This window comes from Spea bombifrons, chromosome 11 (assembly GCF_027358695.1).
Source record: "Spea bombifrons isolate aSpeBom1 chromosome 11, aSpeBom1.2.pri, whole genome shotgun sequence".
In the NCBI taxonomy this organism is placed as follows: domain Eukaryota; kingdom Metazoa; phylum Chordata; class Amphibia; order Anura; family Pelobatidae; genus Spea; species Spea bombifrons.
The window spans coordinates 25,824,791-25,896,879 of NC_071097.1; the positions used below are offsets into that span (position 1 = coordinate 25,824,791).

Below are 72,089 nucleotides of genomic sequence, written 5' to 3' on the forward strand. Positions count from 1 at the left end.
GAGTGGATGATACATAGAGCCACCACCAAGCAGAATAAACCAATAAGTAATAATACGATTACAATCTATAAGCTGGATGTTTTCATTCACAGCACCTCACCTACAACCTCACAGTTTAGTGAATATACCCAATATCTCTCTTTGTGACCTCACTATATTAGGGTGATCAGATAGCGACGTTTATAGAAAATACACACTGTTAACATGCGATGAAATCTTTGTTGTCCTGAATGATTCATTTTTTATGGCATAGAAAGGCATAGAGATAAACCACATAAAGCAAGTCAGCATTTCCCTATTTGATTAAGTGGACACTCCAGCCAACGTGTGCACTTTAATGTATATGATGGCTGAGTGGTCCCTTTAAATTTGTGTGATGTCATGTGTCTGTACATAACCGTACATTGGCAAAGTTCTATAGCGTTCTTTATTTATACACCGCAAAGGCTGCCGAAAGGGTAGAGTTCACAGCTCTATTATCTGTTTTGAGCATTATATCACAGTCAGGGTTTTTATTTCTTCTCTCCCAGTCCGAGTTTTATTTTGAAGTCAACAACAGGTATTATACATTGAGAAGTTTGTCTCCCAAGTCACGCCAGGGTGTCTTTTTGTAACCACGGTGCATCTGTTTGGAATGTTTTTTTTTTCTAGATTCCCTCTGAATAAGAACAAAGAGATGCATGAAGAGTCATTCAGGTTCACCGTTAGAACATCCACCCACAGACACTAGTGCTTGGCTTCCACTCCAAACGTGAAATCTTACAGAAATATTCTTCCTAAAACTGAATTTTGCTGCAAATATTATATATATATTACACCTATGCTCTAATTGGCTATTATTGCATAATACTGCAAAGATTCACCAAAGTAACCGTACTACATCTGCCTTTCACTAAGATTAATATACTTTAGTACATATTATAATGATGGTACTAAGATGACATCATAAAAGCAGCTAATTTATCTATTAATTACCTCATGAGGATATTAACCCTTTAAAAGAGATGGAGGATGTCTATTGATAATCCGGATACAAAACAAAAAGGGTGTAGAATAGCTCCAGATCCCTATATGCGTGCATGTAAAAAAAAAATTCCAGTGGGGTAGTTAAGTAGGGTCCTGCCATATGCATACCTGGGAACTTTGAAGCTCCAGTTACCCAGAAACCCCCCTTGCAGGATGCGGCCAGGACAAACCACTGATGTCAGCTGACATTGGTGGACCTTCCTGTTGACGTCAGGAGGCATTTAATGCAAAACTGGCACCTTTGTTGCACAATTCAAGTCTGTCTAATGGAGAAAACAGCTATGGTAAAGGCTTTGTGTTGAAATTGACCAAAATTTTAAAGACTGTTTAAAAAATGCGACGCACAAGTGAAATTGTCCAATGATAATTTCAGCACAGAGACAAATCCAAAAATAAAATGAAAGTCCTTGCAAACGAACGCTCTTCACCAGACATAGATGGAGCGCCCTGCAGTGGATGCATAAAAAATTAAATCTAATAGCTCCCTATACAAGATACACAAACTTATCCAAAGAGGATGCCTGCCAGCCAACCAGCTGATCTCCAGCTATTCATGGACTACAACTCATTCAGCTTTTGGAGATCTCTATGTTGCTCATGATAAACAAAAATGCTCAGGAGGCTTACGAATGCATAGAAATATATCGCATTAACAGGACCCTTCTCCACCAGTCCCTGATGTCCTCTTTTCTAGAAGCTCAGAATGGATCTTAGTGTTCTACAGCCCTAAAACCATGCGTTTTTAGAATTCTTAACAAATAATACGTTCATAAATAAATAAATAGTGTTCCAAACGTCACAGTCAAGTAAACCATAAAATAAATATTTCTAGCATAACTTGCTGGAATATCTCAATAAGTCATATATTAATTCTTCACAAAGCCTGGCCCCCAACTCAAAACTCATTCAAAATGCCGGACTTCGCGCATATGCAATTAGACGTGTTCACTGTTGGACACTGTTTTAAAACGATAGATTAAAATATATGTACGGTTGTGGAATATGTGGCTCAATGTATAGATCTATATATATATATATAGTTATGTTTATTAAGCACACTGTTTGACCAAATGAGGATGATAGTCGAATTTCATAAGGATTTCCCCATGGTTTGTGATACCATTTCGATCTGGCACACATTGGTACCAAGCAATTTGTTTAACCCTTTACATTCGAGAATGGGCAATAGAGCTGGTTTGTAAAATATATCCGCCAGCAAACACACAGAACGCATGTGGCATTGAAATCACTGTAAACATATCCTACCTCACCTATGTTACCAATACAAAAAGGTTTTCATGAATTATTCAGCGGCTAACTTTTATCATTAGCATAGTATGCAGAAAAAAAAATCCTGCGGTCATTTCCCAAACAGAAATATAATGTAAATTGTCGAGTGTCAGAGGGGTAAAAAGTATAGAGACTTGGCGCCCTCTAGGGTTATTTCTTGTAAGTGTACGATAGCTTTTATATTCCGGCAAAGCTGTGCTGTAAGTTTATTTTAATAATTTATGAAATCTACAAAGAACTTGCAAATTCAGCACCAGCGTACAATGGGACCTAAGCGTTTCACTTCTGTTTTAAATAACACATTTCTCCATGCGGCACATACCTGCTGATCGTAATGGTCAAAGGCTAATGCTTTCCTCCCAGCAGGTAGAAAAATACAAGTTTATCATTCAGAGGTTTTATTCACAGAGGCCAATAAACCCAGATATGATATTATTGTCTTTATAGCTTGCTGTAATGATGGCATGCTTACGGGATTAGTGGAACCAAGTACAGATTCTGGGACCCCAAACAAGCTGTTTTAAAAGCCCCACATCTATGAATGAATCCCAAATTTCTATGTCTCAAACCACTTTTGTATTAAAAGAACACTCCAGCCATCATATGGGCTTTAATGTATACGATAGCTCTGGGTTCCCCTTTACATTTGTGTGGCGCTCCTTTTGCGTGGAGGAGATGTGCGGAACACATTTCCATGCATATGATATAATCCAGCGCTGGATCGGGGAATGCTGCAAGCATGGTCCGTTTGTTGACTTCAATGGGAGTGCTTTTATGCTACTGATTGGCTACTTTGAACGACGGAGGGGGGTAGTGGCAGCAGGCAGGCTGCAGCTTCCATCTCAGGTAAGTGCTTTTTTTTTAATTCATTTCCTTTCTTTTTGAAGAATGTGTGTTAATGTGCTCCTCAGAGTTCTACATGTTCCTTATACAATCTATTCATTACAAAACTTTGAACTGCAAAATGCTGCTATGATGAGAGCAGAGGACTCCTGGCCATGACCCAGTCCTCCCACAATTTCAGATAGCAAGAGGGGCACATTTGTTTTAGGGGTGGGGTTAGAGGTGTGGCTATGGAGCAGTTTTACTGACATATTGCTAGGTATTTACATAAATATATTTGTGTATGTTTTTATTTTATGTACCAACATTTTCTGTTGTTTACATACACATTTTGACTTTTAGGACTGTATCGACAAACACCCAGCAAAAATTCTAAGCTCCTGGAAAAGAAGGAACATTAGTTGCAGAAATAAGGAGAGAGGGATTTGGTTAAAAAAAGAGGGACTGTGCTTCCTATATGGGGACATTTAGGAGGTATGAGGATGACATGTGGAAACTGCCATGGTCTACCAGAAAAAATGGGGATGTTTTCTTTTTTTCTTGCAGTTCAGTATATGGCCGTGGACAGTATTAAGAATATAATTCATAAAGATCTCTGGAGGCTCCCTGTATTCCCTCTAGAACATCTGTTTCTTTTTGTGTGCAGTGCCATGGGTGTCCTCTATAATGGGCAGGGTTCCTGGGCTTGTACCGATGCTACAAAGTTAGTTAAAAAAAATGTTGAAGTCCCAAGGTCAGTGCTTTGATGTAGAGGAATAAAAATGGTGAAAATGATGCCCAAATGTCCATCAAGGGCCACATTGGGATCCACCAGTCTTCGTCTTCAGTGGTCACATTCCCTGAAAGCATATGTGACCAATTTCTTACCCCCCCCGGTCCAAAGGACCTGCGGGAGGGATCTGCGGGAGGGACGGATCTTCTTGGTCCCTTGGTCTGCCGAAAGGGGAAGCACCTCCATTGCAGCTTGCGTGAAGCCTCTACACAACGCCAGCATTGTAAGCCAGAACCAAAATGAGACTAAAAAGTAAACTATGGCCATATGGGACTCGGTTCTAGCTATTAACCCATGGCACAAGGCTGGAGTATATGATGGTGCTATATAAATCAATAATAATATACATAATATATATGTTATAAACAATAAATCAAATTGGTCAAACTATTTAAAGCTACAGTGGGTGAGTTTATTGCGATGAAAGCCAGACAGGAATTAATTCCAGCTTCATATGTTAATCACACTGCGAATGCAGAGTTTACTCTACTAATTAATTGCTTGAACATTTTGTTTCTCAAATCATTTATTTTGTTACAGATATTCATTGAATCTGTACAATTTAGTGATGCGGACTTGACTTTGCTTGTCAGAACAGCGGAGAGTCATTACAAAATGGAAATGATCCACATTATGTTTTGGTTGATATTTTCTTGATATTCAGCGCACGTCAACCAGATCTGTGGAATTTACATCTATTCTTGACAACACAAAAGTTTGAATTAACCTATTCTCGATGCGTCCAACAGTACAAGAATGTCCTTATCTCACAGGAACATAAGTCTGAGAGTAAAGGCAGAGAGAGGAAAGCGTGCAAGGGATTGTGACACATTGGTCCAATGTGCTAAGTTTTTGTAGGAACATAACTATAACATGATGAATGTTTGTAAAAATATACCAAAGTATAAAACATAATAAAAATGAAATAAGGTCAGTTAAATCATGATTAGTTTTTTTAATATACAGCAAACTTTAAAAAAAATAGTTTATGAAGGTAGGGAAACATTAACAAATTGACAGACATTGGAAGGTTCAGAGATTCTACTTTTTTTGTTTTATTGGGGGTCCCTCCTAATTTTTTGTACAAAAAATTAATGTACAAGCCTAGTTTCTATTTGAAGCCTTATGGCCACGTTCATCAAAGCTTGAAACTTCTGTACTCAAAAATCCTAACAGTTCTATCACAAAACAAAACAAAAAATAAAAAATAATTGCAAGCATTGATTACCTGTTGGTTAAAACACAGTAATTTGCCAATAGTAACAACAGGAAGCAAGCAATACAAAGCAGAGCCAGACTTGAGATAATGAGATTGGCCTGGCACTTTAAGGCCAGCAGCCACCTAATGGAACAAGCGCATCTGATGGCTGGCTATGACAGGCCACGTGTTATGTTTTTATGCTCAAGCAGCGGCCCATTGGGTATTTGCCCAGTGTGCCAGTGATACAAAACTTGTATCGCAGGTTGCTACAGTTATTAACTGGAGTTAAACTCGGACAGGTTGTTCTATCATGTTGTCACAATGAGAAACTGAAAAGGACTTGAGTGATGAAAGGCATTATAAACATGAATAAATAAATAATAATAAGTCTATTTTTCTATGGGAATCCACACATTGATATATCTAATATTATTTTCAAATACAGCTTTACCCAATAAGATGAAAAGTTGCCCTAGATGCCATATAATCAGTTGTAATTCCTAGAGCATATGGGGCTAACTTAAAGAGTAAAAGCAGCACTTTAAGCAAAGCAGTCTATAAATCAGAGGCATGCAGACAGGCATATCCAGCACACGTTCCTACCAGCTGCCATTACTGCTACAATACTAGCTGCCTGCGAGACTTAAAAAGTAACGGAGTGGGAGCATTTATCTGGTATCAGCCCACTAGGCATCTTCCCCACGCAGGATGGTCATCCAACTTTGTATATCATGATACAACTTGGCAGGGGCTGGCTGGAGTGAACAAACAAAAATGTGATAATTTCTTATTAAGTAGAATATTTTGCAGTCACTAGCATTAACTTATACTTTACTACTTTTGTAGTTCATGCATTATCCGTATGAGGCATTATCAATGGTGTGCTAAGGCAAGTGAACAGCAACCAGGCCCCCTGCTAACCAATGTGTCCAGTGGGGTCACAGTAGTTCGCACAAAAAGTGGCACGTGGCACTGTAGATGGAAGATGGAGAGACAGATAGAGAGAGGTGGAAGAGAGAAAGAGTGTGTGTAAGTGCATAGTCTTAGAGTGAGCGAGGCTGCATGAGTATTAGTATATAGTGTTATCATGAGTGTGAGTTATTTTATGGTGTTAGCGTGTGTGCGTGTGTGTGTGTGTGTGTGCATAAGTGTATGTTTGGGCATGTAGCGTTAGTCTTTAAGTTACCTACTGGGGGTGGGGGCAGGTGCCCTTTTTTTTTTTTTTTATATATATTTCATTTAGTCTGCCGAAGTCACAGCAATATGATGCTTTATAAGTAAGTAATACACACCAATATTATTATAACTTCCAGCAATATGGAAGCAAAGCCAAAGTTTTATTTTATCTGCAAGCCATTTTAGGCCACAATTACATAATAAGAACTAAACCTTTCATGAAGATAATAGCTACCAAATATTGCAAAAATAAGATGGCTCTCATCTCCCTTCCACAAGTCATTATTTTAACTGAACTAGTCTTCTATATATCATTGCAGTTCATACCATGTTAGGTGCATTATTTTTTTGTTTAGTTCCAGCCATTACTGGCACTTTCCTGCCATCTAGCGTCCAGATAGTGCTACACATAAAACAGGAAGGTATTCTGGTATGTTGTAGGGGCACCATCATGTGGTCATTATGTTAAACACTAATAATAAAGCTGAAAAGACTGGAAAAAAAACTGAAAACTGTATTCATCCTAGTAAATCCTAGTATATATATAGTTACCTAAAACTAATTAATTACCTGTGTTCCTAAGAAACAATCCAAAAGAAGCTGTACCACCTACTGTGAATTTAATACTGTATGAAATAAAGTAATTATTTAATCAGGCCAAATTTAGCTCATTAAGATATTGAGGAAATTAGTCAATCATACTTGATATAAAAGGTATTTTTCACGTGGCAACATTAGCTTGCCTATTTTAAATAGCACTGTTTAGTATTTATGTGCATGCACTTTATTGAGGGTGGTAGATAAAGTGGAGCATCCCCCCCAACAGAAGTGGCAGAGAATTTAAACATGCATGGGATAGGCATATAGCTATCCACGGCTATCCTGAAAGACTGAAGACGGGACCAAGGGCTGTTTAAAGTTTGAGTCTTTTATATCAGAAAAAATGAACAGGGCATCAAATTCTATGTTTGAAAGCACTTGTAATGAAATATTTAATTTAATTTCTAAAAATGTCACATCAAAAGTCTCAGAGGTCACATTTGACGAGGAGTACTTTTTGTTGCTCCAATAAAAAAAGGTCACCATCAGGCTTCACCGAAAAACCCAGTGTTCATCAAACTCTACTTATTTGTAGAGGTGGGGTATGCATCTCCTCTACTGCAACTAACCTCAAAAGTAATCATCAAGCAAAACACAAAAAAATGAATAAAATGATCTTTATCTATGATGCTTGAAAAGCTTTATCACAAATATCTTAGGGGTAGCTAGATGGCAGCTGTCAAACAGAAAATTATTGTTATAATATTAATATTTATGTGAAAGGAAAAATACACGAAATATGTGTAATGTGTAATGAGGACTGTGTTTCCTCCTAGAGTCTTGTGCAAAAGAATGTACACCCTCTTTGAATTCTATGGTTTTATTCAGGACATAACATCATCTGTTCCTTAGCAGGTCTAAAAGTTAGGTAAATACAACATGACATATTACACCGTGTCATTATTGATTTAACAAAAATAAAGCCAAAATTGAGAAGCCATGTGTGAAAAATTAAGTATACCCTTACTGCTTCCATATGAGTTAAAATGCTAGGTAGCAAAGAGGTGCTGCTACTCAAATGCCATTGATTAATTGATAATCAACAACAGTGTCCCCCTCTATAAAAGCCAAAGTTTTAGCAGTTTGCTGATCTGGAGCATTCAGGTATGTGTTAACACAATGGCAAGGAGGAAAGACATCAGCAATTATCTTAGAGAAGCAATTGTTGCTGCTCAGGAATCTGGGAAGGGTTATAAGGCCATTTCCAAACAATTGAAAAGTCCATCATTCTACAGGTAGAAAGATTATTGAAAAGTGGACAGCAACACAGCTTAGTCTGAACAGGCCACAAGACTTCTGGAACAATGTCTTTTTGACAGATGAGACCAAAGTGGACATGTTTGGCCACTTTTGGCAAAAATCAAACACAGCATATCAGCACAAACATCTCAAACCAACTTAAGCACTGTAGTGGAGGTGTAATAATTTGGGCTCGTTTTGCAGCCACAGGACATGGGAACCTTGCAGTCATTGAGTCGACCATGAACTACTCTTTATACAAAAGTATTTTAGAGTCAAACGTGAGGCTATTTGTCCGACAACTAAAGTTTGGCCGAAATTGGGTCCTTCAACAGGACAATGATCTCAAGCACAGCAGTAAATCTACAACAGAATGGCTGAAAAAGAAAAGAATCAAGGTGTTGCAATGAACAAGTCAAAATCCAGACCTCAACCAGATTAAAATACTGCAGCAGGACCTTAAGAGAGCTGTGCATAAACAAATACCCGCAAACCTCAATGAACTGAAGCAACGTTGTAACGAAGAGTGGGCCAAAATTCCTCGACAACGATGCGAGAGACTGATAAGGTCATACAGAAAACAATTACTTCAAGTTATTGCAGTTATTGTAGTTGGTTCTACAAGCTATTGATTCATGAGGTTTACTTAGCTTTTCACACATGGCTTTTCCATTTTGGCTTTATTTTTGTTGAAATTATGACACTGTATAATATGCCATGTGTTGTTCATCTGAGGTTGTAGTTACCTAATTTGTAGACCTGCTAAGGATTTGATGATTGTTACCTTCTGATATGTAAAACCATAGAATTCTAAGAGCGTGTACTCTCTTTTTCACGTGATTGTAAGTGCGGCGGCTAGACTATGAATTCTTGATCTAGTCCAGGTTCTAGGAGTACAGTACTTTGGAGGTTTCTAGTGCCTTAATAGGTGTCTGGACATAGTGGCTTCAATCAAAGGGGTAGCATACATAAAATGACAGAACTTAGCATTTAAAATCACCAGTAAAATTGCAGCCTTCAGCTGCACATATCAGGCGTAGGCTGCACTTACGATATTGGAGGCCACTGACCTCCCTGGCTGAGCTGCCCATCCTAGCAGACTGGAGTAAAAAGTGAATCAGGTTCCAGGAGAGCATAGGGGTTACTTTTCATTATTTGTGTTGCATAAGTGAAACCTGTTTTGAGGAATTAGAACTCGTTAGTTTTTTGCATCCTCATGGTATAGCACCTGACCTACAAGTTTGAGTAACTGAAGGAGCCTAGCAGGGTTCATATTGTTGAATTCATGCACCCTTCTAGGCATACGGATATCTTGAAGACCTGCTGTCAAATTCTACATTTCAACAGACCTACTACCCTTTATTTATAGAGCGTAAGCAGATTCTGTAGTGCTATTAAAATAGGGGACAGTGAAAGTTGACAATAGCATTAAATTAGCACACCAAGTGCATGTATACCCATGTGTACAAATATTTTAATTTTTCCAGCTGGAACTGCTCTGTTGACCATGTTAAAGCATAATTAAATTGGTGAGATGTCATTTAACCATTTTCGTATTGTGGTCAGGACACATTTATATATAGCGATTGGTGTGGTTTGACAGGTCTATTTTAAAAATATCAACAATTGTCTGTGTTTCAACATCTTGCACGGTTAATAAATCAAACGAGTGATTGTGACAATATTTATTAAATTAAAACTCTAAGGATTTTAACATATTTTGATTCCACAAGAACACCTGGGAACAGTTTTCCTTGCCAATTCAATGGTATCCGGAAGATAATGTAGAACAGCCTACAATTAACAATAAAAGTCCATGTTTGATGCCAGAGAGTTGGACTAACGTAGTATAATTTCTTGGGGTTTTGCGGGGGTCAGGTCCCTTTGAGTTTCTCCATATCGGTACTATTCACCTTTTAGAACAGTAGTCAGCTCACCATTCTCTTTTAATTCCTGTGGAAAGGGCCAGATATTGTTAATAACATATTTTTACAGAATTGAAGTTCTAAATACATGACGTCTACAAAAATGTTTCTGTCCGGTAAGCGATGTTTTTCTTCTTACCTCAATATCTTATTAAAAAAATAATACATTTATATTTTCTCAATGAGAGCTGCAAAGCTGTCTGATCATGCCTGAAGATATCTTGTTCATGAAATGGGCATTTTTAATTAACGTAGCTCCAAATGGCAGGACAAACACAGAAACCGAGTTACTGACAGATGGCAGCCACTGGGCAAGCGAACGAGCAATGTTTCTCACCTAAATCAGTTTTCTTGAACGATCCTAAGGGTGGAATAAATAAATGCTAGGCATAACTGCTCCCTTAAGTGCTAAACCCAAGTGCAAACCCGAGAGGCACTCGTATACATATGGGATATGTTTGTCCTCAAAAAGCAATTAAAGTAACCAGGGTGTAAAGCTGTTTCGTATAACTCGTCAGGGTGTGAAAGTCACTTCTACTAGGTGTTGATGATGTCAAAAGTTGTCTTTAATAAATAAGGACACGGAAGCATGAATGTAGGTGCACCAGGACATCTCTGATTAACAAAGCTGGGTGGGGAGGGGAAAGATGTTTGAGTTTCTTATAACATGCATATCACAGAGATAAAAAAGTCACTTTTCAGACAACTCTACTGAAAACCCATTAGCACAATGTGACACCGTTCAAGTTTTCAACAGCAGCGAGCTTGGTGTTTCCCAAAAGGATCTTATTAAACAGTGCCAAAAATAAAGATGCATTTGGCTTCAAAGTTCATGGGAATCACTCGAAAATGTTTCACAAGGGCATGAATTTCATGAAACATTAGCAATGCTGATCCCTACAGTGAAAAAAAAAATGTTATGCGTCGTGATCTCTTGCCAGATTCTGTGATACTCTGTGTTGAAGCTGCAAACCTTTCAGGTTTTCTCACAAGGCCAAAGGCATAAAAGTGTAGTAACAAGAAAATAATGGTTAAAACATTCTACTGAGTATATCATTGAAGAACCTATTTTGAAATAGGGTGTCAAGTCAAGGGTGGAGAGAACATAAAATGCACGTAGAAAAGACCTATTCTGCGCACTCTAATATCCACATTTTTCAATATCACTTAAATCAAAGAATGGGCAAATATATGCCCATCTGTTGCTAAGCGCAACACAATGTAAAACAGTTTCACATCACAAGTGTGAGATTTGCAGCAAGCCAACATCTGCTGGTTAATAATTCTGTGTGCTCTTTTCTGCTTAACCTTCTCACAGTTGCAGAGGCCAGCAAAACACTATGTACTGTGGTGGAGCAGCAGACATTTATCTTCTGAAGACCGTATTATCACCTTGTCTGATACAGATATATAACCAGTCTGCAAAGGCAATTGCTTGGCAAGAGGACACAGCTACAAACTTTGGACAGTATATTATGATCATTACGTAGTCTACTTGTGCCTCTTTAAATAATTTTTGTTGCATATTAAAAACAAATCTAAAATGTGTTACCCTATTCTGCAATCCATTTTCCTAGAACGTGCACAGATGTGCAAATCGGGTGTCCAATCAGTTATATGTGCCTTACGCCTTGGCCAAATCTATATGACATTACCAAAAAAATTAACATCTTATTACTAACAGCTACAACGGAGTTTACTTGGTAAACATTCGTGAAGGCGTTATCACTTTCATTACCTACTCTAAACGATGTTGCTGGAGGTTGTCACAAGACAAAACTTCCGAGCTCTACTGCCATCAATCACCTTGATACATCAGAACCCACACAGCTTTGAAGGCCACATTTATTGGTGATTAGAAGCAGAAAAAAAGAGGATGCTTCTAAAGCAAATTAGTTACTATTTTAAGAGGGTGGGTAGGACATTTTAAGAAAGGGAAAATATTTGTAAATGTGGGTTAATCAATCAAACCTGCAAGATATTATTCGAAGAAGATTACAGTTAAGAAGCAGCAGTACATGATACTAAGGAAAATTGTAATTACCTTGACAATATCCAAGCCTCCAATCAGTTCCCCTTTCACGTAAAGCTGAGGATAGGTAGGCCAGTTGGAGTAGGTCTTTAATCCTTGTCGCACCTTTAAAAGGAAAAGAAAAATAAATACTGATGTCATATTTAAAAAAATATGCTCACCTAATGTAAAAATCAACAAGAAAAATCTACTGAATATAACAGCATTCCTACTGCCTAAACCCTTCCCAGAAATAATGTTTCATCGTGTAACGATGTGTCCACTCAGAATTTTGGCCAGAAAAACTCACGGGACACAAAAGCAGGTACTGATTGGTTGTTATAGAAGCTGGAAAACATTTCTTTAATGTGTGCAATTTTTATGGGCCATACAGCGTATGGCGGATGTTAACGCTCCGGGGAGGGGCCAGACGCGGCCCCTAATGCCGATCTGGGTGTTGCTGAATGCCTCAACATCGAGGTATTACAGCAACACTGTTTAAGCAAAGAAAGTGATCTTGGATCACTTTCTAAGTTTGTTTAATGAAATGACGTATCAGGCACGTCATTGGTCGTCACCTGATCGTTTTTGTGTGACGTCAATGGACGTTAAGGGGTTAAATGTTAAGCTAAATGCTAAAGGCACCTTTATAAGGTTTACTTCCACATTTAACCATTACCGCCATTTATATCTGACTTACTTCTTCATCCTCCAGAATATCAAAAGTTTCATATTCAACACTGAAAAAAGATAAAGCAAAATAGTAAAAAGATAGATAAAAACAAAAAAATGAATGATGGAGTCATTTTTTATAAACACACACATAATAAACAATTGTATATTCTTCTCTACTGGCAAATTCAAGCGCATGCATTCAAGTGAAGGTTATAGGCACTATTACAAAATATTTCACTTGACAGAAGCCAAGCGTTAATTGAATTGGCTGCTTTCCTATATAACTGAGCTTTAACAAAGAAAATGGAAAAAATGAAGAAAGTACTGAATAAGTAGCTACACCACAACCACAATGACAAATAACTCCAGGAGACAACAATGACATTTTATCAATACACAAAACTAGACCTCGTATATGAACAACCGGCAAGGAAAGCGTATCACTTATGTTACGCAAATAAAATGTGAAGTCTAATATAAATGCAACACTGTACTCACCCCGCGTTGTTCAGTATTTCTAGAATCTGCCTGCTAAATCCACATTTTGCCATCTAACAAAAAAGAAATGCCACAATTATTTCTAATGACATTAAACATTGTATGGTTTGTTCCGTGGAGGCCATATACATACCTGCTTGTTCCCTTTCATAAAGAGAATAACGGGAGCTTTATTTATAAGTGCCTTGAGTCTGCCATAAAACAAAATGTGTGAATATTTGTTAGTTGAGTATAAGGCAAGGCAAACAGCAAAATTAAAGGGGGAATTCCACCAGTTTTATATTACCGTTATCACTTTGAATATTTTGTTTAATATTGTCATTTTTAGTTTTCATAGTCAGAAGAATTGTATTGTGTTTTGTTTTCTTAGCTCAATCAACATACTGCCATTATCATACTTGTTTTAACAGCAATCACAGTCCTATCATGCCAAGTCATATTGCTAATTTTTTTTGTCCAATTGTGGTGTGTTACCTACTTTTATTAAAAATTTGAGTTTTTATTATTATTGTAAAGGTGGGGGGTCATTTTCGGTTTTGGCTAAGTGAACCGTGAATGTTTTGGTCCAGAATTTTCATTTTGGTGCATCCCTAGAATAAATAGAACTATTTCATTTTTAATTATCCTGAGTCCTGAATTTGCAGTCACAAAACATTCTAGGCCCAGAAATCAGTGAGAGGAAAAGTAAAGGTTTTGTGTTATTTACTTTATTTTAATCTGCATATTTTATTAAAGGCCATATTTTCTCACAGTGAAAAATTAGTGCGGCCCTCGCACGTATACAATTCTGATGAAGCGGCCCACTGCAGAAAAAACTTGGACACCCCTGCTTTAGAAGGTAAATTGCTAATCCGAGAGTTTGGAGGAATTAGGAATTATGAAAAGCCAAACCCAGACCAGTCAGCTACAAAATGACAAAGAATAAATACTTAACAGAGGCAGAAAGGGGATGCAGAGGGGCAAATGCCTGGGGCAAAATAAGTCACTGTCTGACTATTCAGCAAAAAAGACTTTAGCAAGAGGATAAGGTTGGTCTGTGCAGAAACATCTTTTTGCCCCAGGCATTTGCCCTCCTGCACCCACTTGCTTCATTTATATTTTAGTTCATTTATATATCAGTTTTTGACTTGATCTGCTACTGGTAAGCAATTATTCTTTTTGGTGTTTTGCAGTTTTGGAAATCCAAATAACAGTGTTATGTATGGTAATACACCACCATTGCAATGTCATTAATAAATTAACACTTGCAGAGCAACCATTTTTGTTGAGTGTTATCACTTATATGCAGCATGCTAAAATAGCCAGAAACCACTTTTAATATGAATTAACTGTCAACACTGCTCAATACACAGAGACAAGTGCAGTTTTGGGGGAATATGTAGAGCAATCACAGTGGAAACATAACTTTTAGATCAATTCTGATGACATACTATAATTGCACACAATCATAAATAGTTTCAGCAAACACATAACTATACAAAAGTTAGACATTAGATATTTAGCATACGCACAAAAATACACTAGATAAAATATAAATCCATACCTGTCTTCTAGGTTTTGGGCCTTGGGACAAATTTTGTCCAACTCCCCAGACTCCACAAGTTCCTGTAAAAGACATTACACAACATGGATCTGTTTGTCAGGGATACCCCGAAGTTCGGCAGAGAGCATCCGATTTCCAAACCCCAGCCCCCAACTCACTTTTACAATGTCCAGTCCTCCGATCAGCTCACCACTGACATACAACTGAGGATAGGTGGGCCAGTTGGAAAATGTTTTGAGCCCCTGGCGTACTTCATCATCGGACAATATATCAAAACTGCTAAACTGGACCTTGTGCCTGTTAAGGATATCCACGATTTGCCTGCTAAATCCTGTAAGACAACAAATCATGTTTCAGTACAGTTTCCGTAATGTACAAACATGCATCTTAAATACACCGTTTGGTGAGATTATCTTTCAGATTTAGTGCATTGCACGTGTACCAATTTTCCTAAATAATCCCAATCACGAGAATACTTCTTTCCCAGCAGGCTGAGCGCATGAAACACATTTATGGTTTATTTTAATGCAAATAAATTATGCATACCATGATCACACTTTAAAAATGCCTATCAGCAGATTTTGATGAAATAAATACAGTACTATTCTAAGCGGAAAAATATATAACTTGGGGAATCTCAACAGTTCCAGTACGATACTGACCACTGGTTATAATAAAAAAAAAAAAAAATAAAAGGAAAACAAGGTCACCTTGCATAAGTAGAACAATATTTACAACCTACAGTATGTGAATAGCCTTTATATGACCTCTGTTCATATATAAGCCTCTGAAATATGGTTTTTCCTTGCAGCGAAGTTGTGGTGATTCCATGATCTGCATCCAATCGAGGTATGAGTTTATTTATTTTATGCTGTAACTGAAGTGTTAAGTTCATGTACAGCCCGGAGTAAAACACTGATTTTGAAATGTCTCATCCATCTGGGAGTTCATTAGTAAATAGCTAAAGGCTGATTGCTTTTGGTTATTCTGTTTCCAATACATTCAATCATTTTTACTGGACTTCCCCCACCAGAAAGCTTTGTTTGAGCTGTAGGCTACAAGATGAAGACTGGAAAGATTGATGGCTTGTATTTCATTTTTTAAGGGTTAACGTGGCCAGGCATAAATGTTACGCGGTGGGATAAAACTGTATCACTGCTTTAAGTCTGCGCTAAAATCATAAAAAAATTAACACACAATTCTATGCTTTTAGGTAAAATATTTCCATAAGCACATGTCAGGCTAAAAACAAAACAGAAAAGCATGAAACTAAATATCTTTACCCAACATGATAGAGCTAATCGTAACTCAAGATATTTTTGCATGATAAGAACAAGTTTCAAATAAATTCAAAAAGCACTTATCCTTTCGGATTCCTATTGGTATTATAGCACAGCAACTACAATCTATTTTGTGTTCCCAGCGCTTTACATCATGGAAGAACGAATGGACTCTCTATCCAAGCAGACAAAGCTATGTTCCCACAGAACACTATCAGGTTATGAGACAAGTTGTTGTACAAACAACTCTGGAACAATCACTCTTATCTCAGTATGTTTAATGATATAACTGGAGGGCCAGCTTGGTCTGGCTCAAGTAGGAGACATCCCAATTTAACTGGGTGAATCTCACAACATCGCTCTGCTTAGCCCTACAAGCGGTCTATCTCACGGCAGCTTAGTTGCTGTGAGAGGAAACCAAAGAATATTTTACTAGGTTAAGGTGACACATAAGATAATGGGAATTCACTGATCGGTACAACTAAACCCTCATTTTGCATGTTAATGCATATAATAGCTTAGTTTCATGTTATATTTTACCTTTTTTTGCATGAAAATGCATAGCATGACTCACCAGTTATTTAGGAGAAATACTTTATGGATTCTCACAATAAGCCAGCTCTGGCTGACATGAGATTCCTGGGGGGTCTCAGAGACCCCCTACACACATGCACATTTGGCATTCCAACTGAAGTGACCCTAAGCAGTTTGCTGATGCGCTGGTTAAGTAGAAAACATAACATACCGCATCTGGGCTCCTGGGCAGAACCTTTCATGAACAACATACAAGGAGCTGCATTAATGAGCTTCTTCAGCCTAACGTTGAGGTCTTCTTTGGGGGTATTGTTTGGGGCTGGTGGGAAAGATGTACTTGAGGCATACCGCTGGACACGCTTGGTCAGCTCGGGAGCATGTGCTCCATCTAGTCTGTCAATCTTCTGGGAATTCTGAAATGAGAAGCACACCACACTATTGCATACATCAAAAGTAACACATATATACACACACACACACACGACTGCACAGTTATTGCAGCCCGTCACTGACAAAAAGCTTGAGATTATTGTATTAGAGAGTGGTAAAATCATAGTGTGAAGTTAGGCGAGGTGTAAAGTTACTACGTTGAAACTTGGGAGATTTTCCCAACTTGACACGTGTTTGTCTTGAATCCCCTGAGCAACTATGTAATGTACTATTTACAGAGTCTCTCCTCTATATGTCCTCCAATCAAAAATAACCTTCACCGGATCCGTTCTCCTCACACCCGAGTACATGTTTCACATGTTGTGTTGACAGCAGAATTTACTAGTTTGTTTTTTTTACTTTGTACATCTTTACTGACGCTGTGTCAGTTGAAAAACATCTGTCTGATCACAGACTGGAGCATTGGAATAACACATATATGTCAACATATAACACAGTTATGCTGTTTTTTTATCCATTTTTTATAATGCAAAGTGGTTTGTAACGTTTTATCTAAAGAGGTTTTAGTCACACGAAGGTAAGAATGCAAACGTGTTATTTTGCCAACTGGAATGTTAGAAAGACACTTTAAGAAGAAGAAAAAAAAATACTATTGTAACAAAAAGAATAATCCACTGACGTGGCCATTAGAGGGAGAAATAGAGCCATTAAAAATCCCGGTTCCTATCAGTCACGGCTTTTCTCCGTGCATCATGGGTGTATGTCGCATGATCAGGTCAATAAACATGTACCTGGAATATGCTGCACAACTCAACATAATGAGACCAATTAATGTTAAATCAGGAAAACTCCAAGCATTACAGCACCATGTGAATGGCTAACATTTATAAGGGAACTAATAAATGACGCAAAATAAATACCCGTGAAAAACTTAAGGAGAGAAACTCTGATGAGTTTGGCTCCCTAGAGCTTACAATCTATTTCAACGCTATAAATGCCTTAGTAATGGAACTTGATGCTGCACCGCTAAAGTAAAGTAGCCCAGCAACTAAAATCATTTGCGGCCACACGCATATTGTAACAAACACCTACCTGTAGGTGAAATACATGCTGGCTAGCGAATATAGCAATATGCCAAGAAAAGTATTTTCCTTACCTTAAAAAACAAAAAGGTTGGCACCGAGGTAATTTTGTACTTTTCTGACACTTCTGGAACGGCTTCTGCTTCAAGCTACAAAATAAATAAAAAAATAACAAAATAAGGGGGGGGGGGGTAGAAAAACGCAATGTTTCAGTGATTTTATTTTCATGTCCTCTTTTATGGCTTATGTTTATGAAAGCCTCCCAGGGATACTTGGCATGTTTAAAAGGAGTCGAATGCAAAAGTTTGCAAGTCATTTGCATTTAAATGAGACTCGCTGGGCTGCCCTGTCATCCACCGAGCTTGCACTATGACAAAACAGGTTCAAGGGTTCTTATTTTGTTGCACATTTCAAAAGATGCCCGGAGGCTGCGAATAAAATTTTTTGGTGCACTAGTGACCTAGTAAATTTTCAATCATATGCAGCTACTACTATATTGAAATCCATAAATCACTGACCCCGGTTATGTCATGATTACAGAGCGCATTTCCTGCCCACAGCAATTCTAGCTGTTTGCTCTATTGACTAATTTCGAGAGGCAGTACATCAAGGCTGACATTTGCGGCTCTCTGCAAATTATGAAGCAAAAAAAAAAAAAAAAAAAAAAAAGGAAAAAAGTATTTCTTCAATAAACTATTGACGTCTGGTAAATTTTACGCTTAACCCTTGCACGGCAACTGGATATCAAACAACGGTCTTGTTAGAGCAACGAGCAGTAACGCTGGGCAATTATTAAAGACAAATGAAAGCAGACATTGGAAATTAGCCAGTCGAGGATCGCCGGCAATGAGGATTTATGTAAGGATTTTCGTATGGGTTTCGGATGAAGCTGCACCTCAAGTAACTATATTCACACTGTGCGTTCTGGCCATATGTTGTTTGTAGGGTTTTTCATTTAACAAAGATAACTTATATATCCTACAATAATAAACATAATATTGAATATACAATATAAAATTGAAAAAAACAGCATCTGACATTTCTTATTAAAGCACACACTATTATCTAAATACACTATTATATAAAAACAAGGATGCCGGATGGGCGTTCAGCTAAGAATTTATTGTGCACACATTTCCCAGGTATTCCACTAGCACAATGTTATTTACCTGCAATAGACTCGCTTTTTTTGATGACAGGGCCACTTGAAGTGTCAAAGAATTATAACAGGGCTCGACTTAACCCGGGCGCCCAGTGTTTCATGAATCCGGCACCCTATGCTTTCCTGTGGGTGCAGGGTGAAGCAGGTGCCATGAGGCTCTGAGTGGGGTCATGTAATGCATGTTAAGTGGCCCTGCTGGATGCCTCACGGGCACTCGCCTCACCAAACCCCTGCAGGAAAGCATAGGGTACCGGATTCACGATGGCGGACCAATGACGTGGCTGTTATATATGTAAAGTGCTGGAGTCAGTGTGTGTATGTGTATACTGTAGTGTCAGTCTGTGAATATTGTAGTATTAATGTGTATGTGTGTAAATGTATAGTTCCAGATTCACTATATCTACTGTATTATAGTGCCAGATTCAGTGTGTATGTGTCCATAGTGTTAGAGTGTGTAACTTTATATATGCATAGTGTTACCCAGTATGTGTGTATGTGTATGAGAGTGCAGTGCTAGCGTGTATGGTGTTGTTTACGTTGTTTATTATTACTGTACCTTAATAGTGTGTATGTCAGCATATAGTGTTAGTGTGTATAAGTGTAGTGTTAGCATGTGTGTACATGAGTGTAGAATGTTAGTGTGTGTGTGTTACTGTAAGGTGTTAAGAGTGCGTAAACATATGTTAGTGTATGGGAAGGCTCGACAAATCCTGGGCGCGCGTAAAATAACACATGATTGGGGAAGAAAAACAAAAAGCTGGCTCCTAACTTTTTTGGCTGGCTCCTTGATCCAAACCAAATTTGTCAACCCCTGGATTATACTGAACAGTACCACAATCCTAGTAAAGGCAAACAGAACACTGTTTTCGCCAACTCTTGTAAAGCAGCACTAGTTTCTCTCTCATATATACAGTGAAGGAAAAAAAATATTTGATCCCCTGCTGATTGTGTACGTTTTCCCACTGACAAAGACATGGTCAGTCTATAATTTATTTGAACAGTGAGAGGCAGAAAAACAATCAAAACCAGAATAACGCATTTCAAATAAGTTATAAATTGATTTGCATTTTCCTCCTTGCACATAACGTTACCTGGAAGCCACTCTCCTCCCGCGCCAAGAACGGTATCAGGCAAAGCTTTGGTGTGAATTCTTGCCCAGAGTGACAGGGTTATGACAGAGACAAGCCTTTTATGTGCGTGTGTATACATACATATAAATTATTAATGTATGTAAATAATAAGTTGGCTTATATAAACATGAACACTTCAATGAAACTAAATGTGGATTTAGAGTAATATATGGCAACTGTTCTCACAACAAACTACAGTCAAACTACAACAGTCCTCAGAATTTCAAGATGATTCTGGTGTTATAACTTATGTAATACAAAATGAACATAAGCCTGTATACCTTTACAAACGTAACTTGAGGCTGGTCCTTGGCCAATTCAACCATAACATCATTCATTTGGGAGCATTGTGGAGCCCATGGTGCCCAAAAATGTACAACTAAAAGTGATCTGAAAAGAAAAAAAAAGGATTCAACCAAATCTCAGAAATCATTTGCAGAATATTCAATCACAAAAGAAATACTTTATATTACATTATACTATATCTTTTTGTGAAGCATCCATTTTATTTAGAAATCAATCTTGCTGCTCTACAGTACAGAAGCTTACTGAGGAAAGCCTGTTCCTACCCCCAGCTGGCTATAAAACATGAACCCACCTGGGAGGACCACCAATTGCACTGTTGGATTATGTACTGCTGATGAGGTAGTGTGGTTTCATTTTCATAAGTTGTATGGAGCTTACTTAATTTTTTATACTTTTTGTTGTTGTTGTAAAGTCCTTCTAGTACCGAGCTATTATCATTCTCTCCTTTTACTCAGCAGTGTGGAGATTGATTGAAGAGCTTTTTCAGTCATCCCTTGTGAATGTATAGCAAGTGTGTCCCTACACTACACAATATATGTTTTCTTGTATACGAGCCCTATTAAGTGGATCTGAAAGAGGTCTATGCATCAAGGCTATGGGATATAAATGAATAGCCATGTGGCAATCTGGGTATCTGGCATATTTTTAAAAAATAGAAATAAATCCTAGCAGAAGCACACGGCAAACCATTTGCGTGCATTTCCACCGCAAACCATAATCGACTTAAATTTATACATCTATACTTTCCAGAACAAGCTAATAGCCAAAAACAATTCTATGGATCTATCACGGTGCTGTTCCACCGGGACAAAACCTTACACTATCTGGCATGTTAAGCAAATAGACCTTATTATATTGGTCATTATATTCTATCCTATAACGATTTAATTAAATAAGAGCAGCACAGAAAGTCAGAACGCCTCCTTTCTGTAACTTGTAACTTCCTATGAAAGTCTGCTTTTGTGCCATATGACAATCATAGATTGTAAGCTCCCAAGAGGAGGGCCCCATTCTCCTTTTGTGCCAGTTTGCTATTGTGTGATTTTTAACTATTTTACTGACTCTATTGTAACAAAGCTATGGAATCCGCTGGTGCTATATAAACAAATGTAATGAAATGCTATAGTTCCCTGAAAATCTAATAATATCTTGGAAGATTTTTTCAGCATTGGGATTACAGTTTAATGCAGTTTTGAGCTTAAAAATAGTTAACTTGAGTTGGAAAAAACCCCACTAGACAAAGTATTTGGCTCTCTGATTATAGGTATTTTATAGTTGAACTCAAAGAAAAAGAGGTCAGCGCGTCACAGGTTTATGCTTGTTGCATTATACTATTGTAGGTGGGCAGTGACCTGTACACAGCAAGAACAGTACCTTTCTATTTCCCACACTGCTGCTACCCACATTTTACAAAGAACTCCAATCAAACAAGTAAATCATGCAATAAGAACGCGGGTCACAAGGGCAATAGCATCGGAAGAGAAGTAGTTACAAGTGTTATTTCCAAAGTGACAGGTTTCAACATATTATTGTAGTCACCGCAAACAAAAATACTCCCGGTGTCCACTCTGAATTTAAAACAAACTAGGGGGCATGTTTAAAAAAAAATCATAGCGACAGATATATATGGTAGATAGACATTGAAAAAACTCAACTTAGAACTCTGGAGCCTGGCATTTCAGCAACATGTCTGGATCTATAAAATATCACCTCACTAGATCGCTGACTCTTGGCACTGCCAAAACCTGTAGATGACACTAGCACTATATAGGTTACTGGTCCACCTGTGACACAATGAATATCCCTTGGAAAAAAGTTATTGATGTAGCCTGACAAAACCAGTTGGGTGATTTTATTCCTTCTTGTCACAGACAGACCACCAGTGGCACCTGTAGGAGTCACAGATCCAGTACCAATGCAGACCGACAAGAGAGATCGCATATGCTATTGAGTTGTTGCATGTTTATATAAATGCCCCCACCATGAGTAAATTAGCCCACCTATGAGAGCTTTATCATATTGAAGATACATCGTTACTGATGATTGCTGGGTGGCGCAGTTGGGGCAAAACATCTCTCCCTGTGTGCATTTACATTCTGGGAGAATGGGGGTGACGCTGACCCTCCGCTTTTAGGGGAGTGCTATTATTATTAGAATACTGTATAATTATAGGCGATCTTTTGAATTTTTTACTTCTCTACTATGATGAGCTTGAGGATTATGACATGTGTATTGTTACAAGGGCTGGTGAGGTGATTTTGGCTATACCCGATAAGCAGAGAAGTGGAGCATTGTTTAAAATAAAAAAGATATTGTGACATTTGGCATGTAAATTGTTTTGTGTAGTTTTAAAATAATAATTATTGTGGTGTTTCCATTAGGTATTGATACTAAATCACTGGTGGGTCTGATTTGAAAACACACTCTTTAAATGTTATATAGGTAGGGATCAGTAATATTAGTTACGTGTTACGAAGGATGAAACACGTTTCTGAGGCAGCTGTCCATGGTGCTATAACTGCTATAATTCTCTGGCACCAGTAATACATGACAATCAGCGATATGTGTTTGGATGCAAAATGTTCAAAAATAAAAACTTATCTAGGTTGTCTAAAGATTTTACTTTATTGGAATAAATAAGTTATTAATATTATGCAACAGACAAGTTCACAAAAATATCACGCATTGTTCAGGTAAGACAGTAATGCGATTAAGCTTACAACACGATTAATTGATTGAAAAAAGTTATTTTTGTAATTTAATAGATGGTAAAACCAATGGCCGTCGTGGCTTTAGATGCTAAAATACCACGGAGTGAATATATTATGCTGAAATGCGAACTAATCCTATTAATGAACCTATAACAAAGGGCAATTCGATGGAGGTAAAAAAAAAAAAAGGTTATAAAAAAAGTCACAAAAATCAGATGAATAGCTGTCAAAAAAATCTCTCTCTCTCCCTCTCTATACATATATATATATAGAAATATATATAGATAAATATACAATATATATAAAGAAACGTTTTAAGAGATGCCATTGGAAACCAATAGAAGGCTCCTGCTGTTCCATATATAACAGTTTGAACACATTTGCTCATAATTGACCCTATGGACCCGTATTTGTACGTATAAAGTCATTGGCAAGTAGCATTTATCTACGATGTGTCAGGATTTCACCCACGCCCTATTCAAAATAAGGCCTGTTACATAACCAACTGGTGTAATGACGTCACGTAACCGATGGATGTGTAATAAGGGGCCTGTAGCACATGACTGTACATACCAGCCTTACATCACAGTGACAAGCACCTATTGCATGGCCGTATAACCACCAGATACCTGCTACGGTAGTGGAAGATATAAATATCTGATACGCTTAACGTGACACGTACTTCTCACTTTTCTGAAGCAGCTCCTCAAACTGCAATGCAGAACCAGCATCCAACACAGCCGCCATGTTGCCCGGACAAGGCTAAAAAAACGAATGCCGAGAAGCCAATGAGCCTCGAGCAATCGAAGCGTGGCACAGTCGTGCGAATCCGCCCCGAATCCAGGCTTATCCAATCGAATGCAGAGAAGAGGATTACCTCAGCACGCACGTTGAATTAGACGCTGTAAGAAGTAACTGTGGCACATGAGCACACGGTGCACGAAGATACATTGATTTCAACATTTTCCTAACGTTATAAAGTAACAGAATAATAGAATTTGCATAGTGCGGCGTTCTGATTCTGTAGCGAGCTAAAAAGTAATTTAAATTTGGTTTATATGTTTACTGGGATTGCATAACTCCCAAGTGTCCAACTGAAAAAGAAGCAGTCCCTCTTTGGCAGGAAGACCACATTGGCCGTGTTTTCCAAGACATGTATAATTTTCACATGTTGGTAAGGGGCTCAGGTAAAGTGCTGCCCTGCAGTGTGTGGAATGTGTAAATGTATGTGTCATGCAGAGCCTGCATTGGCCTAACACAGGGGATTGGTGTTGGAAGGGTTACTCTCGCCTGATGTGTTTTGCAGCCAACAATTCGTCCTCTTAAGCCACACAGACTGACCGACACCTTCTACAAACCAGAGCTCTGCCATAACTTCACTCCGGTTCAGTCACCATTAGTCCCTATAATATAAAATTTGGGTTGATGTCTTCTACTCTGGGTTTGGGTCATCTTGAGCATGCAATGGGATCCGTCAATCTTAGACGTATGTGAAGATATGTAGTCAATATGTGTCTTATACTAAGATCTAGGCTTGGGGTGTCTCTCTGTGACACTGGAGGGGTGAAACATCTCACCGGGGGATATAATTGACTGTTTTTCATAGAGAACTTCTGGAACTTTCTATGGATTTGTAACCACCGATAACAATCCTACCCAGCGAAGACATTGAGGTTCCCGCAGATGACCTATATGTGTTTTGTATAATTAGGTTTTTCTGTGTTTCTCCTTGTTTATTTTTGCAAACTGTGTTGTATACTATGTGTCTAAATTGTTTTGTAACCAAAAGTAATCCACTAAGTTTTGTTCAGCTAACCAAATTAGTTGTCTCTAACCGAATGCCCCAAAAGTTTAAATCACCCTAATTTAACTGTAAAATATACTTAATAAGGAATCTGACAGCAGATAAAAATCATTCGGGTCATCAGGTCTGCCCATTCTTCCTCATGTAAAGACTCAGATCTCAATCAGCGCTTGTCACAGGATAGCTTTATTCCTGTCCCATGCATGTTTAAATTCCCTTACAGTATTAGCCTCTACCACATCTGCTGTTAATCCACCATCCCTTTTTTTTACCAAAGTAAAACTTTCTTTCATTTCATAACTAACCCTCTAGTTTTAGACTATGGTCTCTTGTTCTAACATTTTCTCCTTCCTTGAAATAAACTCTCCATTAGTACTTTGTGAAATACCTTTCAGTATTCCATATATTACTATTTACATAACTATTATGTTCTCGTAGATTGCAGTGAGTAATTTTATGTTGTTTTTTTATTTTGGACTAAAGTTAATTTCCATGTAAAACGATAATACTCATAACAGCATACTGTAGCCCTTTCCTTTTCAGATTTGCAGCAAATATTGATCAAGCGCTGCACAGTGTGAAGTACATCTGAACAATTCTCCCATACAGATGGATCACCCAGGCAGTAAGGTCATTTTTTATGCAGACTGTGTCATTTTGATGTTTTCACAATCCTTCATCTTATTACCTAATTTATTACAGAAAATTGAAGGGTTCAGTAGCCTCTCTGGAATTAAAGTCAATTATGACAAGTCTGATATACCTATATTAATCTTTGTACTCGCAAAGGAAAGTACATACAAATTAACACTGTCTATAGGAATATCTAGGAATAAATAACATTATTCTATGTTGCGCTAATTTTTGCCACTCTGTCATCACTATAACAAGACACTTTCTTCCATAGAACATATTTTTCACAAACTATTGGTTAATAAGTGCCATTTATAGTAGTTATTGTTTGTGATTCCTGTTCCCCCTCATGTATTTCCCCTTGTACAGCACCCCTTATCACCCCCAGACGAACGGGTTATTTGAGAGGTTCAATGGAACGCTGAAGCAACTGCTTCGGACGTTTGCTACCTCTGACCGGGACTGGGAGAAGTACTTGCCACACCTCTTGTTCGCGTACCGTGAAGTGCCACAAGAATCTACCGGGTACTCCTCTTTTGAATTGGTTTATGGGAGGCAGGTACGGGGGCCCTTAAGGAGCCATTGGGAGGGGGAAGTAAATACCAAAGGTACCCCGGTAGTACAGTATGTATTAACCCTCAGGGAACCGCTGAAGGACCTCACCGAAATGGTTCGGGGAAACCTTCAAGTCGCACGGAGGCGGCAAAAACGGTGATACGATCGCACCTCCCGAGACGGCACTCTGCAAGTCAGACGAAAAGTTCTTGTCCTCAAGCCAAGTACGGCCGATATGCCAAAAACTGAAATGACCAAGTCTCCATTTATAACAAGCATACAGGCAGCAAACACCCCCTTATCTACCAGTCAGCTAGATGGTGACAGGTACAAACATTGACGTGTTCATTATCTGTGGGAACCTTTGTTCTTTCAGTTACACCTTTCCTATACTGATTGTTTTGGGACGTGCTATGTGGTTAAAGGGAGACTCTAGCTATCATTTGCACTTTAAAGCGTATGATGGCCCTTTAAAACTACATGGTGTCCATTTTTGAACGCATGTGAGGATTCTGCAGAATCACTTTATATGTATTTGCCCCTTCTCTCGCCTTCTTGCTGTTTTCCGTGCAGGACATGTTTTGGGCCAAAAATATCTCCCTTTGTGTGATATATTTACCACCATCAGCTCCAGCGCTGGCTCTGTGAATGTTCGGTTCAGACCCCTGTGTGCATGCATGGAAAGCGCTTGGTTGCAAAGGGAACTCTTTCCTGGCATTGATTGGCTGCTTCAAGCAACTAATCAGTAGCAAGAAACCTCAGATGAAGGCAGAAGAGGGCAGTTGCCCCTTTTCTTTATGGGGTCTCCATTGATTCTCAAATACACCTATGAGATTTGGTATAACTGTCCACACTTGGGACCAGCCGTCTGCTGCTACTGACCAGCGTTAAAAGCGGGTGCTGCATGGGATGATACATGCATGTACTGCACATGCAATTTGCATTAAGCATGCCCAGAGCACACTAGAAAGATAAATGTCAGAGCAGCGTGCATGCGTACATACATACATACATACGTACATACATGCATACTTGACGTGCCCAGGGAGACACCACAATCCCACTAAGCCAAGAAAACATACTTTACACTAAATTTGAATGCATTTTATTTAATGGAAATGTATAATCAGAAGACATGATCAGTCATGTTAATAAATCATAAGCCACAGTAAAACAAATCACAAAATGATAAGTGGAGCAAATGCCTTTTAAATTCATGTTCAATAGGTCACTAAAGGTGATAACAAAGGCGCTCACTGCTATACTTTAGTAATGCTGTGTAACAATCACCATAATGTATCGCATTTTTAGTTATTAAAATGATAGTAAACTCAAATGGATATATTTAAACATCAGAATGCTTCCCTTCTGGTACATTGTACTTAATCCAGAATTGAAGCAGCCAATCACTGGCAGGAATGTGCTGCTGACTCGCAGTTGCTATCCCATGTGCAACAAGATGTGTTCGGCCGAATACATTTCCTCCACGGAAAATAGCAGTGGGACAGGCAGAGAGGAAAATGCATATGGTGGGATTCTGCAGAATGCCCCCATGCTTTATCGAGGGGAACATTACGTACATTTAAAGGGACCTCTCAGTAATCATGTGCATTAAACTGAACAGTCTGTAAAACAGTCTTCATGCAGTTGTGCAATCCTGAGAAACAGAACTAGACCCTCCCACAGCAATATTTATCCAGCACAGCAAGAGTTAAACCCTAATTGTCCCCACTGCCTGGCTGGGTCTGTTAACGTCACTGATGTTCAAACCAAGGGTTCTGATTGGCTGGAATGGCAATAGTTGGGCGGGTGTTGTGACCACATGAGCTTCTATTGACATGCACTGTAACAGCAGATCTGACAAGTGTTTCACACTCTTTATATGTCTCATACCTAACGGTTGTTGGGCTGTTCACGACACCTTGAAACTTTGCTTGATTTCTTTTATACTTTAGCCCCCTGAATCCCCATTTACCCAATCGGGCATTTTAATTACCCAGAGACCAGGCCAGGGGTAACTGCTTTCCTTGGTGTAAATGAATGGATACCTCCTCCAGTTTGCTTTGGAGATCTCCGTATACGTCCGATACCGTCTCTAAAGGTGTATAGATGTGTCTGTGTGATCCCAGTTTGTGTTGTTGAGGACATGTAAACACAGCGTGTGTAAGTCACTGTATGTCCGTGGCGTGCTGTACTGGAACGCCCACAGTGGAAGGGGGGGGTGGAGGGGAAGGAAGAAAGGAGAGAGCTTTTGAAAGGCGCACCATTTTGAAAAGAATCAAAGACAATTTGAAAGGAAGACCTTTTCAGAATAAATGGTATGTTATTTCGTAATCTTTCCCTCTCAACGCCTAGCCAGGTTCTGGTGTTAGTCTCCCCCGCAGCTGTACCCTTTGTCGAGCTGCCTCCGCTCCCAGGTTGGTCTGTTTCTCAAACACCGGGAGCTTGTGCACATGCCTGGCAGCTATTATATTGCATGTATGTATGTAAATATATATATATATATATATATATATAGATAGATGGATAGATATATACAGGCAATGTAATATATATATGTATATATAGCGCCAGCAGATTCCGCAGCTCTTTTACAAAGAGGGCAGTGAAAATATTTAACAAAGGCAATCTCAAATTGATGATAACATTAGCGGTGTAATAGTGTGTGCGTTACGTGCCAGAAGTCCTGCATTTCATCTATTTATCCAGAGACAGCGATATCTTGTCCCGGTTGCTAGTCCTGCCTGTAAGGAGAGGGAGAGATGCAGAATAGAGAGGAGGAGGGGGTAGTGAGAGAGCTGAGTTCAGGGTTTATCCAGGGCTCAGCCTATCAAAGAGGGCCAGGGGAGGGGGGAAGGGGGTATTCCGGCTGGGGTAGGGGAGCTTCAAATTTCAAACTGGAGAGTGAGAGTACTTCAAGCAGCAGCACTCGGGCTACAGGGACAAGGTATGTGATACAAAGGGTGATATCCAAAGCGCACAGCCACACACCTCCGATATGAAACATGGCCAACGAGGGATACTTTTGTTTTAGGGGCTGTATGTGTAGCGGACTTTAGAGATACTTTTAGGTGACTTTGTAAATTATTGGCAGCCCTGTTTACCTAATGTATCGGTTCATCTTAGTCAATTCTAGTTTTGGCATACCCTTTGTTTATATGTCCTGTTAGAAGAGCTTTGTAAATTGTTGGCGCTATGTAAATAAAAGATAAGTAGAATAAGAAGAAGACATTTAGAATAATTTTGTTATTTACAAACAATAATCTCTGAGCCACATTTTCTGCTGGCTTTATACACGAACACGTGATCGGACAGAGGGATTTGGATTCCAAAGAGGGACTTCCCATCCAAAAAACTTGGGACACTTGGGAGGTGCACAGCCATCTATCACAGGACGGAGAAGTGAAAATGAACCAGGAGCCAGATCTCTGACCCAAAGTCCTGCTCTTTCATAAGGTTAACCCAACAGTCCCCACTCCATTCATTCATTCATTTAACCACCTCTAGCAAACAGCAACTCTGTGACACAGTGCTAACAGTGTTAACGCTTTCAGTGCCACAATACACAAGATTAAAAGCCTCGCTGATAGCGTCAAGCAAAACATTGCCCCTATACAAATGTTAACATCATTACTTAACCCTTTGAACGTGTGAGGGCAGATCAGTGATCCTAACCCTTTCAGTGCCAAAGTGAGGATGCGTTACCTAGAAAAAAGTAATGCAATGCAACAAGGCTTTTAGGTGAATTACATTTAAAACCAAAGTAGTTTTATTAATATTAGATGATTCAAGCTTTTTCCTTTTCTATGGCAACAATCTATCAGTGCCTGCTTTGTGTCATGTGACATGTTCTTGGGGGGGAAAAGAATGAATTAAACAAATTTACAAAATAGGCATATCTAACAAGACTAGGAATTACTAAGAAGAAGTCCCTATTAAAAGAACACAATTTAATGGATAACGTGGAAGATTTTTAAAGTTACACAGGAGGTCTCGGGCAGGGAAGGGCAGGGCTGGGGCGGAAATTACAGAACTACAAGGAAACTTCATTGTGGTGCAGATTCCAGTGGGGTTTGTAGAACCACCATCACCTCTTTTTCTAATGGTTCTGTTTCATTAATAGCATAGCTTCTGTCTGTACACGTGATTTAATGAAGATTTATTTTATTTAGCACACAGATTTGCCGTCTCAGCTGGTACATGAGCTTAAGATATGCTGCGGATAATGTGGCGCAATATCTCTGCCTATACATTAAGTAAGCAATAGTTGAGAGTCGACAGAACTCAGTGACCGTATTAGAACGTGTTAGGTCAGCCCTATATCTCTTTGATTTGTACGAAGATACCGGTGGATGTTCCGGTGACTCCTAGATACATGATGGAATGCAGCCCTTTAGTGTGAGTTTTCAATAAACCTCACTGGTTTAAAGGTAAGATCTTATCACCCTGTGCATGGCCTGTAGGCAGGCATATGAGAATATATGTATCTATACAAAGAAATGTAGACACTTTCAAATGGTGATATCCGCATTACAATATGACTAGGGCTTCTCAGCAGGGGTATAGCGACTCCTCCTTTATGCCTTGAAGCTTTAATGCATATGATAGCTGAACGTCCCCTATGTATTTGCACTGTGTCCCCATCCCCCAGCCTCTTGGCTTACAGGAGATGTATTTGGCCAACATACCTGTGCGCATGTACGGTACACTTACTTTCAGCCAGCTCCAGCAATAGCTTACAGGAGATTTTCCAATAAGAGCTCCATGCACAGAAAGTGTTCCAATTGATTTCAATCAGAGTGTTTTCCTGCCAGGGATTGACTCCTTCAAGCGAAACCCAGAGAGCAGAAGGGGTGGTTTAATTGCTTTTTTTTTTTCTTACAAGTACAGAACGCATATTAAAGAACTTACAAGGTACTTTAATATGCATTCTTCATTTGTAGGGCTATATGGGATATTACACTGTCCCTTTAAAATGGCCATAAACATTTATGCTGGTACATAATCTAGAAGACAGCCTGGTAATATTAACTAGAGTAGAACCCGGTAAACATGTCTGCATACCCCAGGTGGGAGTGAAAGTGCCAAAAAACGTACCTTTTAGCTCAGTTATTATTACTTGCGGTATGTGACCCCTTGGGCCAACAAAGGGAAAACACGGCCATGGACTGTGAATGAATCTTAAATTGAGACGGATAACAGAGTTGAAAAATTTCCTTAAGTTTGTGTAACATATATTTTTGCACAAACCTCAGCAAATGACATGAAGACAGTAATGACACTGATACGCAACTATATTGGAAGAGGATGATACTGATGTTCTTTAATTGTTTAAATATATGTTTTGATCATACCAGGCTTACCTGAAGAGAATGGAAGTTTGTGAAGATATGTCTATGGAACTACAGTTTTGTAATATGCGAAAACGTCAGTGTATGGGTGATGTGGCAGAGCATCCCAACAATGTAAGTGCGCTCCTCTGACCCGACCCATTGTGAATAAGGCCCTTAGGGTTGTCTAATGTTATAATCACAAGCAACTTACTGCTTACTTACTTCTTTGATGTGAACACAGAATTGCTCATTTTTATTTATTAGATTTAGAATGGGTTAAGAACTTGAGCATTCATTAAATCTCTGCTTTAAATTCTTCTGAGGTTTATGTAGAAGCAGGTTCTCACTGTATTGAATTGGCTAAAGATTTAAACCACGCGTTTTGCAAAGTTTTTGTTAATCAGCGTTACATGAATAAACTTCTAATCTGCCAAATTTCTAATTGGAATATTAAACAGCACATGTTTCACTTCTTGTTCTTGGTTGGATGTATGCTTAACGTAATGAGGGGACCCGAACGTGGAGTCATAGTTACTAGAATCTTGCCATTATGCCGCCAATCCCACTCATACAATGAAGACAGGCAAGCTTTGCAAGCCATTTCAAGACTAACTGCATTTTCAGGATGGGAGAGTGATCCATGGTCTTGGAGTGGGCTCCCCATTGTGTGCACTCTCCCCCAACTGTACTAAAATGGTGGTCTATCCACCTGCTGGCACGGACCTCTATGCTTTCTATGTAGTCTGCATGCCACCTCCTGTTGCTGGTTGCCAAGTACTCAGTGATATTTAAAATGCCTGCCGTGAAACCCATTTTTTTTAACTTGTTCACACTTTTGTTGAGTTCTCTACCAGTTTTAACATAATTAAAAATATTTAGATTGATTCACTGCTCTGAGTACACTGGGGTAGGAATAAGGAAGGAACTCCGGTTGCTTCACTTATCCTAAAAAAAATGGGGTCTAGAAAACTGTCTGGCAGTAGAGAATGGAAGGGTCACTCTTTAATCATTTAGCATTTTCACTTTATTTTATTCTTGTCATTGACGCGTTATGTGTTATGCTATGTTAACAACTAGACCGTAAAACAATAAAAAAAATCCTTACTGTAAATTTACAAGTTTATATGGCTTAGGTGTCAAAGTGTGAAGTTCACTAACAGTGAAAACCTACTTTGTTGACATTTGACATGCTATTTATCGGTCACGTTACGGGTTATAAAATGTACTTCTGTAAATGGAATGTAAGAAAGGGCCAAATTCAGTGAGTATCTCCTGCTGAATAATGCAGAGTAGCATCACCAAGCAAACTATACATACTGCAGGACCACCTTATCGGCCCTGGCAGGAAAACCTTGCTAATGTTGGTCTTTTTCTTTGCTTTCCTCCCCAGACCATGGTTAGGTGCATTTACTAATGGCTAAATTGTCTCAATGATAATCCATAATTAAAAAAATCCTCAAATATCATGTTGATATTGGTGTTGGCTCAACTCACCAAAAACATTTCCCAAATGTTCTAGATTGAATTAAATCCTTACACTAACCTGCCTTGGGAAACAGCCTCCCAGCAGAAGTGATAGAGACTAAGCAGTGAAGGGATTTAAACATGCATTGGATAGGCATATGGCTATCCAGAATCTAAGACGAGACCAATAATTTATTAAGGTCTGAGCCTGTACATCAGGAAGAGATCAGGTTGTGTTAACTAGGGTCTACCTTCAATCATTTTTTTTGGTCTACCTCCCTCCTCTGTTATACAATTCATATTTTATTATTTCATTATTTCACTTAGTCGTGTCTTCTTGGACCTCACCAAAATCCAATACAAAGCATTATTTTAAACTGAGAAGAACACAAACTATATTCCTTTATACGCTGTTGTCTGCCTTGTTATTGGGAGAGAATATTAAGTAGCCATTAGGAAAACGCTGTTCTGGCTTTCAGGCCATTGAGTCCTGTCTAGAAAAGTTTCCATAGCTACTCAACAGCTCTGTAAGCCAGATGTGCTCCACATGCCAGGCGCATCGTGCTTCCAATAGATAAGTCTTTTAAGTGGTTTGCATGTATTTGCCATCAATATTAGGCCTTCACTGGAACTTAATGAGATAATGTATTAACCACAAAAAGGGTGGAGCAGGTCGCCATTAAGGTTAATCTGGTAAATCCCAAAGTGACCATGTTCTCACATTGTTACGATTGAGACCTCTGTATGCATCATTTGTCCTCAGATCCATACCATCCATCTCTCTATTTTAATCAGATATTAGAAGCATTATGTATTTGTTATCTATAAATATGTCACTGTTTATGTCTTAAGAGAACCATGAGATTGTGGAGCTAAAGCTTTAAATTATTTTTGATCTAATCACCAGAGCAAGCCATTATTCCCTGGGTTTCCCACGCTCCTTTGGGATGATGTGACCCCTTTGGAAAATATGGGCTTGGTATAAACATTTAAGGAACAGCATTAACAACAATTGTAATTAAAAAAAAAACTATTGAGACAATACGTTTCATATAAACCTTTTTTTGTTATTTGTTTTTTTTAAATGGAATTCATAGTTTAAAATATTTTTTTCATTATCTATTTTTATGTGTCTGATGTACAAGATTTAAGGCTCCAGCTCTTGGATGGGCTCCACGGTTACTAGACCAGAAGTAATTTTGATGGTATCTTGGAACATTTTCCAATGCTAAGTGCAAATGTATATTCCATTAGTGCTTGCTGTGGGAGCTCTCGGCCACCAGTGGATTAAATGATTCACATCTAATCCTAAAATGAAGGGTCACCTGTCCAAAAAAAAGAGGAGAACTTCTCTGGATAATCCCCTCAATACTTTGAGTATTATTCATATATTTTACATTAGACATGGTTGGTTGACTGTGCGAGATAAGTATATGGGGGAGAAGTGTTCACGTTCACCTTGACTTGATGCATGACTGCTCTTAGATCATCATTAAAAAGATATATACAGATGGAAAGGTTAAATGTGTAGCTAGTGACAAGTTACAAAGACGTCTGAGCTGGCACTGGCCCCGAAACATTGACTTCTTTCTAGAATCCATTCCTGCTGTGTTCTCGGCTACACAGAACGGCTTTATTTTACTTCTTTAGTTGGACATTCCTTACGAGTAAACCAGAACGTTCCTGGGGAAACTCATTTTAATGGGCAGATATTGTTTTTCATTTCTGGAAAATCATTTCTGGAAGCACTTTGCCTCTCAGTGGTTAAAGTGTCATTAGAACTAATGGCTCTATGCGAAGGGCATCTTAGATGTAATGTAAGAAAGTTTTACTTCACTGATAGGGTGGTAGATAAGTGGAACAGCCTCCCAGCAAAAATGGTAGAGGGTATTAGAGTGAGGGAATTGAAACATGCATGGGACAGGCATAACGCTATCCTGAATCTAAGAAGAAACCAACGACTGATAATTGTCTGATTCTTTACATAATTACTGAAGCTCCTGCCAAGTACACGCTGGTCAAAACTGATTTTTCAAATGTGTGTCTACAGTATATGCAAGCATACAACCTTTGTGTTCATGTTTTTGTGTAGAAGCGACAATGCACTGGATTGGGAAGCCTTGCCAATGGAGATGGCCTCTTATTCAACCAGTTTAATGAATGTGACATGCTATACTGGCAAATGCAGATTTCCACCGAACAAACAAAGTCTATGCCTGGATTAGTCCCGAAGCCTGAGATACAGATGGACTGTATGGTATGGTTACTTTCCTAGGACACATATCTGTACATATTGCTGCATCTATGTAGCTTTGTAATGGTTTCCTCCAGTAATACCTTATTATTTTTTAATTAGGCTTTTGAAAATCAGGAAAGTGGTGCTTCTACGCAGCCTTGCCAGAGATGTATTGCCGGGGAATCTGTAAGTATATTAACACAAACAAAATCCTACCAGTTCATCAACTAGATCTGTAAAGTATAGTTAATAAAAAATAGCAATTATGTTCTTGAGAAATAAGGCAATGGAAATGATAAAGTGAGATGAATCGCCTTCCTCATGGGCAAGCAGTAGGCTTAAAATGTAATTAGAAATGAAACATTTTTCAATGCATTTTAAGAAGCCGGGCACATTGAAATAATAAAATAACATTTTATGTTGATTTGACTAAGTAAATATTGAACATACAAATAATGAGTGTGGAGCGGGGAGAAAGTGCGAGTGGGTTTTTATCTTTGTAGCGGTATTGATTGCATATCTTAACATTGGAAAATGCATTGCTCAGTCTCATCTATTATTTTCATTGTCTGAGTCTCCAGAATGATGAGCATTTAGATAAAGCAGGAAAGGAAGCTGGTAACTATACCTACATGGCGTATCAGTGTGGGGAGCTGTGTAACAATGAACCCCTGTTAAGCTGCATGTTGAAATGAATTACATTGTGTACAGTGTGTATCAGCATTGTGTAAAGTCACTGACCTGTATTTATGTTTTATGTATAAACTATGTATTCTGGCCTAGGCTGGAAGGTCCAGTGTGACGGCAATCTCCTGCTGCAAAACCAGGAGACAGATCGTCTTCTCGGGCGATCTGCGCCTCTGCTGTGCTGCTGCACAATGGGCCAGTTCCAAGGGAGACCTCCCAAACCGGCCAATTTACACCAGTAAGCCTGGACTGGCTTTATTACAACCCTCTGTGAGAAAATCTATTTTTACACATAGTTACCATCGTGCTTGAGGACTCATCGGGGTTTGACCTGAGTCTCTGGGTGAAGTCCTGCATCCCTTGGTCTCTGGCTCACTTTCTTCTTTCTCAGGGCATGGGAGAGGTGTGTGGCCACACCCACTCTTGCCCATGGTCACACCCACTGCCGCCTGTGTTCTGCCTCCTCTCTGCTGCCTGCACAGTTTCTCTTACTAAAGGCTGCCTGGGGCTAGCCCCACCCCCCACATTAAGCCACTCCCCTAGAAGGGGACCAGAATGATTTTTTAAATTGGGCTTGATGCCACATGTGAATTAACCTGGGTGCATTCAAAATAGTACATTCATTATGTTTTTTTGCATGCACCAAGGTTAACACAGATGGGTGTCCTAATGCAGGGGCGTCCAACCTGCGGCCCTCCAGCTGCTGCAGGACTACATCTCCCATCCTCCTCAGCCAGCCCCATAGCTGAAATGGAAGCTGAAAGAGCATTAAGGGAGATGTAGTCCTGCAGCAGGTTGGACGCCCCTGTCTTAATGCTTTCATATAGTTAAGATAGCATTTCAGCCATATCATGGTTCGGCTCCTTCTAGAAAGTGAATTGGGGAACAGGCACATTTCAAAATGATGGACGGGAACAAGGATTAGTGTTTATTAATGCTGCAACAATCATGAATATTAAATTAGTCATTTGGCAGCTTAAAAATTGTATCAAATATTTGACATCTTCTTCCAAAAAGGGTACTCATATAAGAATACAATGATGATCGATGAGATGTTCTTTTTTTTTATTACGTTTAATTAACTAAATTATGAACTTAAAATGATTTCATAATTCTGACAGTAAATTCCAATATTTTGATCACAGCTAAGAGATGAATAAAGCATATTTATTTACACATAAAATGCATTTAGATCTGTTTAATAATTTATTTTCTCAACCTTCCAGGGTCACATCAACCATATCCTCGGGCTGTAGAGTGTCTAGAGCTGCGTAATGTATTTGGAGCTGTGTCCAGAAGAGAGAATATTGGTGAAATTCAGCATAATTCCTGATTTTACCACTGAATGAAGATTTCGCTATGAGCTCACTACCTCCACCATTTATATGTGTCACAAACTGTATACCATACACTTGGCCAAGAAAAACATTCTCTCTGCGCAACCACTTAAACTGCTGGCAGTGGCGGTGGCAGAATTTGATCTCTTTTCTATACAGGTTTTTTACATTAGAAAATAAAGCAATTAACACACACTCCTTTTAAGCTAATAAAAGGCTTTATAAATCTAAAATGTTTAGGGTTTTGATACCACTATTTTTTCCCCAAAAGCTTTTATGTGCAGGGCATTAACACAACCTTCTATGTAAAGGGAAAATAATAATATGGATAACCATTATTTTTTCAATATTTTTATAAAAGGGCTTTAAAGTTCAATTGTTGATTATTGTACTAGTCCAATATTTCATTTCATTAACCCAAATTTGGGTTTGTGGGGTTTTTTTTAATAACAATGCTATGAATTAATATTTTTGTAACTTTTAAAAAATGGCATTTATTTTTAAATTCTCCACTTTTGCTAAGTTTTTGACAATTGCCTGATTAGTATATATAACTGTAACTGTGGATGATGGTTGTGAATATTTTTCAGGCAGTATTTTTATACCATGGTTAATAAAACATTTTACAAAGACTGAGTGATTTATTGTCTTTGATTCCTACTGAGAAGAACATGCAAATTAAGAATAGACAATAAATAAAATGCCAAATTTAGATTTAATACTGCACACTAAATGGTTAATATTCCAATTTAAATTGGATCTGTCATACTTGATGATTTTTTTTTAAAACTACCTTTATCTTGTTCATTTTGTTTTTCAATCAATTCAATTATTGTAGAAGTATTTGGAATGGAAGGAATAGCCTTATTTTTTCTCATGGCCCAATGTATTGGGATTATTATTAGTATTATTATCTTTTATTTATATAGCACCAACAATTTATGCAGCGCTTCTTACATCACATAAGTTAAAGGGGTATGACAAGACTAGAATTGAAAGACTAAGACAAATAGATACATCAGATGGATGTTAGACTCATTCGGCCCCCTCCTCACCCAAGAAGTCACAAACTGATTGCTGCAACACCCTTTCTTGGTTAGTATTTACTCAGTATTGTACCTTAAGTGGGCCGGGTGCCACTCATCAGGGGGGTGCCCAGTGGCCCGACCTTCGCCTAACACGGGCCCGCAGCTTACCGCTGGTCTATATAGGAAGGTTAGTTGTATGTGAGTACAAGGCAAGACTAGCTCCAGACAAACCCGGATGGTGAGTGGGCATACTGAAATGAGATTCCGTTGTTCCCAATTAAGGAAGTGGATTGTATTGATACAGTTTCACCTAAAATGTGTTAGTTTGTTTTTTCAACCTGCCATGCCTAGTAAGTTATGCATATTCCTAAACTAAAAAGGGTTGTAGTAAGGCCACCTTCCAGTAGTCCAAGATGGGTTTCTTTCAAGATAGAACCAAGCTCTGACTTTACGTCCTGTGGCTATATATGGATTTGGACAGATTCTTTTCTCATTCTTCTTGATTTATGTATGTGAAAAATTATTCAATTTACATGTTGTATTGAACCCATTTTTTGTACTACAGAGGGATACATTAGTGGGATGCTAGGTTTCTCTGAATTGCAGGTAATCACAGTGCTCTAATAGGCAGAACCTAACTATCAATTCTTATACTGGTTAGGATTGCTATTTGTTAAAAAGACATGTGTATAGTTGTCATTCTTACGTTCTCCACATTTCTCAATTTTAACTGCCAGCCAACACATCTCTTTATTGCACTAGGGTTGTTTTCAGGCTACTTACCCGCCTCCAAAAACATCCAATAACAAAAGTGGAGAATGCAGGGATGTCCTGCTTTTTCTCTTTGTTTCTTTTTATTAAGTTTGAGATATCCCACATTTCCTCAAGCTCGTAACCTTTTTCTTCAGATCTCACAAGATGATGTATTGTTTTTTTGTTGTCTGTTAAATTGAGCATCGCAATACCCCTCAAGCACTCGTCTTGCACTGCCAACATTTTTTTTAAAGCTATTAAGTCCTACAGTTACTGTTCGCTATATATATTTTAAATGGTATATAAAGCGTCAGCTATGTCCCAGTGAAAGGTTAGGTATCGATATTACTTATGCACAAATTGAAATATATATATATTATCTCTCTCCTGGTCATGGTTATCCTGCAAGGCGAACACCATACTACCAGGCAGTCTTTGGAATTGCTGAGGAATAGCAATATCGTTTATACTGCCTTTTTGGTCTATTAACTTTGGGCAACAAATTTAATTTCCCTTTCGATTCAGATAAAATTCGGAGGGTTTTTCCCATTCAGAAACAAAATTTGTTGTCAATCACCCTCACTCATTGCCTCTCAGACTCTCATTTACTTTATCTCAATGACTCCCTACCTTCTCTGCCGACCGCTTCCATGCTCCTGTATCTTTTTTTCTCCAGCTCCGCTTCTTCTCTTGCTTCTTCTTGTTCTTCTTTCTTCTGTCTCCTTTCTTCATTTGTTTCTCAGCGGTATCAGCTCTCGGTACTTGTACAGTAAGATGGAGCCTCTGTGCACACCTTCTGCCCGATTGGAGGAACAGGGGGTGATTCTGTGTTCAGGGGTGCACGCCATGGCTGAGACGAAGAAAAAGAACATGCAAGAGAAAAAGCAGAGCTGCAAAAAAGGAGACAGTCAGTGGTCAGTGGAGAAGGTATGGACAAATTGAAATTGAATGAGAGTGTTTGAGAGAGAGAGTGAGTGAAAGTGTGAGAGAGTGAATAAGGATGAGTGTGAGAGGAATGAAAGAAACAAATTCAATTGAAAATGTTTATCTCTCTACTTCGTTTTCGTTTTTTTCATGGGGTCCCTCCTCATTTTCAGACATTCATACGAAATAACAAAATTGACAGATTTTGCTAAAATTAAAATTTGTACGAATCCGAATGTACCAGTTTACTGGAGACTAGGTCTCCTTTATGCTGGAATACTCTTGGTAAAGTCTTACATGTGATTGTTTTCTTCTTACTTCTACTTATACCTCTTACTACACAACTTAGAACTAAAGTGAGAAAAAACAACTAAAAAAACTTCCACGATTCTGTGCAAAATCATCAAAACATCTTTTTCAATTTTGCAACTAATCTCCATAAAAAGTGAAATTACCCATAGAAATGCGTGTTTTTCATTGTTTGACAACCGATCATTTTGCTATTAGGAAACTTACCTGGGGTAACTCTGCATGGTGTATGTTTCCAACACAGGGTGTCATTCCTGAGAAGCACGTAAATGGCAGCTTCTCGTATTTAAAAGAAACATACACTGCTTTAAATCAGAAGTATGTGTCCCCAGAGACATCTCTTCCGTTTGATCTATTTTTGATTCAAATGTAAAAATTAAAAATTAAATCAAATGGTTGTAAGACTCCTATGGGAAAACATACTTCAGTTATAAAGTATTCCCAACAGATACACCGGGAATCTTACAGCTGTATTGTCTCATCTGTAGGTGGTCTTTTTATGTCAAACGTAATTAAAATGAATTGCTTTTAGTAAGCCCATACCACTGCATACAGATTTATGTGCCGTCTGGCACCTGCCTTCACATGCTTATAATGCTATGCAAATCTGGGAGGTTGATCACTGAAAGGTAGGGATTTTTTTCCTGTTAGATGACAAACAAAAAAAAAGGCATTTGATCACTTTATTAAAAATGGCCAAGTAAAGTGCTGGCATTACAGACAGACAATTAATGCTGATACTGAAACTTGGTAGAGCACAAATGTTGGTTTTGTTCTAAGAGACCTGTCAGTCAGCCTGGAAGAATCACTAGGGGGGGGAAAAGTGTCCTCCAAGGGACACACACAAGGTTTTCAGGATGATTTGCACATTGCTTAATGATATGCAGTATACATAGTTTACATGTTAGGAAAATGCAAAAATTAATGGAATTGGAGTGTATTTACAGGGAAGCATCTGATAGGGGGCACTATACAGCCCACCATATAAATAATCAGCATTTGTTAAGAAGCTTTGATTCATAGACATGTGGAAGGTAATTAGCACAGGCTGAAAGCAACAAACAGACACTTCTTAAAACTTTGTAACTCATCCAGAGATTCCATTATATCACTCAGAAAGCTCTGTACAATGTCAATTGTGATAGAATGACTATTATTATTTTTATACTGGTAAGAGGATCCTAATGGTCTGTTCTACAGTAGCTAACGCCTAAGGATAAAGAAGTATTATTCAAACATAAGGTTAGAGGAGGAAAGAAAAAAATGTAGCAGAACAGTTCTCTAAGTACTTCGGTCTTCAAGCTACCGGGGCCACAAGAATAGAGGACCAAGTTCTCCCTCCCTCACTGGTTCTAAATTTGATCTTAGTCAAGAGCAAGAGTATTTAATTGTTTTTAACTTAATGTGTTGTGTTCCCATATATAAAAAATAAGGTTGTGTCCTGTACACATGTTCTGTGCAGAGAACTAGCCACAATGGACTGAGCCGTAGTCTTCTTCCCCACCCAACTCCTGCCAAAATGGTCTCAACAAGGGTGTTTAGGAAACCACCAAAATGCCTTGGTTCTGTCTTGGTTGACCTGAACAAGGTTTTGGACCTCCTTCTGGGGAAGAACAGGCCAAAAACTGTGTTGCATGCTGATAAAATGGTCCAGACTCGCCATGCTTGCAAAAAACAGATTACCTTTTATCGTTTTCTTTTGTGCTGAAGTAAGGTTAAATAGGAAATTGGGTCCCTAATATTCTGGAGCAGCACTCTCATTAGGTCCCCAGTTTTTCACACTCCCAAAAGGGATCCCCTTCCTTGCCTCTCTGGTAAAACCAAAGGAGGGCTGGATCTTCTTGATCACCTTCAGAAAAGAGTGGACCTGAGGGCTCAATAAAGACATTAAGGACTTCCTTGCATTCTCAGCCTTAAGGATCAAGCTTTCTCTCTCTCTGGCATTTTTTTTTGTTTTTTTTTGTTTTTTTTTAATTTCTCAATACGAGAATTTTTCAATATGAGAGGCTTTGTAACTTGAACAATAAGGTGAACTAGGTTCTCCAAAATTATAGGACAACAGTAGATGTCACCAATATTCTGCTTCTGGGGCTGCACTTCCTGTGGTAGGATATGCCTCCCGTTCCTTCACTCCCTGGCAGAAGGGAGATGCAGATTTTCTAGGGTCTCCCTCAAAGTGGAAACCCCCTGATAACTTCAACAGGGTATGGTTCCAAAGGCACAACCCACCCCCTCCACCCAAAAGTCTTCAGGCACCCAGTTCCACTGTGGCGTTGGTCAGTGATTTCAAAATCAGTGTATGTCAAATCAATCACTCGTGCACAAAAATAAACAAAAACTGAGCAAAATTAAACACATGGCTAATATCATAGAAATTGTCCTCCATCCACCAACCATAGTCTAGGGCAATTTAAGAGGAGAGTGTAAGCAAATGGTGCATTTGAAGTGTCCTCTCTCACAGGCACTGTACTTAATCACAAAGACCAAGAACCAATACTCATTAGACCTCACCAGTAAAGAATAGAAAGAGTTTGAACCGTGCAATAACATTTGAGAACAGCAGCAAGCCACATATCTGCATGTCCCCATCTAGAACTTTAAAGGTTCTTTGCAAAATTTGCACTTTTTATACATTAAGCGCAGGGTTGTTTTTAAACATAAGTGTATTTTATTTTGCTTGATCTACTCTGGGTTTGTAGATATACCCTCACTGGCCACTTTATTAGGTACACCTGTTCAATTGCTTGTTGGCACAAATAGCTAATCAGCCAATCACATGGCAGCAACTCAATGCCGTTAGGCATGTAGATGTGGTCAAGACAACTTGCAGAAGTTCAAATCAAGCATCAGAATGGGAAAGAAAGGGGATTTAAGTGACTTTGAACGTGGCATGGTTGTTGGTGCCAGACAGGCTGGTCTAACTATTTCAGATACTGCTGATCTACTGGGATTTTCACGCACAACCATCTCTAGGGTTTATAGAGAATGGTCCGAAAAAGAGAAAATATCCAGTGAGCGGCAGTTTTGTGGACAAAAATGCCTTGTTGATGTCAGAGGTCGGAGGAGAATGGGCAGACTGGTTCAAGATGACAGAAAGGCAACAGTTACCCAAATAACCACTTGTTACAACCAAGGTATGCAGAATACCATCTCTGAATGCTGAACACATTGAACATTGAAGCAGACGGGCTACAGCAGCAGAAGACCTCACCGGGTGCCACTCCTGTCAGCTAAGAACAGAAAACTGAGGCTACAATTCACACAGGCTCACCAAAATTGGACAATGGAAGACTGGGAGAACGTTGTCTGGTCTGATGAGTGACATTCAGATGGCAGGGTCAGACTTTGACATAAACTTGAAAGCATGGATCTATCCTACCTTGTGTCGACGGTTCAGGCTGGTAGTGGTGGTGTAATGGTGTGGGGGACATTTTCTTGGCACACTTTGGGCCCCTTAGTACATTACATTATTTATAAAGCGCTGGCAGATTCCGCAGCGCTGTTACAGTCAGTAGAACAATTTCACATTCAGAAACACATACAATAACAAACTGGTGCAAAGGAGAGGAGGGCCTGCTAGCTTACAATGTAGTCGGTGGTTGAGGGGGAAGTGAGACAATAGGAGAGGACTGCTTGGATGGGAATGAGTTGATCCAATGATGTGTTGAAGCTGTTGATTGTTCAGATTACCAAAATCTCTGAGGAATGTTTCCAGCACCTTGTAGAAAGTATGCTATGAAGAACAGAGGCAGTTCTGAAGGCAAAAGGGGGTCCAACCCGGTACTAGCAAGGTATACCCAATAAAGTGGCCAGTGAGATATATATATATATATATATATATATATATATACATACATACATATCTATTGTGTGGTGGAAAGATTGTAAAGCCCATTAGATAGAACACTGTTTCCTCTGATACAGAAAACAATTGTAATTATGATCCCTCTGAATCTCCTAAATGAAATTTGAACCCTGCAGAGAGCACTTTCTGGAGTGCCTTTTGATATTAAAATTGAAGGAATTTGCAAATGACTTTACATTTCCAGAACTAAGTAAATTTGAACAAGGGGCAGATTCCCTTTACAGCACATTAGCTGCAGCAACAGATTTGAAAGTATGAATTGAACCATTTTCTAACCCCAGGCTGTTCATAAGATTATACAGCTCCCCGTCTGACTTGCACAAGAAGTTTGTAAGCTATCTTTTCCATTAATAATCACAGCCATGTCTGTAGATTATTTTGGTAATTACCTTTCATAAAAAGACTATTGAGAATGATCACAAATATGTCTTTGTCTTTTATAGTTCTCTTTCATAGTTAATACCAGATGTTTGAGATTCTTGACTTGAACAATTTATATCATATCTGCACAAGCTTCAAACACCTTAAATTATGACTCCAGGGTAATAATGCCTAATTCCGTACAAATTGGTGGGCAAAGTCTTCAAAGTTTAGGCAATGAATGTGAGCGTCGTTCTGCATGAGAGTTAAACATATATCTTACATATTAATAGCATTAATGGGAAAAGGCTCCATCATTAGAGAGTAACAATTACACGTGTCATAGGTAAACCTTTGTAATAAAGGGACGTTTATGACCTTACTAGGACCGTTGCTTGCACTATTAGAGACATATTTCATAAATTCAATATTTTAAAGGGTGTGAGAACTCTCGGGAATAAATATAAAATTCTATTCTCCAACAGATGGATAGAAATGAATACCTGATCAACGTGTCAAAGGACGATTTTAGATGTGTATCTTTTTAATCAAATGTGTGCCAAAGTGTTTGAAGAGGGGGGCAAGGGGCAATTTTGGAGACCATGATGGCACCGAAGTTGGGGGCCCTGGGGCAATTTTCGCACCAGGGCTCTGTGATTTCTAGTTACACCCCTGCACCGTCCCATGTTTATGTAATGGTGTTTACAGATTAAAGTTAAAAGAAGAAAGGGGGCATCAGAACAAGAAAGTCATTTTGTCACTTTTTACCAAAAATCAGATTCTTTCTCCCCAGGGTGAAATAGTCTCATACCCAAACATCTCCAAAACAACGACTGTCCAAAACATTAAGCACAAAATTGTATTTAGTTTATGTTAAACAGTGTGGAGGTGATGCTTTTCCTTTAAGGAATACATTGCCAACCTTAAGAAAAGCAATTCTAAGCAGCAGTAGTGTCTAGCCAGGCAAATAAATTGGATTTAAGTATATTATACTTTTGCTTTTTTTTTTTTTACCTCTCTCCAGGAAGAATTTCTTCTAAAAAACTAGGAATGCATGATAAATGTTGAGGAATCCAGGGTTTCAATAACGTAACACAATAAGTCATATACTTCTAACTTACTGCAACACGATAACAGTATAAAGAGCTTAACAACTAATAAAAAGAAAGGGGCTTCAAATTCTGTATTTCATGTCTGGTAAAGTTCATAAAAATGATAATGAGCTTGTGGTTTACTGTCAGTCGCTTACTGTTACTGTGCATTGAGGTTACAGTGGACCACCAGGTCCTCTGTCTCCTTCTTCTGGGATCTCACACCCCAAAATGGATCTCTTTCTAACCAAAAAGCCATTAAGAGGGCCAGATCTTCTAAGCAGGCCAAACACTCATATCTTCAAGGACAAACGGCAGCTAAAACACCAGCGGCCTCCCCTACCAAAAATCTCTTCAACGAACCAGATTAAAAAAAACAATTCTGAATCCATTTTTGTTGGGAAACAAGCCAAATCATTGTCATATGTGTACAACACAAAAGTATGTATGTAGTTGGACCTCTCTATCGCTTATGATTTAAATCTGTGCTATATTCAAAGTGACATATAACATATATAATTGCCGATAAAGAATCAAAAAGCTCTCCAGGCCCTGGCATTGGGATATGTAGATCTTGTGGGTCTTCCGTCAGTATGTAAGCTATATTGCAAACTCACATGATGGCATGTCCATGTTATGTGTGTGACATGAAAAGACCTTTATCTGAAATCTATGCCTATGTCTAAAAAAAACACTGTTCTGAAGTCACAAAAAGTGAACATTTTCCAAAGCGCCTTTGGAATTCTAGGTGGAGGCGTGCAGGTAAGTACACAATGTATGTCACTTTTTGATTCATTACATATATATATATATATATATATATATATATATATATATACATATATATATATATATATATATGTATATATATATATATAATGATCAAATGATTTAAAGTTTGTTGAATTTCTTTTTTAGCTGGCAGGCTCACATTAAAAAAAACCTAAAAGTCGCATTATAAGTCTAAGGCTTGAAATTGCTAGCTGTACAAGGTAACACGCTCAGTATAAAGTCCAGTAAAATGAAGATATACCGGAACAATCTTTCAGGCTATCTTGCCATGTGGTAATTTTCCAGATAAATGGACAGTTGTTCCAATAGATACACTGCTGAAGGTCAATGATCCATATAATGCAGACAGTTACAGATGTATCACCATGCCTGGTTTGATCGGGTTAGAGGAGAGGGGGGGTAGGAGAGGATGGGTTTCATATAAATGACTCAAACTGAACCACACTGCTTACACACGGATATCTCCATGAATATTTCAAATGGTCTATAATTAAATAAACATGTTAGGTTCCCTGGTACCTCTGATACTAAACCTACAAGATGAATATTATACATGCTTTTAAGATTTTCTCAAATGTCGCACAATAACAAAATCTACAGGTGCAATAATTGAACTTATTACAATTCTTAATTTAATATATTGACAAATTGCCTTTTAAAGGGGAACTATCCATTTCACAGGTTTTAGCAGAGAATCGGTATGCTTTTTTTAATTGAAAGTAACAATTTTATTTTACTTTGAATTATTATTATTATTATTACTAACTTTTTTTTTATAGAACTTGAGAACTGTCACAAAATACAAAACATGAATATGCATAAAAATAAGGCATAAAAATAAGTTTAGTTACTTAAGAAAATATTATTAACATGTTTTCATATTCAACATATTCTTCAAAATAAAAACCATTTGGGTTTGCTTACAGGGATATATTTTATTAGTTTGTTTTTGATATTATGAGTCACTTAAAATTGCTATCTCATCGAAAAGCAAACTTTACCAGAACCTTTAGAGGGATATAAAATATATTGTTTGAACACTTAAACAATTTAGCAATTTAATAGCTATTTTGCATCTAAATTTTCTGTGTATTGTGCATTCTATAATTTCCCCGGAATGCAGCCATCCTCTTCCTTCTGATTGGCTCTTTCTTTTTTTTTCTTTCTGTTTTTTTTTTTTAAATTAGGTTTATTAATGGTGCAGAAATCAGGAGCATGGAAGAGGATTAGATGTTTACTCGTAACAAGCCAAGGATACAAATATTTTCTTTTAATATATATGAAGTCTATTAGTACGTAATAGAAGCTCTGCTTAAATAAAGTTAGACAATAGCATATATGATATGGCAGAGACCTGTACTCTGTGAAGATGTGTAGGAGTTGTGTTAACATGATGCATTGAAGCTTAGTACTCTGTCCATGGTGCTGAATAATATATTATTATTATAATTATTGTTATTGTTATTATTATTATTTTATTATTATTATTATTATTATTATTATTATTTATTGTTTTATATAGCGCCATTAAATTCCGTAGTGCTGTACAACGGGTAGACAGGACATAACAAGTAGTATGTAACATAACAAATTGACTTACAGAGACAACAGGTGAGGAGGGCCCTTCCATTCAAGTCAATAGGTTTTTCAACTCTTAACATACAATCTTCTCTCTTTAATTTTATCTGATTACACCTTAAAGAAATCAACTAATTTAAATATTACACCCAATGTTGTTATTGTATTTGGAGGCCTAAAGCCACTTACATTAGGTAATATAAGGTTCACCACATGACCTTGTTTTGCCAAATCACCACTATTACCTACGTCAGCTCTGGCTGCCAACCCCAACACAGCAATACTGAGCTTGTCTGTGTTGCTGACTGTAAGGGTTTATCAACGCACTTCATACATCGCTTTACAAGTGTAGAAAAAGAAAAGACATTTGTTAAATATAGTCACAAGAAAGACAACTGCACTGTTTAAAAAATAAAAGAAATTTTAATGGGGAGAAATAATAATACAGGTTTTGAGAACAGGAAGTTAGCAGGATCCCTGCTTCCTCGGTGGATGCATTAGCTGGGACGTATTGATTATAGAAAGTTGTGTTTTAATACATATATTTGTATTAATCTGTTAACATTAGATGTTTTTTAGAATAACGATGCCTAGGCGTCACTCAGGACAGTGCCCCTAGCTACCTCCATGTCCGCCGTCCCTCCACATCCTCTGGCACCAGAGATCTCCCTTATAGCAGAGGCACCCTGGGGGGCCTGGTCGCGAAGAGCGCCATCTTCCTCTTGGTTTTGTGGTGGGGAGTCTACCATCCCCCCCCCCGGACCTGCCACCATAGGCCTAGTATAAGCTGCTATTGATATCCCTAGGAAAGTTTTAGCCTCTTCTTCTCTCTATTCCCATATTGAACATTTATTATTTTTCTTACCTAAAATGAATAAAGAAATGTGATATTGGGTGTTGAGCCAACTGGATATTTTATCCCTCTGCTGTGGCAAACTGTAAACTACGCAGTCACCTTCATGTGAGACGTACAATATAACTTTAACGATGAACGCCAGCCTTCTATGATTTTAGGTAGTAAAGACTTTAAACCAAAAGTAGACCCTTCCCTTGTGTATTGTGCTTCTGTTTAAGTTTCATTATCCCCCTGCTTTTAGCTGTCATGTCACAGACGAAATGAAGGGGAGTCATCTGCAAAGAGCAAGGCTAATGCCAGAGGAACTCACCGGGGAGAAGCGTTTGAGTAGACTGAAATCTAGTTTCAAAATTTAGGTTTTGCACTAAAAAAATAATACAAAAAAGTACAAGAAATGAATAATATATTTCAACTTGCATACATTAAATGTGCCAGAAAGTTTATTGCTGCCTTGGGCCTCTAGATGTTTGATGATTATTTCTTCCAGATTGAAACTCATGGGTGCTGACAACACGTTGGAATTAAAATTGTTTAACTGTTTCTTGAAAGCGACATGATGCACCGTGATCGTTTTTGGGTTACAATAATAGGAGTTAACACGTGATGAAACATCCCAACTTTGCTGCAGACGTTCTATGGAAAGCAAGCCTGTCCTTCTGTATGTACTAATAAGATCTTATTACATCTTTTTAAGGTAAGACCAACTCAGCAAGGCATTCACTGTGTATTTTTCAAAGAGTTTATGCTTCTTGATCCATCTTTACAAGCTAACTTATAATCATACCTGAGACACAGGAAAGGGTTAATACGCCTCTTCAGCTGATTGGATACATCTATTCATCCTGTTTGGCTGTACTGAGCAGTATGCTTAAAACATTGCCCTGGGACCTGGTATATAAAACTTATTTTAATAACACTTAAAGGATATTAACAGCTGGCTAATAGCATCATTACAAAAGAAAAAAAATACCCATCTTTAGTACAAGGGACCCATAAATCATGTTTATGGTGTGAAACCCTCATACCATTTGGTTATGAATTTGTGATTAATATACAGTCCTATATATGCTTTGAAATTACCATTGTGGAATTGTACTCTGTTCATGGAAATGCTTCTTAGTTCTTTCTGCATTGTCTATCAGTTTTGTAAAGTCAGCTAGTAAGTCATAGAGAACGAAAGAGTAACTGAGAATGTTTTTGTTCTGTGTAAAGTCAAGGGGGAAAGAGGTAGTCAGGGTCCTCACCACTACCATTGATGGCTCTTAGGGCCCCAAGCTGTGAGGATCACTGTGTTGATAATTGTCCTGGCAGCAGAAACAAACCACATCAGATATGGGGGGTAGAGGAAAAGATCTGGAAGATAGTGGTTGGTAGCATACCAGCAGGGCCGGCGCCAGTGGCGGAACTACCGGGGTCGCAGGGGTCGCGACTGCGACCGGGCCCTGGAGTTCTGCCAGTCAGGGAGGCCCAAGGGGTGCCGAGCGGTTGCTGAAAACGACCGCTCGGCACCTCTTGGGCCCCCCTGACTGACAGAAATCCAGGACTCCTCTGCTCCCCGCCGCCGCCGCCTGCCTCAGCGCTGCCCAGAGTGCAGTGTTGGGAGCGTGAGGCGTTTGTCTCGGGTGCCGGCGCTTCACGTTGAGCCCCGGCATATAACGTCATATGCCGGCGCTCAGTAGTGAACCGCCGGCACTTGAGACAAACGCCTCACGTTCCCAACACAGGAGTCGACGGTAAGTGACCTACAAAGGGGGGGAGGGAGTGGGTAGATCGTGAGAAGGGGCATTAGGGAGGGAGAGGGTAGATCGTGAGAAGAGGGGAGAGGGGAGATCGTGAGAAGGGGGTAGGGAGGGAGAGGGGAGATAGTGAGAAGAGGGGGTAGGGAGGGAGAGGGGAGATAGTGAGAAAGGGATAGATGGGTTGGGGGGGCCCCCTTAACAGATTCTCGCACCGGGGCCCTGAGGTTTCTAGTTACGCCCCTGGCCGGTGCCACCTATAGGCAGCTTGATGGGAGGCAGGCAGCCTCACAGGCAGTGAAGGCTGCAGCCGCAGTCATTGAGTAAGCGCAGCCGCGGCTCACGGTCACTATGGGGAGGAGTGGGAGCGAGTCAGCTACTATAAGTGGGTGTGACAAAAGGGGAGGTGCTTGTGGGGGTGGAGCTAGGGGCGGCAAAATTATGTTTTGCCTAGGGTGGCAAAAATCCTTGCACCAGCCCTGTGTACCAGTAACAATATAGTCCTGAAGGCTCTGGATATTGAAAGAGCTCACAGCGTATTATTCAGCTGAACTGAAAACAAGTTAGATATCTCAGCTGGGACATCTACCGGGTCAGCAGTGGTGAAGCCATCATGACTCTGGCCTTTAAAACAGAGAGCATCGGGAGAACACGCTTCCAAACTAGTAACGGAGACAGAGGTAGCAATGAGAAGATGTACTTAATGTTTTCCAACTGTGTGCTTGTGTGTGTGTAATGTTAGAATAAGTCTGTGCAGATATATTGTTCCATACACACCTGATCTGCCTCTCCAATGGCAGAACGGGTGCTACAGTCTGAGGCCGCTAGCTGGATATGCCCATCAGCACTCTGTGTGAGCATAAAAACATAGCATGAGTCCTCATCATCCCCAGCCCAGTCTTAGTGTGTGTTATTTCAAAGTGTTAGTGTTTGTGAGCATAGGGTGTTAGTATGTGTGTTTGTTGCTGTATGGTGTTGGAGTGTGTCTTAGTGTATGTTAGTGTATAGTGTTAGTGTGTGTCTGTATTTAGTGTTAGTATGTGTGGTGGTAGATGTCACCTTATGGCATTTGCATGAGTATGTGTGTCATCTTACTTTGTTGGATTGCCTAGGGTTAGTGGTGCATAGGAATGGGAGAGGAGAAATAATGCATGTGTGAATTTATGTATATGTAAGTCTATGGTGTTAGAGTGAGTGTTAGAGCAAGTTTCCTTGTTAGTATGTGTGCCAGTAAGTATTTGGGGGCACCAAATAAATATTTCACTCATATGCCACTAACCTTGCCCCATACCACTTGGCAAGAAGGTGAGTAGTTCTTTTTTTCTAAATTGCTTTACTACTTAATCCCTTAAGAGTATGAGTGTTTATCCAAATAAAGTTTGTGTAGTATTTTTCTTAAGAGATGGGGGGGGGATTCTTGGAACATTAAGTTGCTCATTGTTGTTGTTTGCCAGCCTTTGTAAGGAAGGGTGAGTAGAAAGAAGAGAATTTCAGGCAATTGATCAGATAACGTTGGTTCTTTCACTGAGACAGGCCTCACATTCCTTGGCATAAACCTTTAAAACAAAAAACATAAGCTATAGGTTACTTTTTCCTATATTAAGTTTTGCAATTCACTAAGTGAACCCTTGCAATGGTGTATACAGAAAATTATGCTACATGCATTTAAACGTATCTAGCTTTTCTAATTGTGATCTTTATGGGAGTAATGCTGTCTCTTTAATCTATAATTTAGGTTTGTATAAACCATGCATTTACAGTTAATGGAATAGTAAACTATGTGGAAAGGGTGACCTTAATCTTTGAGTCACTCATGAAATGTTAACAATACCATCTTATTTAAAGGTGGCCCATAACGTTCTGCAACAATATCACATTAACAGTAATCATGAGCTAAATTATGGATTTTTTTAACATAATAACAGCTACTCAATAAGGCATTAAGGAGACTAAAATATGACTTTTCCAGTTGTATGGTTCGTTATAGCATTTGTCCCTGGGACTGTAAATATAAACTTGAACATGTAATATTTTCAATTAACATAGTGGAAATTTGTACTTATATTTTGTTAAAGTGTATACTGAAAATCATTCAAAATGTTATCAGCCCTTCTCTAGATGTTCTCCTCTGTATGAATGTTTTTCTTCTTGCCTTAGGTTGCATTTGGTCTATGACCAGCGCTGGACATTAAAAATTGCTATCTACAAACAGCTCACATACGGTAGGTGAGAATTCAACATTCCCAGCCAGGGCAGTGAAAATGGGTCGTCGATGGGTATTCCATCATGACAATGACCCTAAACACACGGCCAAGGCAACAAAGGAGTGGCTCAAGAAGAAGTACATTAAGGTCCTGGAGTGGCCTAGCCAGTCTCCAGACCTTAATCCCATAGAAAATCTGTGGAGGGAGCTGAAGGTTCGAGTTGCCAAACATCAGCCTCGAAACCTTACATCAGCCTCGAAACCTTAATGACTTAATGAAGCGATCTGCAAAGAGGAGCAGGAAAAAATTCCTCCTGAGCTGTGTATAAACCTGGTGGCCAACTACAAGAACTGTCTGACCTCTGTGATTGCCAACAAGGGTTTTACCACCAAGTACTAAGTCATGTTTTGCAAAAGGGATCAAATAATTTTCACTGTAGGTGAGAAATCAACATTCCCAGAGGCTTACAATGACGTGAAAACACAAATTCTTCTTCTTTGTCTTCCTCTTTATTATTATTATTATTATTATTATCATTATTTATCTCCATGTCAGGAGAGAAAATTTGGCTCAGAATGGCAGACTTTAGCTTTAGACCAGGGCATTTAGCTCATCTCAGCACTTTTTAACTGTTCCACATGTATACCTGCATTGAGAGTACAACATTTGGGATTTACGCTCTAGGGTGGTCCATTTTTACCATGGCAAAGCAACATACGCAAACAAGTTGTGTCATACAGAAACTCTTACAAATAGCAAATATCAGTAATGTCTCGTGCTCTTGCCAGCTTATGTAATTATTACCATGTGCCAATTGAAACGATCATAAAAACAAAATTAAATATGCCTTATTTTCATCTGTGTATTTTTTAAAGCAACTCCATGGCAAATACTTGGTTTGTGGTTTCTGAGATATTTAATACATTGGAAACGCGTTGAGTTTGCTGACTGAAGATAAGAAAGCTGAAACAAACATTACGTTTTCTGGAAATTTAACCCTGAGTTTCATATCTTATTGGAAGAATAGAATCAACGAAACGTGGCATATTTCTTACAACCGAAACCAGATGCTAGAGTTTCTCAGGAACATCATATAGATGAGGTGAAATAAAAGTGTTTATACACTACAAGCACCTTGCACATGAAGCCAGACCTGTGTATGAACGCCGGTTTGTATTAAAGGTTATTGTCAAGTAAAGTTATTTTGCAGTTATTTCGTACCCTCTCATCTGGAAAGCCGCTGCTGAACTAGGACGCTGTTTCCACAATAAACTTTATTGAGCTGTGAATGTGCGTCATTGTGGGTAGTGCTGGCAATATTTCTTGTCAGTTTTCTTGTGCACCAGATCCAACCAAGTCATATTTAATAAACAGTGGTAAATTGTGAGATTCGGCATGTTAGGGAGTTATTGTAATTTGTTCCAGGGAGGCTTAACTCATGAAATATCTCTCTTGTTCAACCAATGTATTCTCTAACAACAAAGTATTATCTGGAATAATTATGGAAATGTAGTTCTGCGCTCGTATTTGGGAACTCTCGGGGTTTGACCCAGTGTCTCAGGGTTTTTGCTCCGACCTCGGGGTCTCAGAGTGAAGGGACAAAATCTCAAGGTCACACGGTCTGGAACTGTCTTATTCGTGCTCTCCATTGATCGGATGATATCTGAGACTCCTAATTAGTGCTTTTGTTACCAGTATGTTATGATTGATATCTGTTTGCATGCATTTTACCAGGGCTGGCAAGGGTCGAGTGGTGCCCGTTTCCTCATCTGATCTATACTTGGTTAAAACCCTGCTACTATGTACTATGAAAGTCTTATTTTCTTAATGACTGTATGTATTGATGATGTTACCAAGTAAGCAGCTTCAGAAGCTCCTCAGGGCCCCAAATGAGCGAGTCGATGTGGGCTTTGGACAGCCACAAGTCTAATGTCTTGCTCAGCCTGGCTTTCTGGCCGTAACAGACACTCACAAGATAGTGCTTAATGTGGTGACAAGTCTGACTCATCTCATGCATGGCTCAAAATTCTCAGTGAGGGGTTTTGGTGCCAGCGTTGCTTATTCTGCACAACTAGCTGGCTCACTAACTGCCATTAGGACATAAGAGAGGTAAAGGCCTAGGCAGAGATTTGTCATAATCATTAGGTGTATGCACAAAAAGGCCAAGCAAAGTCTAAAGTCTAACACTGGGTAAAGCAAATTTAGGTTGTTTTAATGGATGTAATCTGCCATTCCATGTTACTATAATGTTACACGTGTATTTTAAACAAATCATTTCAAAGTTATTGCATTCCTTGGTTTGTATACAAACCGAGTATACTTAAACCCATCAGTTGTGTGAAAGCCGAGTCCATATTTATTGTATGTTTTGGTTCTCTACCTACTAGAGAAACTTCTGATGTTGTTGGACACTGACACCCTATAGCAGGGGCGTCCAACCTGCGGCCCTCCAGCTGCTACAGGACTACATCTCCCATATTCCTCAGCCAGCCCCTTAGCTGAAAGAGCATTATGGGAGATGTAGTCCTGCAGCAGCTGGAGGGCCGCAGGTTGGACACCCCTGCCCTATAGGCAATGTTCTTATCAAAACAATATTACATTCAGGCAAGTATATGACAAAGGTAACAGTGAATAGATGGGGTGAATGGGCAAGAAGGACACCTAGGTAGTGAAACTTCATGGTCAAACATTTTTAGCCTGACCAAGAATAGGTTGATATAATTCGGCCCTCCACGCCTCTTGTTTCTGAATTCTTATTGTAATGCTATATACTACTTGTTATGTCCTGTCTACCCATTGTACAACAATTGTCTTTTAAGTGTACCTGGCTCTATTCCATCTATCTCTCTGTCAGTTTGACTATCTTGAATTAATAATTGCTTATTTATGAAAAACCCATACACTCTACAGAGCTTTATAATACAGAAATGCAAAATATTATTGGCACGTGTAACCACATTATCAGAGAACAGGAAGATTGTCCTCAACTTTGAAGGTTGCCTTTTAAAGAGATTATCTGTCCATCAAAAAAAGATGTTTACATGATGTGATAAATGGAACTGTTTAAATTGTTTGACCCAAAAGAGGTGTAGTTTCTAAACATATCATTAAGTGGTAATTGTGTTATCCATCTCTTAGATCACTATGGAAATTATAAGAAGCTGTCTAGATGCCTGATATAGACACACACCTTCTCCCCTAAGTAATGTAAGGATTGAATAACACTGACATTATACTGCTCCAGGGAACAAATTCTATGCAATAAGTGACAAAGCAAGAAGGTGACACTTGAAGTAGTTGGAATTAACTTGCTATGCCAACAAACATGAATTCCAATGGATATACATTTATCATATACAATTAATAATACTGATAAGAGGGTTATTACACTGATTAATTGCTGGAATAAACAGAGTGCATTAATATTTATGGGGAAAGCACATCGAATATTTGTTTAAAGTTGTTTCTTATTAAAGTGACAAATTGTCCCTTGGATCAACTATTTAATTTCCCATATTACTGGAGGGTAGAACAAGTGAATACTCATGGATTTATCCCTAAAGTAGTATAATAGTATGTCTTAAATCTCTAAAAAATCTCCCAGACCCTATACGTTCCAAAAATGCTAAATACAATCCGATCAATTCTAAGCATTGATGGTGAATCTGACACGCTGGCTGATTGATGTTATGCTCACCTGAGAGTGATGAGAGTCATGGTAGTTGCAGTCCAGCAACTGAAGCCCCCTGAATGATAATACCAGCAGTATTGCTGCATTAACTCACTATGTAAAGTGATTGAAACTTTTCCATTTGAGATTTTTGTATCCATTGTGGGCATCTCCATTTCCACTCCATTCTTTTTTGATCACTCCAATCTGTAGAGGATGTGTCTCTGTCCCAAACTGGTGTATTGATTTACAGATCTCAGATCTGCTCTGAAACCCCTAATCCATATTTTGCAGGTTGGTACCAAGACTCTTAAACATAAATTAATTAGAGAGAACATCTTGGTGTTGTTTTTTAAATGTTGTTTTAAACAAAAAATTAAACTTTTATAAACATGTTAATGCATTCAACTTAATTAGCATGCGTATATAAAAAAGCTTTAGTTCACCTAGTGTCAAAGACACAAAATACAGTTTTATATGCAAGTGAGAGAGCTCACTACTGACCTATTGAAATTCTAAACAGTGGGCAATTTATTAATTTTCTCTGACAAGTAAAGGGTTAACAGGATTGCCACAGGGGAATACTTATATTAGTACATTTAACATATTCTATTAGACTTTGTCAAGCCAGGTACTAGGGCAGATCTGCTAATTAAATGAGAAAAGACTACATGTTCATAGACGATTTGGTAATGGACTAAATACTATAGTGTTGATATTAGCCGTTCCAGACAAGCCTTCTGAAGCCACTGGGGGTACAAGACCGAGTCAAATATATAATTGTTACTACTGTGTTTGAAAAAACAAAAAGTGATAAAATGTCCTGTTTAGTGAGCAGAGTAATTGATACAAAGTATTAAAAGATGCCTTTTAAAAAGTTTCGCCACAACGTAATTAACACGTGGCAACGACATAGTTAATGTCGAAAACAGGGAAATATAAAAAAACAAAAGATAACGATTTTCGTTTAGAAACAAAAAATATAAAAGATGAACTAATTAAACTGATTGGATTCCCTTTTCCTACAGCCAAACCACTTAGTTCTCACACGACGATTAACTCATTGAGTGCCCGAACCTTATGTATATACCTCTAGCTAGTATGTAGCTAGTATGCACCTGGACTTTCTCATAAATTACTCAAATGCACTGATATCCTGCTTAACCCTTCACATCCCAGATGTGGACGAAATGACTTGCTTCTTATCCATGCAGCGAATGCAAAGAACGTTAGAAGTATTCAGTTCAGTTCTATCTATTCTGTTGGAACTCTTGAAAAATGGATATGAACTTTTCAGCTAGTGGGTTATATAACCACACAACACAGTGATCTCTGCTGAATATTTGGACTCAGGTTGGTTATAAAAAGCTTGCCATGTGGTAAAGAGGTAAAGGGTTAAACATAATCAGAGATTTTCTATAAACAATGGGTATTATACAATGGCTGATAGGTTAACACCAGAATCCGGAATACAACTCCCAGTATGCAGAAGCAACATTTTTACTTTATGTGAATTGTGGTCCAAATAATTCAGGTGGTGCTTATTGCATTATTTAACAAGATAAAGCATCTATTGGGAATGAATGCGGCATTCCTGCCAAATTGACTGCACCCTAGAAAGTACAGCCCTAGCACACTGCCAGTTCTTGGCTTCTCTGCCTATGGCCTCGTTATCCCTGCTAAACACCAGTCCAAAAAGGGCTTGTGGTGTGTGAATTTCACATACATACATAGATACATTCTACCATAGGACACCCATGTAGACTAACCATGTAAGACATTCTAAAGACCATTGCAGAATCTCAACCTTTGCATGAATAGATGATTTACTCGTCATAATACCAATAAGCAAAACCAGATAAAAATCTATATTTTTAATTGTAGGTTTATTTGTAACATATTGCTGCAGAATCCAATTTCTTAGCATTATGATTCTTAATATTGTAGCGCTGCTGGTAAAACACTGCGCCAATTGCGTTTGCGTCAAAATAAGAGGCAGCTCGGTTATTAGGGTCACTTTCATTTGGAAAATAAGTAAATCAAGACAAATAAAATACAATATTTTAATGTTAGTCTTTTTGATCCGTATTGTCTCAGAATCCAATATCCTAGCAGTATGATTCATAAATCTGTAGCACTCAGATGGGTCAGGAAAAACAATGCGCCAATTACGTTTGCGTCAAAAGAAGACGCAGATCAGTTACTGCATCCCAATGTGGTCACTTTGTTTTGCAAGTCCCACGGTTCCTATATTTTATTGCTAAGATTATTGCAAATGACATGCCATATGGAACAATACTTGTTGGCTTATGAGTTGCAAACAAAAAGCAATAATGACGTGAGATGATGGATTATTAGATACCTTACCCCTGGTGACTTTGGGTGTCTGGATACATAGCCTGATCTAGAAGACATTTCAGGAATACTATCCTAATCTAAAACCCGGAGTGCAATTAAAACTCTTCCTTTCGGATTAGCAATCAAAAATTGATCGATCTGTCAAGAATTCTGGTGATTTATGGAAGGTGCTGTATTTCCTGGGTATGGAGAATTTTATGTTCTGTAGGTGAAATGGAGTTCACCAGCCTCTACAGTAGATTGATGTTTTAATAAAAAAAATAAAGGGGGGAAAAGCAAGTCTGGTCTTTTGGGACATCAACTCCGAATTCACAGAGTTAGACTAACAAATCAAATTACATTATCTTACAATTTCATATCTTTTTTAATCTAATGGGTAAACATTCCATGAATCAAGAGGCTTTATTTTCAAACTTTTCACTCTGTTTAAAAAGTTTATTGTTTAAGTGATCAATGTTTCCTAATCGAAGTGACATGAAAAATATATATATATTTGTTTCCCGATGATTTAAATAGCAATTCCAATAACGAACAGGCGCTTCTTGTTATTTTTAAGTTGGCAAAGTGACGTGATGTCATTATCACTTTCCCCTGTAGGTGGCGCTCTCTCCCCACTCTAGAATATCCCAAAGCCTAATTCTTATCAGTGTCGAAATGGGAGCGTTCAGGAAATCTGAGATCTACACTTAACACTTGTTGTTTAAAAGAAAAGGGGAAACGACATTGGAACTGTTTTAGACAAAATAAATACACATATATTAACCTTACTCTAACATATAATTTAGGAGGATGATACATTAATTCTCAATTTAAAAAAAAAACAACCCCTTAGTGTTCATCATCAACATGGGCCTGTGGTGTGCTATTGTTTCTAGTTAAGTTATTTATTATTTCAGGCGTAATAATAATGTCAAGTGTATCTAGAACTAATCCAGAAAATAGCAAAGAGATGTGCAGTTACTGTATACGTATCATTTGCATGTTACCAATTGGAACATTAATGTCCCTGAATTCAATACTCAGGCTGGACAGGGAGCAGAGACTGTGAAGAAAGCAAGATGTACACGTTTTCTTTGGCATGTAAATTTCAGTGGGACAAAATGCTTATTAATAGTCTGAAATAGAAGCCTCCTCCCTCCTTTATTCTTCCCATCTCCAGTGTTTATTCCTACATGCCCCCAGCCATGCTGTGGGCATAGTCACCAGGGGCAAATACTCCATTCATTTTAATATATACATATATATGTGTGTGTGTGTGTGTGTGTGTGTGTGTGTGCATGTATATATATATACATACACACATAAATATACTATATATGTGATGTGAGATCTCATACTGAAAGCACGTTGTGTACGTTTGCCCACACAGATGCTTTTAAGGGTTTAATTATTTAAAGGTCCAAGGCTTCTTCCAGACTGAACATATACAAGGCAACAATGCACATCGTGCCCGGGTATCTCAGTCTGTATTGAAGAAGTGGAATTACCTTTTATCAAACTGATGTCAGACCCTAATGATCCCAACAGTTTCCTTAATTGATAAGATGACTGAACACTCCACGGGGCAAATAAGGACTCATTTGCCCTTTATCATGACATACACTTTATCATGACATTAATATAAATATAATGTCTACCATTCACTAGCCTGAAGACAACTGAGCAAATATTATTTAAGAATATGTTTACTACATGGTGATGATTATGTATACATTCATTCAAATACACATACTTCATTCACACATACATGTACATCTATGTCATAAATGAATTCCGATTAAGGGTTTTATTTGTCTTTTTTTTCCCATGCTCAGTTTATATTATACACATCGGCATGATAGTTAATAGATTGGAATTGATTTAAGGATATACATGAATGTGTCATGTTCTAGCTGCCCCGGTATTTCCAGGCTGATTCAGTGCCTAGTTCTCGAAATACAACATGCCTCCTGAAAGAGTTAATCACTGTTCTATTCATAGAGGTCCTGTTAGGAAAGGGATCTGCATTTTCTAACTACAGAGTAATAAAAAAGTGAGAACTTCTCAGACACCTTTCCTGATTATACCTTTGGCGATACTTCTGATTTTACATTTAATTTGCATTTTGTTCATACTGAATATTGAAGCCTTGAATTGAGGATTGAATTTTATTAGGACATCTGGACTGACAATATCAAATCAGACACCAGCCTCCCAGTGCATGCTAAAATTTCAGACTTAATTAGAACGAAGTGCATTTAATTAAAGCCAATTATAATATCTGAAATGATTTGATCGATTCCTATTTGTACAGTTTGGGATTTTTTTTTTAAATATCAAACTACAAGAATCGAGAAAACACGCTGAATTTTTAATGTTCATTTTTTTTCTTTTTTGGCAGAAGCAATTTTTTTTAACTATTTGATGAATTTAAGGGACAGTGATGAGCTTTCTGGTATATAAGGGGTTAAATCTTACTGTTCTGTGAGGCGCGCGGACCCCCAAACAAATTGTATAAATGTATACAGATGTGCAGACCGCATCTAGAATCGGTGTAACGTCTGTCTATCCGGTTTGGGGTAAATCATCCTTAGTTGGGGATATGTAGGAGATTAGTGGGGTTTGTTGAGTTTCTTATATATATAAAAAAAAAACAATTAAAAAAAATAACTTTTGATTTTCTGGATATCTTGCCGGGAACTTATCTTAACGACTCCGATCATCACTCAAGATATTATTATTATTATTTCTCCTTTCCCAAAACCTTAATCATTTCGTTTAATCCTAGTCTTAAAAGATTAAACCCGGCAATCAGATAAACTATCCACCAACAGTGACTAATTGTGGACTCCTCTTTGCAAACACCGTTTCCTTGACTTGTATAAACTGAAATAATTTGAGACTAATAGCTGATAACAAAGCAAATGTGCCCAATTCCGAAATGCAAAGGAATATGCGGAAAATCGGATTCTAGACTTATTATAGAATACTATTTAATAGTAAATTATAAATATCTGCGGCGTTATTTATAGTCGGAACGGGTTCGCAGTGTAAACAGGATACAAAAGATTCCTGCCTGTTTGCATTATACAAATTTCCTGGTTACCGCACGGCTTCTGTCCAGAAAATCGTAGTTAGCGGTCATAGGAATTGTGATAATTCAGATGGAACGTTTAAAATTGCCCACGACAAAATTGATGTGCAAATTACAGATTTTTTCCTAAAGATATTCGTTCTGATTCCGAGGGATTTTCATCGGATAACCAGTGGCGATACCCTCTGGTTGCTATAGGGGGCGCTGTTCATCACACTTCAATCTTGTTTGATGAATATTTTTCTTCTTATATATATACTCAGAAGTGGGTATTGTTTTCTAGAGGATCGTGCAAACTTCTTAGACATATCTTACACAAATATGTGCCTAACACAAATATATTATTTGACCCATGCAAATGTACTGCACAACAAGAAAAAACGAGCAGATTTTTCGTTATAGCAGGTATGGTTGAATACTGTGTAAAATAGGATTAAAAGTCGTGTTTCATGAGAGATAACGCCAATAAATGGAATTTTATTCCGACAACGATTTTTGAAACATTTTATGCAATTTATTCTCTTTTAAATATATTGAGCATACCTGCTCGCCTCATTAAAACCGTTAATTTAAAAGGCAACCCAAGAGAGAAAAAGAGAGAGAGTGAGAATGGATAGAGCAAATCATTCCCATTTAAATCCACCACCGGCAAAGAATGAGTTAAATGTAGGCTTGCCATTGAACAATATGAGTCTGAATTTAGATGATTTAAAACGTTTTCCAAGACAGAGAATGTAAAGAGTTAAACATCGTGTTTGGAGCATATTGATAGCATTTGCAAATAACAAGCTGGGCAGTAAAGTTATGAAAACATGTATTTTTTATTAAAATCAATATGCCGAAAATGTACGGTGAAAATGTTCATTTTTTAAGGGTTTATCCCATGTGCTGGCTTTTGTGTTTCAACAGCTTGGATTGCCAGACAAGTTATCAAGTGCATTTTCAATGACCCCTCTGGAAAGGGGTAAAGGGGAAAAGATTAGAATACAAATAAATCTAGCAGCACCCTGAGCAGGTTTCAGCAGGGAGGATGTTTTAGTGTGAAATCCAAGCATGTGTTTTTTGGTGTGTTCCCAGTGAATTTACAGTTAAATTCTGTCCCTTTCACTTATTTTCACAATGCAAAGACCATAATGCCTTCTCTGTCCTCTAGGTGTTATATATACCCCTTCTGTGCAACATCTATAGCCACAGGCCCTACTAGCATTCAGGACCGTTAACCCTTTGATCTCCAGGGGCAAATCAACAATTTTACTGTGTACTATGCAAAGCATTCCTATTCACATGCCGGTGCCTAATGGGTTAAATGGAGGCTTAATGATGACCCATATGAGTCTAGATTTCAATGATTTCATTGGATCCATTCAGTCCTCTAACAGTAAAAATAACTGCAATGAACTCTGACAGGTTTTCTCTTTTTCTTTCTCTGTGTAGAGGTCAGGCACCATTATGTGGCCTCACATTCACTGCAAAATTACACTGACTGGTAAACTCACACACTGTGGGCTGGGGAATTCCTTGGTGTGGACTTAAAATCACAAGCGACAAAGCTTGAACTTTGTGTTTGTGTATCAATAAGAAGCAAACAGTGTGTGTCTTACACAATATCGGTGTTACAATAAGAGAGGGAATAAAAAATAATAATGTATATCAATCTATCATAGCATCTACTTATCTAACCATCTAATATCTATCATCTATCCAAAATGTATGTATCTATCTATCTATCTATCTATCTATCTATCTATCTATCTATCTATCTATCTATCTATCTATCGATCGACCTATCTGTGAAGAAGCCATATGAAATCCCTGACATATGCTGTTTTGTTGCAAATTAGTAACAAATAAAAGCATCCGTGGTGTAATATGTTAACACAAGTTACAATAACATCTGAAGCATCAGAAAATTGCCTAATTAACCATTTAACTTGCGACAATGTCAATCTGCAAAGCACAAAGTGTGTTTTATGTATGTCATACAGCCTACACCCGGAGCATCACAGAGCAGCATTGCTTTGTATGTATCCAGATCTGAGAATCTTGCTGGAAAGAAGAATTCCTAAATTAAAAAATATCCTTCCGTTTTAGAATTGCAAATAAAAAAAAGTACAATACATTTTTATTGTATATTAGTATTTTTTTAAATGATACTGATACCCAGGATATTAACCGCTTCACTACCATGGGCGTGGAGATACAATGTTGAAAATACCTTGCTGTGACCCCACTAGCACTGACACATAAATACATATTTTCTTGCTTAAGGACATAATGGGTAATTACTGAATCACACAGAAGTAAACTCTTATCCTATTAGGGGGGCATGATGGTTCCAGCCAGCAGTGGCAGAGGGTGGAAGAAAGACTCTGCTGTCGCTTTAAGGTCACTATATGCTTTGGTATGATGTTGGGATGGACAGCTGGGTAGTGACCATCTGACTGACTGCAGCTTGACATCTGGAAGTCCACTGGTGTGTGGCACGCGAATAGCTTGATGTGGCTATTTAAATGCAAATTTGTGGGGGCTCATTGAAGCCTCAACCCTGTAAATCCAACACAAAAGGAATACTTCACACTCTGGAAGACTGAGGGTGGTGGTGGTGGGGGTGATGCTCCTGGAGGTCCTGGCTTCAGCATGCAAATCCTATTCAAATCCACACACCTTCTGCTTGACTAAGTTTTCTTAAGGTCAAGACTTGGTGCCACCTCGTTTTTCAGGACTGATTATAAACTGGATGTAGACAAGAACTAACATTACCTGCCCACCAATTAATCCTGATTCCAAGAAAAATATCCCTTCTTCTTCTGCATCACTTCTTCTGCATCCAGACACTTGTCTTGCATGTTATTCCACCAAGTTTAAATCCCCATTTTTTTCCCAGACTCTGTTAAATTAAATTGAAATTAGGAGAAATCAGCTTCTAGATTTTCATTGCACTGTGTTTTATGAGGATGGGGTGTGCATGTAATATCCTAATGATTACACAGGGAACATTTTTTTCTTATTTTCTCTCTTAAACCAATTTCCTCTACACCCCCTCACAACAATAGATGTGTGCAATTTAAAATAGTTGTAATAACACTGTGGAAATAGCCCTTCACATAATGTGGATGCACCAGGATCAGAAGGATCTTGCTTTATACAATCTATCTTATTGCATTTGGCTCTAAGGTAACAATACAGTAACAAAAAAAAAATATATAAACTTTGTGAATGATAAAGACCCAATTCTCCACGCTTTTGGGTGCAAGACCAGATGATCTGCAAAATGAGCTGAAATACATTCAGCCTCAGAGCCTGTTGTGAGGAGCAGCTGATTCCCCTATTTCTGGCCAGATGGCTTGTGAGGGGAGATTTGCATTCATTTTCCCTTAATATCATCCAAAATAGTGGGGCAGCTGCATTTGTTGTCAAAAAAAGGTTTAAAACTCCTTTTCTTTTCTGGGTTACCTTATGTGATGGGTTTGTAGAACTTTTTTTTTCTCCCCATAACCCTGTCTCACTCTCTCTCTTTAGTCAACAGTATCAGATTTAAAGGGATTTATTTTTAAATCTCCTAATTTGGTAATCAGATTTAAATCGCCTTTGCGCGTGTAATCTGAATTAACGATACTGTAAATGATTTCAAGCTTTTCTTTTTTTTTTTGCTTTCTTTAAAATGAGCATTTTCTTTTTAGCCTAAAGGCAATCCGTTTTAACCCCTTTGATGCCAGATGGGCTTGCAACGCATTGTTATCAAATGCGACAATTAGGATTAGGGCTGAGAGCTGAAAATATATATTTTGTTAATATATTTTAATAGGACAATAAGAAATAAATACACTCAATTTAGACAAGAAGTGGAATTAAAATAATTGCACGGAATAATAATAATGCTGAATATATCGGTTTTTTTTTGTGTATGCCCTCCAGAAGCTCACCAATTTGTATATGCGTGCATTGTAATAATAATAGCATTACATTTTGATAATCTTTTTATTTATATTTGAAATATTCAGGATTATTCTGAATCCGAGATTTGACTTTGAATTTGTATGAATAGTTTTTTTATGCACTTTGATTTAAGGTTATTAACATTCTATAGACAGTGGCATCTTTAATATGTGGCGATAGCTTCTGAAGACTAATCTCATTACTCTCAAATAGTCATAAAATATGATTTTATTAAACTTACGTATTTAATTAGACGGACAGCAATGTAATGGATTTTGAGATCGGTCTAGAGCAACAGCTTTGATAATTCACTTATCTTTGGCAATAGTCATTAACCCCCAACACCAGCAAAATAGATTGCTTTATAACACTGCCCTGGGAGGGGGTACATGAAGTCCCCTGATAGCCCACATTGGACTTCGATTTTCACTGATTAATTAAAATATTGGAGTACCTACCCTGCCAATTCACCAAAAAGGAAGTGATACTACTTAGGAGTTGATCTTTCTTTTCCCACAGTAGTTGTCCTTCAAGATTTTTTTCTTCCTGTATTATTTTTGTTATCAAAGGGGGAGGCTGATAGATCTCTACAAGAGTGTCCAAAAACAGGCTTTGTCCATCCCCAGAGTCTTCATGCTCTGTCCTCCAAATTGTCTGTGTTAGCATCTCATTCTGGATAATTCACCCATGTACCCAGTGACATAGATCCCTCCAGAAAAAGGATTCTCACATTAGGAGAGGCTTGCATTTCTGGAGTAAGTGTCATTCTACTGTAAAAATACACAATATCTGAACAGCTCTTCTGGATTCTAGAACCACATGCAAATGGGATTTATTCTCGGGTGCCTCTGGACATCAGCTACTGGTAGATCAGAGGATTGTTTCCATCAAGGCATCTGTTTTTATTTTTTGAGCTGAAATTTCCATTTTTTATAAAAAAAAAAATCAAATACATGATCGCATACCTCCAACATCTCTATTCAAAATACTACTGTAATCCAGATATTACGTTCACCTCTTTCTAGGACACATGAAGTCTAATTTTAGAGGACTTTGGCACAATTTACAAAAATATCATATCTAATGTGAATCCCCCTCACTACAACAAACTAAGTTCTACTTTCTCCAGATATCCCCCAGAAAATCTTATGCGTTTTATTTTTCTCTAAATACCATTTGGGTTTTTAATCAGGATTATTAACAAAAACAACCTACCTTATACACCAACTGTTAAAAGAAATCTGTTATTTAAATAAATGGTAACAGAAAACTAAAATCAGCGCTGAATGATGGAAATAATAGTAGTAATAATAATAATAATTAATTTAAACTGGAAACATGATCTGATAAGTAATAAGAATACTATGCAGTTAGCATGCTCGTCCCTATGATAAGCATCCCCCACTTTACTTCTATTAACGTTATAGATTGTCGTATATAAAGCTATATAAGTAATACAGATACATATTACAACTTTCCATGTAAAAAACACACATATTATGTGAATATATATTCATATATCTCTCTCTCTCTATATATATATATATGTGTGTGTATATATGAGTGTGTTATATATATATATATATATATATATATAGCTATATATATTGATTTTATAGATAGCTGTATATACAGATACATATGTATGTCAACTTTACATATACAAGCACACACGCTTGTTATGTGTGTTATGTGAATATATGTATATATGTATGTGCACATGTATAAATAATGCCATCATGTGTGATCTGATGGGGTGCTGTGCATGCTCTTGGCATTTGCATGCATTTCTTGAGTTTGGCTGGCATTTGTTTCCTTTAAGATTTATTTGGCTGAATGATAACTTCATTGGCTGTTGATATATATATAAAAAAAGCTCCCCATGCATTATAAGCAGAGAGAGTGCGGCCAGCGGTGTCAGGCTGCAGCAGTCACTCAGCACTAAACAAGCTGCGCTGCTTTAGCAAAAAGAGGGGAGGGAGGTGGGTCTCTCCATGTATGGTCAAAGCCACGCCTCTTCGCACGTCACCGGCTGACAGCGCTGCTCCCCGGGGTTTAGAGTTTTGGCTCCCGGGAAAGGTTCCATTCCTAGGGGATAGAGGGCTGAGTTCTGTTCGCTTCCATCCATTCTGCAGGACGCTAAAGGCCCCTCATCAACCTCTCCCGTGTCCGTGGCAATCATTTTTTTCGTTTATTTGTCTTTTGGAGCTGGAGATCCTTGCCAGAAGTGCTCGATTCAGCAGTGTCCTGAAGCTTTTTTGATGCTGTTTTGCTGGGATGACACCACATTGAAAGCATCTACAAACACCAACAAAAAATATTTATTCCTCCTCTCTCCCTGCAAGTACATTTTCATCTAGTGGTGCTTTTTTTTCCCTTTTTTCTTTTTTTTTCTTCTTCTTTTTTTATTTTGTTTAATATATCTGGAAGGCAGTCCAAGTATCTGCGAGAAGTCTTCTGCAAATTGTTTATGTTGTGCCAATCCAGGACACATTGAAGAAGGAAGCAAGACTTAAACTGGGCTTTCCTCCTACTGATCCTGGGGAGTAAAGTCATCATCATCATCATCATCAAGGAGTGAGAAAGAGAGGATAAAGAATAATAATAAAAACAAAAACAACAACAAAAAAAAGAACCCTGACAATTCCTTTATTTGAACCCCTTGGTTGTGCCCAAAATTGTTTTAATGTTTGGGATTCAGGAAAATATACCAAGAGGTGGGACCACCATGAAAGAGGAACCGCTGGGAGGTGGGATGAATCCAGTCCGATCATGGATGCATACAGCAGGGGTAGTGGATGCTAACACAGCAGCCCAAAGGTATGTGTGCCAAATGATCTGGGTTTATTTCTCATCCTGATTGTAAATCCCCCCTCAATGGTCTAGATCAATTCCAATCTCCTGTAACTGTGGTGGCTTTTTGTGTCTCTGGTTACATCATTTTGTAGTGACACATGGCAGGGATTCTGTTTGCCCCATGCCTTGTTCTCATGCTTCTTCTGCATGGCTGGGACCTCTGTTCTTACCCAGCCCTTGTCTCATTTCCTCCCCGCAGTGGTGTGGGTCTGGCTCGGGCACATTTCGAGAAGCAGCCTCCTTCCAACCTCAGGAAATCCAATTTTTTCCACTTCGTGCTAGCTCTGTACGACAGGCAGGGACAGCCAGTGGAAATTGAGAGGACAGCTTTTGTGGACTTTGTGGAGAAGGAGAAAGTAAGTCTGATGCCCATCAACTCATCCTCATCACTGCCATGCATGTGACAATGCACATAATCTACTAGCCTTCAAAATTATGGAAACTGATCAAAAGATCATTTTCTCCTGGAGTTGGACAAAATGAGCCCTAAGTGTACTCCAGAGGCGATCTAACCACGTGTAGATGTCCCTCTTATTAGAGCATCACTTGGCAAACAGGGCAAACCGATGCTTTAGAAAGTTTATCAGGAAATATTGACTTGATTTAGGACATAAAATGCCCCTTTCCATGCCACTGGCACATCAGCTGTTAGACAAGCATAGCAAAAAATATAAAGACTCCCCCAGAAAAAAATTGCATTGCAAACATACAGGCAAAAGCTCTAGAAATGAAGCAGTATTTTATAAATCTAAAAATAATAATGTATTATTTTCAGGAGCCAAATAGCGAGAAAACTAACAATGGGATTCACTACAAACTGCAATTATTATACAGTAATGGTAAGTTCTTTATTTTAATCAATTTGCAATATGTATATGATAAAAAGGTATGTCTAGAAATTTATATTTAAACTCGGCTATTGTAGATGTTCAAAGGTAAAACTCTAAAATATGTGCCAATAAATTAAATATTCCATATATACTTATTCTGTAATATATATATATATATATATAAGCATATATATATATATATGCATATATATAAGCATATATATATATATACATATATATATATATGTATATATATATATAATATTGCAAATCAATAGATCGGTGATTAAGCAGCTGTTTTCAAAATCAATAAATCAATATATTATTCCTTAAAATAAAAACTTTGGCATATTTTGAAACTTTATGACAAACTCCTTTGCTGTTAAACTGTATATTTTTTTTAATGTTACATCGGATTAAAGTTTCTCACTTTAATAATAAATCGTGGAGATAAAATTACGGATTTCAGCTAAAAATCTGAAAATCAATCGCTTGCAAATATAACATTTGAAAAATACATTTATAAAGTATGCGTTCTTGCATTTAGAATGTATAATATAAATAATTAAAAGAAATAACATATATATATTTTGTATTTGGTTGTAAAGAACAACAGCTGACATTGTTTCCATTATATGCCAGAGACCTTGATGAATTGCTTGTTGTTTTTAATTGATTAAGCTCTGTCATTTAGCATGCCATTTTCTCTGCCCCTATTCTGTAACCCCAATAAAAGTAACAACTACTTTTTTTATCCTCTCCTTTCCAGGAGTTAGAACAGAACAAGATCTTTACGTTCGATTAATAGATTCGATGACCAAACAGGTGAGATCTTTTAATTCTCAGATCTCTTTAAAATTGGTAAAGCTTGTGTTGAGTTTCTTCATCTGGAACAAAATTCTGCCAAAACCATGTATAACATGTATGTATGCATGCAGAACATATAGAATCATAGGACTACATATAATGTAACATTAAAGTTGTCGCCTAACGTATTAAGTACATGTCTGCGTTTTTTAAAATTGCACCTGGACCCATCAGAATGCATTTTCCTATTATTAGTAGTAGTATTATTAGTAGTATTTTGTTTATATTTTATATAGAGTTTAAAGGCAGTAAATGTGCGTTTGATGTTCTTTACTGTAGACTCACTGTTAGTAATAGATGGGGTCGTTTGGATTTCCATGTTAAATGTGCAGAGGTGAAAAGTCAGCTTGTTTCTCTGTAGCCCCCTATTCACCTCTGGGTCCCCCCCATCTCCATAATTCAAACTCCAGGCTCCAGGGGTCACCCAAACCCGACCATTTCCTGCTCTGGAGCTGCTGTTTCTCCATCTCCCACTCCCTGTCAGACCTTGTAAATAACATCATTACAAGCAGTTGCTTATTAAATTATTTAACCTGTCGTGTACAACTTTACCGATAGTAACTAGAGGTTATCAATAAAACTCCAGTGCAATTATACAGCCAGAGATAAGATAAAATGTATCACTTGAAATTTCTCTCTCTCTTTCTTTATATATATATATATATATATATATATATATATATATATACATATATATATATATAATCTGTTAAAAGAATAAAATAAACTTAAAATAGGATTCAGCAGTGCAATAAAAATATATTAATAATAAAATTAGTAAAATAGATTTTTATTAATTATATTTTATATTCTCCAGTCCAAAAAATATATAAATTATTATTTTAATAAAACGTTATTATTAGGAATATTAGGAATATTTAGAATTAAAATCAATCGCTTTTTTGTAGTCATTTTAAGGACCGGTAATACAGAAAGAGAGCGGATAAAACTTTATATTTTTCTTACCTGGATGCTTTTTTTTATTATTGAGGGGATTCCCTTGGTGAAACCATCTGATTGTCTCCAAAGGACAAGTGACATTCCTAACAGGCAGGGGAAAGGTGTCGGGTAAAGTGGACCCTCCACGATCAGGATAGAAATGGCTTATAGAAAAAAAAATTAAAATAATAATAATAATAAAAAAACCCGTTTATATAAACAGTTAAGTGTGTTAGGAAAATCACTATCGTCTGATTAAGAAGCTGATATCAGCTGCCGAATAAAAGGAGTAGAGATTTAAGTACAGGTTTATTGTTCATTTGTTTTGCGGGCGTACTTTGCAGCCCAAACACAAAAGGCTGTTTTCGCGTCTCCACCGGCTGAAAATAGCCCAGTAACTGATCAAAGAGTCAATGGCGCTGAACCGACAGTTTATGGATTTCTGTTTGTGCTACAAAACCAAAAATAAATCATTTCTAAATACGGGGATTCATCAGAGGGAGCGAAATAATCAGCGAGCGTTATATGACACATTGGACCAACAAACATTTGGTGGAACAGCCGCGTGTTGTGTCTTAAGCTGCCTTCTTTACTGACTTGTTTGCAAAACACTATCTGCTA

General features: G+C 38.1%; 3 protein-coding genes across 15 annotated transcripts in view; 2 read left to right on the top strand and 1 right to left on the bottom strand.

The window, feature by feature from the left end:
- Positions 1–9,817: 9,817 nt before the first annotated feature.
- GLRX3 (glutaredoxin 3) lies at positions 9,818–24,220 on the bottom strand. Its single transcript, XM_053450433.1, has 11 exons — positions 24,077–24,220; positions 20,659–20,767; positions 18,160–18,234; positions 16,825–17,026; positions 14,958–15,130; positions 14,800–14,861; positions 13,390–13,447; positions 13,257–13,309; positions 12,784–12,823; positions 12,117–12,209; positions 9,818–10,100 (listed from the first exon to the last, which is right to left on the bottom strand). Exons 1-11 carry the CDS (start codon positions 24,139–24,141, stop codon positions 10,053–10,055), a joined length of 978 nt encoding a protein of 325 aa, XP_053306408.1. The 5' UTR covers positions 24,142–24,220; the 3' UTR covers positions 9,818–10,052.
- A 4,391-nt stretch (positions 24,221–28,611) lies between these two features.
- LOC128468470 (uncharacterized protein C10orf143-like) lies at positions 28,612–38,076 on the top strand. 2 transcript variants are annotated; one of them, XM_053450207.1, is made up of 5 exons: positions 28,612–28,704; positions 31,744–31,851; positions 35,276–35,440; positions 35,540–35,605; positions 37,333–38,076. In XM_053450207.1, the coding sequence occupies exons 1-5, from the start codon at positions 28,702–28,704 to the stop codon at positions 37,360–37,362; spliced, it is 372 nt and encodes a 123-aa protein (XP_053306182.1). In that variant the 5' UTR covers positions 28,612–28,701; the 3' UTR covers positions 37,363–38,076. The 2 variants fall into 2 exon arrangements, with proteins under 2 accessions (XP_053306182.1, XP_053306183.1); XM_053450208.1 differs by lacking the exon at positions 28,612–28,704 and adding an exon at positions 29,256–29,333.
- Positions 38,077–68,400: 30,324 nt separating this feature from the next.
- EBF3 (EBF transcription factor 3) overlaps positions 68,401–72,089 on the top strand; it is a 97,840-nt gene continuing 94,151 nt past the window's right edge. For all 12 annotated transcript variants that reach the window (XM_053450168.1, XM_053450169.1, XM_053450170.1 and 9 more), the window contains exons 1-4: positions 68,401–68,796; positions 69,032–69,188; positions 69,608–69,671; positions 70,432–70,487. In XM_053450168.1, coding sequence (XP_053306143.1) covers positions 68,663–68,796; positions 69,032–69,188; positions 69,608–69,671; positions 70,432–70,487 — 411 coding nt within the window. In that variant the 5' untranslated portion in view covers positions 68,401–68,662. The remainder of the gene's footprint in view (positions 68,797–69,031; positions 69,189–69,607; positions 69,672–70,431; positions 70,488–72,089) is intronic.

Coding starts and splice junctions, on each gene's coding strand:
- GLRX3 (XM_053450433.1), bottom strand. CDS start 24,141: ATGGCGGCTGTGTTGGATGCTGGTTCTGCATTGCAGTTTGAGGAGCTG. Junction 17,027..18,159: donor CAACCTTTTTGTTTTTTAAG/GTAAGGAAAATA, acceptor TTCTCATTTCAG/AATTCCCAGAAGATTGACAG. Junction 13,448..14,799: donor GCCCAAAACCTAGAAGACAG/GTATGGATTTAT, acceptor GTTTTATGGCAG/ACTCAAGGCACTTATAAATA.
- LOC128468470 (XM_053450207.1), top strand. Junction 31,852..35,275: donor TGGCAGAGCATCCCAACAAT/GTAAGTGCGCTC, acceptor GTTTTTGTGTAG/AAGCGACAATGCACTGGATT. Junction 35,441..35,539: donor AGATACAGATGGACTGTATG/GTATGGTTACTT, acceptor TTTTTTAATTAG/GCTTTTGAAAATCAGGAAAG.